This window comes from Scyliorhinus canicula, chromosome 1 (genome assembly GCF_902713615.1).
Source record: "Scyliorhinus canicula chromosome 1, sScyCan1.1, whole genome shotgun sequence".
Taxonomy (NCBI): domain Eukaryota; kingdom Metazoa; phylum Chordata; class Chondrichthyes; order Carcharhiniformes; family Scyliorhinidae; genus Scyliorhinus; species Scyliorhinus canicula.
The window spans coordinates 184,358,377-184,425,091 of NC_052146.1; the positions used below are offsets into that span (position 1 = coordinate 184,358,377).

The 66,715-nt window shown below is 47.7% G+C and overlaps 1 protein-coding gene across 3 annotated transcripts; it reads left to right on the forward strand.

The window, feature by feature from the left end:
- The first annotated feature begins 5,548 nt into the window (after positions 1-5,548).
- On the forward strand, positions 5,549-49,260 carry tmem178 (transmembrane protein 178). Of its 3 annotated transcripts, none has more exons than XM_038804145.1 (4): positions 5,550-6,373; positions 32,127-32,240; positions 39,148-39,281; positions 48,031-48,234. In XM_038804145.1, exons 1-4 carry the CDS (start codon positions 5,926-5,928, stop codon positions 48,178-48,180), a joined length of 846 nt encoding a protein of 281 aa, XP_038660073.1. In that variant the 5' UTR covers positions 5,550-5,925; the 3' UTR covers positions 48,181-48,234. The 3 variants fall into 3 exon arrangements, with proteins under 3 accessions (XP_038660081.1, XP_038660073.1, XP_038660063.1); XM_038804135.1 differs by having other exon boundaries at positions 5,556-6,373; positions 39,148-39,285; positions 48,031-49,260; XM_038804153.1 differs by lacking the exon at positions 39,148-39,281 and having other exon boundaries at positions 5,549-6,373; positions 48,031-49,260.
- The last annotated feature ends 17,455 nt before the right edge of the window (positions 49,261-66,715 follow it).

Here is a 66,715-nt window from a genome sequence, read left to right on the forward strand (position 1 = left end):
TGTTTCTTGGAATGTGTGTGTCTTCTGATGAGTACTGTTTTGCTCATGCCCCTTATTATCTGTTGCTTCTTGTTATTCAATAAACCTGCTCTTTCAAAACAATAACTTGTATTTATATCACGCCTTTAATGGAGTAAAACATTCCAAGATATTTCACAAGAGTGCATTCAGATAAAAATTGACACCAAGCCAAAGAAGGGGACATTAGGACGTGTGACCAATATGTGATCAAAGTGGTAAGTTTCAAGCAACATCTTAAAAGGTGAGAGAGACAGAGGAGGTGGCGAGGTTGAAGGAGGGAATTTCAGGGTCTTAATGGCCGAAGGCACAGCATAATATTATGGTGGATACATTCTTAATATGTCATACGATGGTATCTTGATATAATACCAGCAGCTATTTCATTACCAGTGTGTGTTTTTTAAGTTATTTTTATTACTGCTTTAGAATATAGGTCTCAGTTGTGGCTCAGTAGTAGTATTCTCACCTCTGAGATAGAATGTGGTGGGTTCAAGCCCCACTCTACTTCTGCGCAATACTGAAGGAATGTTGCAGTGTCTTAGCTGGCATCTTTGGGATGAGATATTAAACTGAGGCCCCCGCATGGCCTCTCATATGAACAGAATAGATCCTACTCCGCTACTTTGAGTGATAAAGGAGAAAGTATGCAATATGGAGCCAACAATTGACATGAAAACACATTGGGTGGTATTTTCTGTCCATTCACAGTCGCGGGATTCTCTGGTCCTATTGCAGTTAATGGGAGATTTGGTTGAGCGCCAAATTCTCTGTTGTCACTAGCAGTGGTAGCGGGGCAGACTGGCAATGGACAATCCCAGCCATCGGGTGGAATTTTTCCATCTGTGACTAAGTCCCGTGGTAGGGATCGGAGCATTTCCAGCTACGGAGGCCAGCAGGAAACCATCTTCCGGTCTTGACCTCATTAGTAATGCACCCGGGGGTTTCCAGCTGTATTCCGTGGCAGGGCAGGAATGACGCTGCACACCTTGCCATCATGTCTGGGTGTGCCATATTTAAAGGATGTCCAACATCACAGACCCACCATCGAAGAAAGAAGATGAATCTTCTGAAAAAGATGGGTCTCCAAGAATTAAAAGATTCTTTAAAAGGTAGACACTGGGAGGATATATCCCCGAGCTGAAAAGTCCAGAACTAGGGGTTGCAATTTCAGAATGAGTCAGTCCTTTTGGAATGAGATGAAGACAATGATGAGATGATTCTTCACTCAAAGGGTCCCCTACCCCAGGAACTATGGATGCTCACTTGTTGAGTACATTCATGTCAGCAACTGATAAAGTTTTGAATACTAAGGGAACCAAGAGATCTGAGGATCATACTGGCAAGTGGAGTTGAGGTATAAGATCATCCTTGATCTTATTGACTGGCAAACCAGGCTGAAAGGGCAGAATGCTCCTAATTCTTAAGTACTTATGAAAAACCAATGGAAGCAACAGGTGTTACTCCCAATGACCTGACCAAGATATATTGCTCAAATGGCATAACTAAAACAGATTATCTAATCATGTAGCTCCTTGCATGATTACAAATTGACTTCCATATTTCCTACATTACAACAGCAATTGCACTTCAGAAATACTTCATTGGCTGGAATGCACTTTGGAATCTCCTGAGGTTGTGAAAGGTGCTACGTAAATACAAGTTTCTTTCCTTTCTAATATTATGAAGTCTTATAAATATGTTTCTGAGAGTTGCTAGTTTATAGTTAGGATTTATTTTCCATTTGTATACAGTACAATGTAGTATATAGTCTGGCCCTGTCTGACGGATTGGAGAAAATGATGCACCGACCTGATGCATGTAATTTATATGGCCATGTAGTAGTCACGCCAATATTTATATTCCCTGGGTCATCCTCCCAAACCAGTGACTTTTTATATGTCCATTAATTATTCTTGAACTAAAAGCTTGCACATGCTGAAAATCTGAACTAAAACAGGGAGAATGCTGGAAACACTCAGCAGGTCAGGCAGCCCGTGTGGAGAAGGGAATGTTGGTCATAATGCTTCAGATCCATGATTTTTCATATAGAACCGATAAACTTTTTAACATATCCTATGTTGTTTGATGCATTTGTCTAATGCATTCTTTTCTGTGTTGACAAACCTGCTTTGTCTAGATGGTCCTTTTATTGTTCAGGGTTGTGATACACATTGGGCCGCAATTTTCCAGTTTATTGTATATTCTAAGGTAAGTTCCATCTTTCTGATTTCCTGTCATAATTTCTCTTCAAGTGTTCCTACTGCAGACACCATTTTGTTGAGTATGCCTTGTAGAATCTGCGCCCTCAATAACCTTGAGCTAATTCAAAACTCAGTTGCCAGTATCCTGGCACCAAATACCATTTACTCATCAACCCTGTACTCACAGATGTACATTGGCTTTCAGCTGAGATTAAAATTATCTTTCTTGTTTTCAGATCCTTCCATCACCACACACCTTCCAATCTCTGTTAACCTCCTCCAGCCTGACAACCCATCGAGATTTCTGCACTCCAATTCTGGCTTCCTGTGCAACCCTGGTTTTCATCATCCCACTTTTGGCAGCCATGTCTATAGTTGCCAAGGCCTAAGGTCGAACATTCCCTTCTCTGTCTCTCCATCTTGCTTTCTTCCTGTAACATGCTCCTTAAAGCTCGCACTTTGATTGAGTTTTTGGTCACCTATCCTACTATCTTCTTACACAGTTTGCTATCAGTTCTTTTTTAGACAGATCCTGGGAATGCCTTGAGACAAGTCACTATGGTAAAGGCGCTATATGAATGGGAGTTGTTAAGAACTAAAGGGCTACGAGCAGGAGTGAGCCATTTGGTTCCAGGATCCCGCTCCACCATTCAATAAGATCATGGCTGATCTGGTCATGAAGCTTGTTGCATATAAAACTTGCTTAGACCATTGAGGCATGGAAATATAAAATGATATAGCACATAGGAGGCCACTCCATCCATCATGCATTGGTTGTCTCTTTGATGAAACTATCGAGTTAGTCCCACCCAGTACTTTTTTTCCATAACCATGCAAATATTTCTTCTTCAAGTATTTTTGCCATTCTTTTTTGGAAGTTAATATTGAATCTGCTTCCCCCACCTTTTCAAACAGTGCATTCTAGATCATAAGAACATATTGCGTAAAAATGTTCTTCTTCATGCCACCTCTGGTTCTTTTACAATCAAATCAGGTTCTTCTGGGTGCCAACTCTGAGGCCACTCAGAATGGTTTCTCATTATTTACCCTATCAAAACCCTTAAAAATCTGAGCACTTGTATCAAATCTCGTCTTATTCAACAGAAAGAACAGAGGAACTGGAAATACTCATCAGGTCTGCAAGCATCTATCAGGCGAGAAACAGGGTTAATGTTCGAGCCCAGAGACTTAATCAGAACTGAAAAGAGAATGTAGAAACTGCAACAAAAAGTAGCAACTTTGAGAACAAAAGACAGATGGGCACTATGGCAGTGGTTCGCGCTGCTGCCTCACTGGCACCACGGCACAGTGGTTAGCACTGCTGACTCACGGGCACCAAGGCAGAGTGGTTAGCACTTGGGTTCGATTCCGGCCTTGGGTGACTACCTGTATGGAGTTTGCACATTCTTCTTGTGTCTGTGTGGGTTTCCTCTGGGTGCTCTGGCTTCCTTCGACAGTCCAAAGATGTGCAGGTTAGGTGGATTGGCCATGATAAATTGTCCCTCAGTGTCCAGGGATATGCAAGTTAGGTTACGGTGATTGGGTGAGGTGGGTGGGGGAGTGGACCTAGGTAGAGTGCTCTTTTGGAGGGTCAGTGCAAGTTTGATGGACCGAATGGCCTCCTTCTGCACTGTAGGGATTCTATGAAGAACAACCCCAGTTTCTCTCTTTCATCCCCAGAACCATTCTCTTGATCCTTTTTACAGCTTTGACACTTTTCCTAAAATGTGGTACCCACAACTGGCCACAACACTCCAGCTAGGGCCTAGCCAGTGTTTTTCAAGTTTAACTTCCTAAAGTATCTACAGTATTTATAAAGCCAAGGATGCCTTTAACTCCTAAACTTGTCCTTCGCCTCCAAAGATCTGGATATACTGCAGAATGCCTTCATTTTTTGGCATTTCAATTTAATTTGAAATACTGACATACTTTGGCATTTAAAACCTACATTTTCAGTGAAAAAATTGAAGACCTTTTAATTTTTAAAAATCAAATCAATTATTATTAGTTAAGTCTCAGTTTAAATGTATGGGGGAGGGGGAAGGATGGATATATTAGAGCAGTCTGTTGTTTCCTTACAGTGCTGTACCTTGATTTTTTTTCCCACTGGTTGCACGTTGTCATGGTAATAATTTGGAGCTGAATGTGCAGCAGGCGAGATTTGCAAATTGCCCTGGGGTTGATATTTATTTGTAGACAGATGCACTTAGTTTGCCCCAGGTAACGTCTCGCATATTGTGGAATGGAATGTGTTTCATAAAAAGGCCAGACACGATATTGGCTCCTCAGAATAAGATTATTTTGTTTTACACATTAATGAACTTTGTCGCAGTTGATCCTGATAGAAAGAAAATAAAGTCTTGCATTTCTATAGCACCTTTCATGACTTCAGGAATTCCCACATGCACTTTGCAGCCAATGAATTGCTTTGAAATGTAGGCCTTGTTATAATGCAGAAAACTCGGTAGCCACTTTGCACAAGTGTAGAACCCGCAGAGTGAATACACATGGAACAGTAGGCTGGACGCAACAATACTGGTTTATTCTCTGTACACAATAACTCTCCACTCCCCGAAGAGCCTCTTCAACACAGGTCGGGGTTTTTATACTATGAAGGCTCCTCTCGTTAAAGGGGAAGCCCTGTCCCGGTACCAGGGAAGTCTGTATTCCATAGAACGGGGAACTGGATGGTCCATCCCTGTGATCTCCATGGGGTTGTAACAACAACACATTGCAAACAGCAATTTGGCAATGGTCGGGCAGAAATGAAAATGAAAAAATGAAATGAAATATTGTCACAAGTAGGCTTCAATGAAGTTACTGTGAAAAGCCCCTAGTCGCCACATTTTGGCACCTGTCCAGGGAGGCTGGTACGGGAATCGAACCGTGCTGCTGGCCTGCTTGGTAAGCCAGTGATTTAGCCTGGTGAGCTAAACCAGCCCCTAATGTTGGTGGAAAAAAAGAAAGAAATGTTGGTGGAGGGGTAAATATTGACCAGGGCACGTGGTAGACCCACCCCTGCTCTTCTTGAAAATAGTTTCATGGGATACCCCACCCCATGTGAGAGACAGTAGGGTTTCGGGTCAAAATGTAACTTGAGAAAGACAGCACCTCCAACAGTGCAGCACTCCTTCAATATTGCCCAGGTGGATCAGATATCCTCAGAAGGAACTAAACTTAAGCCTTCTGAATCAAGAGCTTGTGATACCAATGAGTGAGATAAAGGATACGTTTAAGTTCGAACTTGCATTAAATTTGGTGTGGCATTCGCAACCGCGGGGGGGGGGGGGGGGGGGAGAGAGGGATGTTTTAGAGGTTGTTTGGTGTACTCACACCGAGAGCGAGAGAGAAAGAAAAAAAACAAATAACAGCCGGAGTGGGAGATGCTGCATCTACCAGTGAGGAGAGGGAATGTGAGACTCTCCAGGCAGAGGAAGCAGACCAGTGCACAACTCTCTCTCAGCCAGTCAGTCCCTCTGCAGGATTGCCCCTGCCTGTCCGAGCCACTGCACAAAGAGTCCGGATAAATGACAGGGGAAATCAGAAGCGTCTGCCCGACCCCCGGCGCTGGGGCGAGGGTGTGGGGCTTGTAGAAAGGGGGGAGGGGGGCAAGACATCCATCGGATTCGAGAGCGGCGTTGCCTCGGACAAGAGCAGGGAGGGGAAGTCGATGCTTGGGGCAAACTGAAAGAGAGAGAGAGAGATGGAGAAGCGGAGCTGGATCACCTCCATCAGCCTGTTCCTCAGCGGCTCCTCGCTCCTGCTGCTCACCACGGCTATTTTCACCGATCACTGGTACGAGACGGACACCCGGAGGCACCGGCAGGGCTGCGACGGTCAGAGCCTGGGCAGCGGCGGCGAGGAGCAGCAGCGGGTGATGCCCATCTACAACCTGCCCCTGCGGGAGCGCGGCAAGGCGGAGGAACCGGTCTCCCCGGGGACTGGTGCAGCCGACACCAGGGGCTCCTTCCACCCACTGCCCCCGGGCCCGGGCAGCGACCAGGAGCTGCTGGAGAACTGGCGCGCGGTGCTGGGGATCGGGGTCTTCGAGTCGGACTGCGCGCGCCCTCTGTTCGCCACCTACACCGGTCTGTGGAGAAAATGCTACTACATGGGCATCGACCGGGACATCGACCACCTCATATCCAAAGGTAGGGCTCAGGGACACAAGGGGGACTTGTTCGCACGTACAAGTGTAAAAGGACAATCTGAAGAACAGGAGGGTTCAGCTAAAGCAGCTCAGATCTTTAGTTGAGCTGGTCAATAAGTCCCATGTACATCGACTACACACCAGTGTGGTCCTTCCGTGGGAAATGTCTAACATCCCGCATGGGACTTGCCGGGTGGGAATGGTAATTTTCCCCATGGTTCTGGTGGAGTACGAGCACCCCCGCTGAGAGTTGGAGGAACTCCATTGAGTATTGTACAAAAGGTCATCCTGAGTAAGGCACAGACCAGAGAGAGACCCGGTAGGGCTCTACCGGGACGTGTATACGTACCGTATTTGTAAATAAATCAAAGTTTTTACTTTACTTGCTGTGGACTCCCCATGTCCTTATTAAAATGTCCATCTCCTGATTCTCAAAACCAAGTCCAATGCTTCCCGGCAATCCTCCCCTTGTTATTCCAGACACTAACGTGAGCATTGGTTCGGGAGGGAAAATCCTCGAAATTCTCCTTCCAGAATTTTTAAATCAAAATTCAAGGACATGTGTTTCTTAAAGAAAAGGAGACAGGCTCAGTAAGTTTTAAAGCAAAATGAGTGATTCTTGCTACTTGGGTGTATTTCTCCCACCTTCCCAATCAACAAAAAATTAAATATGCCAGAATGATCCGGATTCAAATTTCAGTTAATTTTTGGAGGTGGGTTTGTATCCAGGACAGTTTGGTACAATTTAAAGCGAAGATTGACATTTCTACAGGGCTTTTCACTAGCTCAAGGCGCCTCTCAAAGGACTTAACTGCAAACTAAGTACTTCTTAAAACTGTGTATTTACTGTTGTGACGAATTCTGCCACCCATTTGTGCACACGCATTCTTTAATCACCCTTTTTGGTGCACATTATGAATTATGTATTGGCCAGACCCACCTGGCTTCTTACAGCTATGATATTTCTTGCTCAAATCTTAGCAGTGGGACTTTGGAACCCACAACATTGTGACTCAGAGGTGTGATTGCTACCACTGAGCCCAGACTGACACTTGTGAAGCAGCTGATTCTGTGTCTGATTTATTTTTTCCACTGAAAGTGAAATCTGTTAGATTGAAGCTATGATTAAATATATTTCCTGTGACTTTGGGGGAATTTCTCGGTGTCTTTGGGGCTTCTCTGTCATGCATTATTTACTTTGAGGAGAATCATAAGCGATTTGCTCTTTCAGGCACTTGTCTGTGCTTATTTTCAGCTTGCACTGAGAGTGAGTATAGCATGGGTTGAATTAATGATTACAAATCAGCAATTTTGGTACTTTATGGAAACTATATATTTTTTACTGGAATGGCTAGGGAAAGTTATAATCTAATATCGAAGTTAACAACCCATTCAGCTGGCGTGGTGTGAGTGGCTATGATACATTGCATTAATATGACTTAGGTATTGAATAAATAAGGCATGACCTGGTAACATTTGATGCTAATGTTTGCTGCCAAAAGTGGAAGGTATTTAATTACACACCATAGACATCCCTCAATTGGGCAGAGCAGTGGTCAGCACTGCTGCCTTATGGTACTGAGGACCCAGGTTTGATCCCAGCCCCAGATCACTGTCCGTGTAGAGTTTGCACATTCTCCCTGTGTCTGCCTGGGTCTCACCCCCACAACCCAAAGATGTGCAGAGTAGGTGGATTGGTCACACTAAATTGTCCCTTAATTGCAAAAAAAAATAATTGGGTGCACTAAATTTATTTTTTAAAAGCACTGCTGCCTCACAGTGCCGAGGACCCGGGTTTGATCTTGGCCTCGGGTCACTGTCTGTGTGGAGTCTGCACATTCTCACTGTGTCTGCGTGCCCATCCCTACAACCCAAAAATGTGCAGGTTAGGTGGATTGGCCATGCTAAATTGCCCCTTAATTGGAAAAAAAAATTGAGCACTTTCAATTTTTAAAAAAAGACATCCGTCAGCTAGAAATTCCTACTGTGCTTCAAAGCCTCACTCCAGAGACCTGAGCTAAAGTTAACACATCAGTGCTGTACTGAGGGAGTGCTGCTCTGTCAAAGGTGTCATCTTTCAGTTGAGATGTCCAAATACCCAGCTTCCCTTTTAGATGGATGTAAATAGTTCCCATAATATTCAAAGAGCAGCAGGAGAGCTTCCCCAGTCTCCTGGCCAGTATTCCCTAGATTGGTCCCTGGGATGAGAAAGTTATTGTATGATGGGAGGCTGAGATAAGTTGGGTCTATACTCTCTGGAGTTTAGAAGAATGAGAGATGATCTCAGTGAAACATACAAGATTCAGCAGGAGCCTGACAGAATAGCCACAGAGGGGTTGTTTCCACTGGCTGGAGAATCTAGAACATGGGGCACAGTCTCAGGAAAAGAGGGTGATAATTTCGGACTGAAATATGGAGAAAATTCTTTACCCAGAGGGTTGTGAATCTTTGGAATTCTCTAGCGGATTGTGGATGCTCCATCATTGAACATATTTAAGGCTGGGATAGACACATTTTTGGTCTCTCAGGGAATCAAGGGATGTGGGAAGCTGCTGGGAAAATGTAGTTGAGGCAGAAGATGGGGTACGTCTCATTGAATAGCAGAGCAGGCTCAAGAGGTAATCTGGTTTACTCCTCCTATTTCTCATGTTCTTATTTATCCCTCAACTAATCATATACAAATAGGCAACCACATTTTCCTACATTACAGCAGTGATTGCATTTCAAAAGGGCCTAAATTGCTGTAATGCACTTTGGAAAGGTTGTGCAGTCCTGAAAAAAACAAACCTTGTATTCATATACCACATATCAATAATTAAATGTATCAGGCACCTTCATAGGAGTATTATAAAACAATATTTGACACAAAGCCATGCAGGAAAGTATTTATAGCAGCTGACTAAAAGCTTGATAAAATAAGTATGTTCGAAGAAGAATCTTAAAGGGGGAAAGAGGTAGGGAAATAGAGATTTAGGGAGTTCATATCAGAACTTGGGACCTAGACAACTGAAAGCACAGCCTCCAATGGTGGAGGGATTAAATTCAGGGATGCCAAAGAGCCAGGACGGCAGATGCCTCATAAGGTTGTGGAGCTGGAGGAGATTACATAGATAGGGAGGGGTATGGAAACACAGATGCAAATTTTAAAATCGGCATATCACTTTCCCGGGAGCCAGCATAGGTCAGTAAGCAAAGAGGTGATTGGTGAATAGGACTTGGTGCGAGTTAGGACACAGGCGGCAGTGTTTTGGAAGAACTGAAGTTTACAGAGTGCAGAATGTGGGAAACAAACCAGGATTCTGTAACAAAGACGAGGATGAGGATTTCATAGAACATAAAGTCAGAAGGAGGCCATTCGGCCCATCAAGTCTGCACCGACCCATTTAAGCCCTCACTTCCACCCTATCCCCGTAACCCAATAACCCCTCCTAACCTTTTTGGTCGCTAAGGGCAATTTAGCATGGCCAATCCACCTAACCTGCACATCTTTGGACTGTGGGAGGAAGCCAGAGCACACCCACGCAGACACAGGGAGAACGTGCAGACACCACACAGATAGTGACCCAGCAGGGAATTGAACCTGGGACCCTTGCACTGTGAAGCCACAGTGCTAACCACTTGTGCCACCGTGCTGCCCAACAGGAGATATGCTGAAATGGGCTGTGATGAGCTATTTTATGGATTTGAAATAGGTGACTTTCATGTTTGTGTGGATATGTGGTTGGAGTTAAAAACAATATCAACATTATAGATAGTCTGGTTCAGCAGTTTCCAGGGAACAGAGTTTGGTATTGAAGACAATGGTATCTGGTTTTCCCAATGTTTAGTTGGAGAAAATGTTTTCTCATTTAGTACTGGACAGTGGACAAGCAATCTCACAAGTATGAGACAGTGGAGGGGTCAAGAGAGGTGATGGTGAGGTTGAGCTGGATGTCACAGCATGCATTTGGAAATTGATGCTGTGCTTTTGGATAATGTAGCCAAGGGGCAGAGAGGAGGGAGTCAAGGATAGGTCTATGGGGGATACCATAGGTAATAGTGTGTGAGCATGTAGAATAGTTATTGTAGGGGATACTCTGGATACAATTAAAACAGATAAGAATGGAACCAGGGAAGTGCTGTCCCACCCATCTGGACATCAGTGGAGAGGCGGAGTAGGATGTTGTGGTCAAACATGTTAAAAACTGCAGACAGATCAAGAAGGGCAAGGAGGAAGAGTTTACTTTTGACACAATTATCAGATAGGATGCCATTTGTGACTTGGAATCATAGAATTTACAGTGCAGAAAGAGGCCATTCGGCAGATCGAGTCTGCACTGGTTCTTGGAAAGAGCATCCCACTTAAGCCCCACCTCCACTCTATCCCCGTAACTCAGCAACCCCACACAACCCAAGGGCAATTTATCATGGCCAATCCACCTAACCTGCACATCTTTAGACTGTGGGAAGAAACCGGAGCACCCGGAGGAAAGCCACGCAGACACGGGGAGAATGTGCAGACTCCGCACAGGCAGTGACCCAAGCCGGGAATCGAACCTGGGACCCTGGATCTGTGAAGCCATTGTGTTTTCGGTATTGTCGCAAGGCTGGAAACCTGTTTTACAGGAGGCAAACATGGAGTTCCAGTAATGATGGACATGGATTTGGGAGGCAACAACACTTTGGAGTGGGAAGGGGGGTTTGTGATTTGGTGACAATTTACTAGGACTATATAATTTAATGGGCTTGAATGTTTCAGTCCCCCAGCCACCTGCTTCTCGGCAGTGTGCCGTTCACTGGTGGTGGGATTCTACGGGCCTGATTCTTTGGCCTTTTACATAGATACATGGAAAATAGGAGCAGGAGGAGGCCTTTTGGCCCTTCGAGTCTGCTCCACCATTTATCACGATCGTAGCTGATCATCCAACTCAATAGCCTAATCCTGCTTTCTCCCCATAGCCTTTGATCCCATTCTCCTCAAGTGCTACATCCAGCTGCCACTTGAATATATTCAATGTTTTAGCATCAACTACTTCCTGTGGTAATGAATTTCACAGGCTCACCACTCTTTGGGTCAAGAAATGTCTACTCATGTCTGCCCGAAATGGTTTACCCTGAATCCTCAGACTGTTACCCCTGGTTCTGGACCCGCTCTTGCTCGAGCGAAACAAGGCTGGTGAACAGCGGGAGAGGTTGAAAATGAGAACCGCACCAAGCGCCAAACAGTTTGCGATGTAACCCGCCCACTCCCATAGGCAAAATCGGGATCCAGCCATAGTGTGGTTAGAAACCAAGGCCGGGATTCTCTAAAAATGCGGCTAAGTGTTGACGCCGGCATAAACACCGGAGTGTTTCACGCCAGCTTCAACGGGCCTCTTGGCGCAGCGATTCCGTAGCCAACAGGGGGCCAGCACAGCACCAGAGTGGTCCGAGCAGCTCCAGCTGCCGTACGCGGCCCTGCATTGCTCGTCTCAGGTCCGCTCATGTGCACAGCAGCCGCTTCCGCGTCGGCGCCGCGCAACATGTCAACTGCCAACACCCTCGGCGATGCTCCTCAGTGACTGGGACATGCTGTGCAGCGTCTCGGCAATGCCCACCTGCGATTGGGACAAGCTCCGCAGTGTCTTGGCAATTCCCACCTGAGACTGAGACATGTCCTGCAGAACCTCATCAAGGTCAGCCTGGTACTGGGTCACATCCCCCAGAGAGTCGGACATTCTGCCAAGAACCCCAGCCATGGCCGTCACCGACTGCGCGTCACCTTGGACACCTTCACTAATGGTGCCAACGCCGTGCACCAGGCTCTCCACTGCGAGTGATACCCTATCACTGTTGGCCTCTGTGCCATGCATTGCCGGCGACAGCTCCAGCATCCGTAGTCTCTGGTACTGGGTCACAGTACTCAATCGGCTATGGACCTGCTGGAGTGTCGCTGACGTCTCCCTCTGAATGTCCCGGCCGCACCCTAACTTCTCCATCAGCTCTGGGATGACCTCTTCCATAGGCTCAGCATCAGGCTCTGATCCAGCAGACATCCGACAACTAACATGTCCCACGCAGGTGTGTATATCTGCGCTGGTGGAGGGTGGGGATGACAGCTGTGACACGAATATTACCGTGGCATCCTCGGATCTCTCCTCCAAGGTGGTTACATGGGACTCTGACGAGGGGGCCCCCCGGGATGAGCCGGCGCCATCGGCTGGAGGACCTGCGGGAGAATGGACATGTGGTCAGTGGGAGGGATGGGTCAGTCAGGATGACAATAACAACTCACGTTTGACAGGCCTTCCGGGTGGAGTCTGTTGGTTCCTCACCTCTGTAGTATCCGTCAGCCTCCACGTTGGTAACCTCTCTGTCCTCGGCCACCCCAGTCACCTCCAAGGCATGCTTCTCGAAGGTGGCGAGCATTCTGATGTCCAGCACACCACCGCCAGTCTGGGCCTTCTCCCGAATGCTTGCGGGGGGCGGAAAGGACTTGGGGTGGGGGGATGGGTGTTGGTGTCTACTCACTCGTGCTGCCCGGTGTTGGTCATTGACCTTTTTCCGGCAATGGAGGCCAGTCCTCCTCTTCACACTCCTGGTGCTTACAGCCGCCACCTCCTTGTCCCAGGCAGCACTGGCTGCCCTATGGCTGATCCTCCTGGCCTCCACAGCATATAGCAGCCTCCCAGGTCTGCGTCCCCTCAGGCCGTCGGGAACCTCGCAGCAATTCCCACTTGCTACAACACTGAGAAACCTTTCCGAGAATCGCGCCCTGTACTCCCACCACTTGTCAGTAGGATTTCCCATTGAAACCACTCACCCCGCCGGAAAACCTGCGGGCCGGAGTGCGCTGCCCGTGGGAATGAGAATCGCAACAGCTAGAGAATTCCGGCCAATGTCTTTTCTTTCTTTCCTGTTTTTCAACATGTTCTCTGGTCATAAACCCATCGATGATCAAAGAATAACAATTCTAGGTATGATAAACAATAGGTATATTGATTCCAGATATGTTCCCGTCTGAGTGATAAACAGGTTTTACACAGTTGTACATGGGATTTTAGATTTTAAACAGTACGATGCACATTGAAATGCTACCTTTTCAAGTCAGAGTGCTTCTTTTGTGAAGTATTATTGTTATTTTTTTTTTAAATGCCAACCATTTTGTGCAGATCACTATCCTAAACAACTGAAGTGAAAAACTAGTTCATCTGTTTTTGGCGGTGTGAGGTAAAATAGAAATTCTTGCTGAAGCGCCAGGATAATTGAGGCAGTACTGTACAATCTCTATCATCCATCTGAACCGTTGGAACAGGCACAACCTTTGTTTATTGTCCCATTTAAACAGTGGCATCTTCAGCAAGAGCAATATTTAAAATCAAATTTCATGATCTGGACATCGCTGGCAAAGTGGTTATTTATTGCCCAGCCTGTTCCTTACAACTTCAATGCCTGGTACATCGCAATATATAATATCCCACCCCACCCATAAACCATACAATCTACTGGGAGAAGCAAAAAAGCCAGATCAAAATAGAAACAAATTGGGGAAGGAAGATCTGGAGAATTCCTCTTTGACCCTATCAAGTGATCAAAACTAGCTCAGGAGACCACTCTGGTCACAATTAATATACTATACCTGCCTTATGATAGATTCAGATGACGAAAGATGGGAGGAGCTCAAGTGGAGCATAAACACCTGCATGGATTAATTGGGCCAAATGGCCTGTTCCTTGTGCCCTAGGTAATCCCACACAATATATTCCTGGTTGTCTTGAGAACGTTGTGATATAACCTTGCAAAAACAACTTCAGAGATCAACTAAGAGTCAATCCCGTTGGTGTGGGACTTGAATCACATTATATATTTGACCAGAAGACAGACAGCTTCAAGCTGATAGAAGCTTTCTTTATTTCCAGATGTAAAAAAATTGAGTTTCAACTCTCAAAATATTACAGTGAGATTTGAACATGAATTGTATTGTGCTGAAGTGTCACTGTGGATTTAAGTCCTTGTACCCTAGTGGGGAATGGATTGAACCCATGGACCTCTGACTTGGAGGCAAGAGTGTTACCACATGTGGCAAGCTAACATAATAGGGACTATGGCTTTTCATAGAATCATAGAATTTATAGTGCAGACGGAGGCCATTGGGCCCATTAAGTCTGCACCAGTCCTTGGAAAGAGCACCCTACTTAAGCCCATGCCTCCACCCTATCCCTGTAACCCAGTAACCCCACCTACCCTTTTGGACACTAAGGATCAATTTAGCATGGCCAAACCACCTAACCTGCACTTCTTTGGACTGTGGGAGGAAACTGGAGCGCCTGGAGGAAACTCAAGCAGACACGGTGAGAAAGTGCGAACTCCGCAGAGTCACCCAAGGCCAGAAATGAACCCGGGGCCCTGGAGCTGTGAGGCAGCAGTGATAACCACTGTGCCACCATGCTGCCCTAATTTTGATAATTTCATAGAAAGCTTTTGGGAAATATATGCTTATAATTTTCCGAAAGCAAATTTAAGAAGCCGCAATGTTACTCTTTTGATGCTTAGCATCCTTCAACAAATCCATGCATTTTATACCACAGATCATTGATGAAAATTATTTATATCAAGAGATGGTTTTGGAGACCCTTAGTGTACATTACAGTTACTGCAAGTTCTGTTTGTACTTTTGTACGTGAAAGCCTTTCATTATGCTTTTAGCAATCAGAAAGATTATTTATTTTAGATTAGGAATGACCTTTGGAGGGCAGCATGGTGGCCTAGTGGTTAGCACAACCGCCTCACGGCGCTGAGGTCCCAGGTTCGATCCCGGCCCTGGGTCACTGTCTGTGAGGAGTTTGCACATTCTCCCCGTGTCTGCGTGGGTTTCGCCCCCACAACCCAAAAATGTGCAGAGTAGGTGGATTGGCCACGCTAAATTGCCCCTTAATTGGAAAAAATAATTGGGTAATCTAAATTTATTTTAAAAAAGGAATGACCTTTGGGCTTCTCCATCAGTCAGGAAGTGGTGAGCCATCTTTTGTCCCCCCCAAAATATACTTTATCCATAGCATTTATTGAATTGGTCATTCAAAGTTGACATTACATAAAGTGCAAAACAAATCAGTTTCATCTGACACTGGCTGTATGTTATTCACTACATTTACAATGACAGTCAGTATTTACCATTTGCATTACATGTCAAACAAACAGTGCGAGGGTTGTTCACAGCTCCCGGACGCTGTGCACTAAGGCCTGAAAGGACTTCAAAAGAGGCCTTTCCCTATTGTGCTTTTATGGCAGGTGCCCCAAGCTTGAATGCATCCGTCAGCATGTAGTCCTAAACCTTGGGCGGGATTCTCCCTTCTGGGGACTAAGTCCCCATGCCGGTGGGAAAACCGGCGCCAACCACTCCGGCGTCAACAGCCTCTGAAAGTGAGGAATTCTCCAAATTTTCGCCGGAGTGGTTGGCGCCGCTCCAGCCGGATCTCACGCATGCACGGACCGGCTGGCGTATTTCCCCGCAAGCGCCGGGGTTCTCTGCTCCGCGCCCGCCCCGGGGCAAAATGGCGGAGCCCCACAGAGGCCCGGCGTGGAGGAAAGAAGGCCCCCACGGAAACAGCCCGCCCGCAGGATCGGTAGGCCCCGATCGCGGGCCAAGCCTCTTGGGGACCCCTTTCGGGGTCGGATCCTGCTGCGCCCACCCCTAGGACCGCCCCCGCACACTTACCTGCCAGGTCCCTCCGTGCGTGAGGTGAGTAATTCACGCCAGCGGGACTGGGCCAAAACTAGACGGCCACTCGGCCCATCGGGGCCCGGAGAATCGCCGAGGGGTGCGCTGTCAACGGCACCCGACCGGTGTGGTGGGAATCCTGCCGGCCCGCGGAAAACAGCGCCGGAGAATAGGGCAGCCGCGTCGGGGCGGCAGGGCGAGATTCGCGCCTCCCCCTGGGGATTCTCCGACCCGGTGGGGGGTCGGAAAATCCTGGCCCTTGGAGCATGTCAGTGTGCATCACCCAGTCATGGGTTTTTTTTTTTTTTTTTCTTTTTTTTTTTCTTTTTTTTTATAAATTTAGAGTACCCAATTATTTTTTCCAATTAAGGGGCAATTTAGAGTGGCCAATCTACCTATCCTGCACATCTTTGGGTTGTGGGGGTGAAACCCACGCAGACACGGGGAGAATGTGCAAACTCCACACGGACAGTGACCCAGGGCCGGGATTCGAACCCAGGTCCTCAGCGCCGTAGGCAGCAATGCTAACCACTGTGCCACCGTGCTGCCCCCACCCAGTCATGGATAACTCTTTGCATCGAAAGCCGATAAAGCTTAGGTTGACCAATGAACATTGTGACGGGGCTAAGACCTCACAGTATATTTTTATGAAATATATATGTCATCATCATGGCTAATTCCTAAAATGGCCTGAATCTATGTCTGGCTGTGACCTGATACAAAAGACCCAGCAGAAATGTATCAGAGACTTGCACTTCATTGTCTCTGAAGATTCCTCTCCAAGCCCCATTTTGGAGAGTAGATTCATTATGTAGATATACAATATTCTGAAAAGGACCCTAACCTGGTTCAAGCTGATGAGGCAAGTATCCACCCCACGATCCTGCACATAAGCAATTGTATTCCCGAGGCTATCAGATATCTTCCTGCCGAGCACAGCACAGGTCTGATCAAGGTAGATCACCAACTCCAGAGCAGACTTGACATGATTAGCGTTGACTTTGGACAGAATTTTGTCGTCCACATTAATTAGTGAAATGGGCCATCAATTTCTAATTTCCTCCCTCTCCCCTTCTGCTTGTAGATGAGGGTGATGATGCCTTTCCTCGTGGATTCTCACATGTTGCCAGCCGGAAGCAGTCTCTCAGACACTTCTAGCAGGCCTTGGTTAATCCAGTCCCACAGGGTTGAATATAACTTGCTAAACTGTTGCTTCTTGGTGTTTTACTCGTATTGAAGGGCCTGGCATCCTTTGCCAGCTCATCCAGAGTTATCAGTTTGTCTGGACTCTCCTGCTCGTTGTCATCAAAGACCTACGTGATAGAGGACAGAAAGGACTGGAGTACTATGATGTCTGTGGACTTTACATTGTACAATCCACCATAAAAGGATGTTCTGTGGCACAGTGGTTAGCACTGCTGCCTCACGGCGCTGAGGTCCCAGGTTCGAATCCTGGCCCTGGGTCACTGTCCGTGTGGAGTTTGCACATTCTCCCCGTGTCTGCATGGGTTTCACCCCCACAACCCAAAGATGTGCAGGTTAGGTGGATTGGCCACGCTAAATTGCCACTTAATTGGAAAACAAAAATAATTGGGTACTCTAAATGTATAATAAAAAAATAAAATAATGTTCTGATCATTCAAATGACAGGCTGTCATGTTCAGAGTGCTCTGTGTACCTTTTGGAAGAGTAATTGCAAGCACATCTCATCTAGCTCCACGGAACGGAGTCTGGGTGGAAGATAATCTTGGAGGCTTGCGCAGTGAAAATTGAGGCCAACTGACCATTCACCTCTTGGCGATCCTCCTTAACATCAACCGCCATCAACTGCAAAAGGAGCAGATTCTGCATGGTTTTCTGGAATTGAGACATTTTCCTCTTTCTCTTTCTCTCGCCTTTTGAACACTTTTGAGACTGAAGAACTTCTTGATTTTCAACATAATCCCTTCCCACCTGAATGTCAAGGACTCAAAATGAGATTTCATGGCTCTCCAATCTTTGTAATCTTTTTTGAGTTCTTCCGTGTTTTCTGAGATTGGCAATTTCAGTCCAGCTTCCATATCCCCCTGCCAGTTCTCTGGTCTTCCTGTAGGTAATAGTCAGACAGTAGGAGGCAGTGGTCAGAGAAGCATACCAGATTGACGTCAGCGGATCTGATCGTGAATCTGCAGGATACAAATAGGTCTCCAGTCCTGGAACCAACTATGACAGCAATTTAGCCTGACCAAAATGTCGGACAAAGCTCCCATCTGCAGCAACCATAGGTTCACATCAGCGCTGACTGACGCCACCTTTAGTAAGTGGGGACAGGACGGAGGGACACTGACAGTTAGGGACCTATATACGGATGGCAGGATTGCAACAATGGACGAACTGACAGAGAAATTCCAGCTAGCCAGGGGGAACGAGCTAAGGTACCTGCAACTCAAAAACTTCCTACAAAAGGAGACAAGGACGTATCCACAACCGCCACGACAGACATTACTGGAAAAGTTACTGGACACAAGCATACTAGATAAAGAGAACTGTATCGACATGTATGACCGACTGGTAGAAAGGGCCGACACCGTACTGGACGCAACAAGAAAGAAATGGGAGGAAGACCTGGGGATTGAAATAGGGTGGGGACTCTGGAGCGAAGCATTGCATAGGGTCAACTCCACTTCCACGTGCGCAAGGCTCAGCCTGATGCAACTAAAAGTGGTACATAGAGCCCACTTAATAAGAACTCATATGAGTAGGTTCTTCCTGTAGGTGGAGGATAGATGTGAACAGTGCCAAGGGGGCTCGGCCAACCACACCCACATGTTCTGGTCTTGCCCCGACTTGGGGGTACTGGACAGCCTTCTTTGAGGCAATGTCCAAAGTGGTGGGGATGAGGGTGGAGCCATGCCCGAAAGTGGCGGTCTTCGGGAATCAGAGCAGCCAGATCTATTCCTGGGGAGGAAGGCAGACGTCCTTGCCTTTGCCTCCCTGATCGCCCACAGTAGAATCCTGTTCGGCTGGCAGTCAGCAGTGATGTTTTATCTGTGTTGGTCTAACATCGACTGCAACTGGATGCAGTAAAACGAGAAACAGGCTTCCGACACAGGAGATGGTCCAACACTGTTTTATTGAACCTGTTGATTGCTGTACATAATCTGCTGTGGGTTGACACTCTATTAACCTAACGGATAACCTCCTGCTGGCTTGACCAGACTAGCTCTCAAACACATGGTGATGATGTTCATTGGCCTGTGCGCTGCGACTATCTCCCTGGCCTTGTCCTGTGAGAGAGGAAGTGCCTTAATGCCCTGTGGCCTTATAGTGGTGGTATCCTGTCTGGTGATTGGTTGTTCTATGTCGTGTTCATTGGTTATCCTGTGTGTCAATCACTGCCTGTCTGCATCTCATGATATGCATGAGTGGATATTATGACAAGCAGCACCACCCAAACCTGCAGACTGGCTGTCCGACCTCTCACAATCTCTCCAAATGGAGAAAATCAAATTCGCCATCCAGGCTTCAGTCGACGACTTCCACAGAACGTGGGAGCCATTCACCAGACTGTTCCGGGACCTGTTTGTGGCCAACGAACAAGCAGAAGAATAGCCAAGTAGCCAAGAATCAGGGGAAAGTAGCCGAGGCGGGGGAGGGAGGGATATACTGGGGGGCGGGGGGATAGCAGCTAAACCGAAGAGGAAAGAAAGGCGCACCACAGGAGAAGGGGAGGGAGAAAGGAGGGGGGGAAGAGGAATGAGACAGGGAACAATAGAGGGGAACCAGTGAGGTGGGGGGAGGCAAGGGAATGACAGCCAGAAGGAGGGCACGGGAAACAATAACAAACTTGGCATCTACAGGAGCAGAGAACAAGGAAAATCCGGGCGAAAGACGGGACGAACGGCTGACGCGGAGATGATCGCGAGACATCAACAGCAGCGAAAACCGTCTGGGAGAAGCAAGTGACAACATCAACACCAGATCCATTCGCGTATTGTCCTCTGTAATTTTTCTGCAATTGTTTCCCCGGCGCCCAAATGTATATGTACCCCCCACCCCCCACAAACAGATGTGCTACTTATGTGCTAAAAACAATATTGCCAATTGTACAGAGCTGCTGTTGTTGAACTAGCGCATAATACCCTACCAGTTATTTTATTCTAACTTTCTTTTTGTTGTTGTTTGTTTTGTTTTTTGTGCGTGTTCCCTTCTCTTCCATATATATATATTCTATTTTGTGTACATAACAGTAAAAATAATTTGTTCAAAAACCCAATAAAAAACATTTATTAAAAAAAAGGATACAAATAGGAAGTCTACCCTAGAACAGGCAGATCTGTCTGGCCTCATCCAGGTGTGTCTACACTGAATCCATCTGCAAAGTTGGGGCTGGTTTAGCTCACTTGGCTAAATCGCTGGCTTTTAAAGCAGACCAAGCAGGCCAGCAGCACGGTTCAATTCCCATACCAGCCTCCCCGGACAGGCGCCGGAATTTGGCGACTAGGGGCTTTTCACAGTAACTTCATTGAAGCCTACTCGTGACAATAAGCGATTTTCATTTTCATTTCAAGTTGATTAAAATGTTGTGCAGCTTTGCAGCTTTTACTGTATCCAACAGGAGGCGGCGTCCAGTTTGCTGTCAGCCCTGCTGGGTCGTCCAGCTGCATTGATGATGCAGTTAAAGTCATTGCCGAGATGTTGCCAGCATCAGTAGGAGCTGATAGAGGACAGCCAACTGCGCACTGTTTTGAGCTGGAGCATATACGTTAATAAGTGGGAGGGGAACATTATTGTGAATTACATCTTTACAAGGAAGCGCCTGCCCATCACCTCCTTATCTTGAGAGATGGTGATTGCCTCCCCCACAGTAGAATGCCCAGGCTGGAGGAACAGGAATTGTTTCTTCCTGACCAAATCAGTACTCCACAGGAACGCCATTGTGACCATTCTATCTGGGTGCTGAGGTGCCATGTCCCACATTCCTGCAGAAAGAGCAGGACAGCTTTGATCTTGGCAAGGGTACCTCAAGGCCAAACCGCACCGCAGAACAGACTTAATGCAATGTACATTAATGGAAGCAATCTTTAGCCTCATTTTGGAGCATTTTGTCACTTGCCCGATCCATTGATTAATTGTTCTACCCCTTGAGTGTGCTCCCGCATGCCCATGGTGTTCACCAAGTCTCACTTTTGTGGGCTGAGAAGGTCATCCTGGTCTGCCCCATTAGTGTTGTTCCACCCGCGTGACATCAGGGGAGTTGTGCAAGCACGGGGGGTTTGGTCTGCCCTCCATTCAGAATGTTGGTATCGCTGGTTAGGCCAGCACTTGTTGTCCATCAGAACACTATAACTTCTCTCTCCTGCAATCTCAGCCTCTCTTGTGTCATTGGAAAACATTCAATCTAAATTTATCTGAGTAAAGCTTTTGAAATATGGCCTGGTGTTTTATCTATAATTTTACAAATTCTTTCATGGGATGTGGGTGTCACTGGCTTTTGATGTCCATCCCTAATTGCCCTTGAACTGAGTGGTTTGCTAGGCCATTTCGCAGGACAGTTAAGAAAATAATAAAGACAGAAAATGCTGGAAAAACTCAGCAGGTCTGGCAGCATCTGGAGATAGAAACAAAGTTAACGTTTTGAGTCAGTTTGACTTTTATTTTTCAGAATCAGCCACATTATCGTGAGTCTGGAGTCACATGTAGATCATGATAAAGACAGCAGATTTCATTCCCTGAAGGGTATTAGTTAACCAGATAGGTTTTTACAATAATTGATGGTTTCATGGTCGCCATTACCGAGACTAGCTTTTCAATTCCAGGTTTATTAATTTAATTTAAATTCCACCAGCTGCCACGGTGGGATTTGAAGCCATGTCTTTAGAGTATTAGCCTGGGCCACTGGGATTAACGAATTGATGTTACCATCTCCCCAGTTGTTTGAATGAAGCTAGAAGACAGAACGTGATAGGAGCAGAATAAAAATATTGCATTGGTAAAACTGACTGAACAGTTGCAACTTGTGAAATTCAGCACAGTAGCTCAGGCTATATATATCCAAATTCAGATCACAGATTCACAGCTCGAGATTAGTTGCAAGTAATGCAGATATTACGACACAATAAACAATTCAATGGATAACATGTTATTGTGAAATAAACATTTTTAAAATGTGTTGCCATTTTGTGTGGACACTGACTATGGCCATTATTTTAGTTACAGGCAAAGAATGATGGACAAAATAGTAAATGTATTGGAGCCTGGTGGCCAGATTGTGCAATGATGGTGTATTATACTGTGTACAAAATGGCAACTTTTGTGTATCATTCAATGACATCTTTAACATTAAAAAATACACAGGAACACGAGTAGACTATTTAGCCCCTTGAACCTGTTACGCCATTCAATGAGATTATGGCTGAGCTGTGACCTAACTCCATACGCCCATCTTTGTTCCATATCCCTTAATACCTTTGGTTAACAAAAAATCCATCAATCTTTGATTTAAAATGAGCAGTTCATTGTGGAACAGAGTATCAAACTTCCAGCACCCTTTGTGCGTAGACTTGAAAGGTCTGGCTCTAAACTTTACAGTCCTTCACCCCCAACCTGCGGGAATAGTTTATCTTTATCAACCCTCTCTGACCCAGGAGGTATCCCAGAAGATGCTCTGGGGGACCCCCCCAGAAGTTCACACATAAAGACTGTATGGCAATTGCCTGGGAAGTTCAAACTTCTGACGGGAAAGTACCCTGTACTTAGGAACCATCCAAAACTTTAAATTGAAAACTTTGGATAGTTCTGATTCTCTTAACAGAATAGATCCACAGGAAAAGTTAGAAGTGTTAAAACCACTTCTAACTCCTGGGTAACAATAGTACTTATCCTACCGCCAGCCGCCCATTGCACATCCCAACTATCCCTCCCTCAACTACTTCCCCACCACATGGACCCCCTGACTACCCCCACACCCGACTATCCTACCCCCAGTCCCACACCTTCAACTACTCCCTCTGCACATCCTCGACTACCCTCCTGACCCTACCAATCTGCCTTACCCAGCCACTGATCCATTCTATCACCTCACCCAATTACCGTACACACTTGCCTTCTCCCTGACTCCCCCCAAAGACTGCTACCCTGCACTGAGTAGATCAGGAGTCGGTACATTGTATATTTCTCATCCGGCCTGAGTCAAGGTCAGGTGAGAAATGTCCAGCTCCCAACTAAGGTAAGTAAAAATGCGCAGAGTTGCAATCTGACTGTGATTGCCACTCCTCGAATTCTGACCCAATAAGTTTCCAATATAATACATGACACATGTCCTGGGTTTAACATATAATGGATGGTGAGTCGAAGGATACAAACCTCTGTGCCATACAATATATTGGGTCCACCGAATGTCAAACTAAAGTTTAATTGCAAAATTAGCAGAGACCTACAAAGTATTTGCAGTGCAATTAGTATCTTTATTGCAACAATGTTTTTTTAAATCCTCACTCCATCCTCCCTATGGCATCACGCTCAGGGCATACCCATTCCATCCCTATCCTATCCGCATCCTCCCCTTCTTCCCATGTAATCCCATCGCCATTCCATCTCTCCCATGCATTCCCCCAATCCTTCCCCCATGCCTTACCCTGCCATGCCATGTCATTCTATCCTACGTGCCATCCCAAATGCCAACCCATCTCAACCTGTTGCCCCTCCGTTTCCCATGCCGGTCCCCCGCCCTTGTGTGGAATGTTTTATGTTTGGTGAGGTTGCTCTGCAAAACTCTGCTGTTCAGTGGGATGACAGTTAATTAGATATTTTAAAGCTTTAAAGCACATTCAGACACTGAGTGTGCACATGCACAGCCCGCCAAATAATTCAACAAGAAGTGCACCCCTTAAACTGGCCAACCAAAACAGAGGACAGAGAAAAACTCTATATTGTTATTATCGATACCAAGGGAGCTTCAGTGACTTTCCTGATTAGGTACTTTATCAGTAGTTTATTTACTATTGTCGATTTTACCACTTATGCCTTTTAAGGTTCATGGTAGTGTTATGGGCCAGGGTTTAGAGAGCCACACAGTGTATCATGGAGTTCACCTGACCCACAATTTTTAATAGATTGTGCTATGGGGAGCACACGGCCCACTCTACAGGTGTGGTACAGCAGAAATGGAAAAATAAAGTATTTTTTAAAGCAAATCAATGTTTATTCTCTGAACTCAAGGTAACCTTTTTAAAACATACAGTGAATATCTTAGCAACCATTAATTCAAATACAACCCCCAAAGAATACAACACTAAGTAATCCTTAAGCTGTCCTTTTAACATCCATAAGACTTAAAAAAGAACTTTTAACAAAAACACATCAGGTTAAAGACACTTCTGAGAGCAGTTATTAGTTTTAAATCACCAAAGGATCGATTTACAGTTTTTAGATTACAGAGAGAGAGACTAATACCCCTTCTGGCTGTGACTGCAGCTATCCAGCTCTGAAAACGAAACTAAAACACATCCTGCAGCAAACAGCCTAAAACTAAAGTAAAAAGTTGACAGACAGCCCAGCTCCACCCACACTCTGACATCACCGCTAAACACCCATTTCTTAAAGGTACTCTCACATGACACCTCCCCCCAAGAAAAAATAAATTAACTATCAACTTCAAGATGGTTTCATTTTTCACCTTTTCCCTATCCTTTAAGAAATGCACACACTAAATATACTTTTTCATTTCAAAAAAACAACACACGCAAACAGGTATAATAATATCGTCCATTTTTTCCCGTTCTTCTTGTTCCAACTGAAATCCTTCTCGATTGACAGTCTCTTTGAACAAGAAGGTCTCAGCACGATCCATCTATTTCTCTACGCCTCGGCATTTCTCTTCAAAGTCAGATACTTTAGTTCAATCTGATCACAGAGTTCCTTGCAATTCACCAACACAAGAGCATTGGTTATCACAGCTTTCAGGCAGTCAAATGCCTGTTGAAAGTCCGCTGTCCACTGAATTTTTTTACGTTTCTTAGGCAAGTCTATCAGTGGAGCAACCACGCTACAAAAATGTTTCACCAATGTTCGATCAAATCCACTCATGCAAAGAAATCGCATTACTGTATTTCCCTTCGTCTTGAGGAAATTGGATACTCCTCATTAACTGTTGGTTTCACATCCCGTGTGACCATTCAACCCTGTCTGATTGTATGGCCAAGGAAAGTGACTTGGGCTTTTCCAAATTCACTTTTGGCTAGGTTTATCACCAAACCCACCTCCTGAAGTCGATTGAATAACTCCATCAGATGTTTTAAATGTTCTTTCCATGTCTGGCTGAAAACTACCAGATCGTCGATGTATACCGCACAATTGGGTAATCCTGAAACAACTTTGTCACTTAACCGTTGAAATGTGGCTGGGGCGTTTTTCATGCCAAATGGCATAACTTTGAATTGGTATATACCATCTGGATTCACAAAAGCTGAAATTTCCTTCACGCTTTCAAATAAAGGTACCTGCCAGTAACCTTCAAGTAAATCCAGTTTGGAAATAAAAGCTGATTGTCCCACTTTCTCAATGCAATCCTCCAAACGTGAGATAGGATAAGAGTCCGTTCTTGTAACTGCATTAACCTTTCTATAGTCCACACACAACCATTGGGTACCGTCCGGTTTTGGTACCATCACTATGGGTGAGGTCCATTGGCTGCAACCCACTTCAATTATGCCATTTTTAAGCATACTCTCAATCTCTTTGTTAACCTGTGCCAATTATAAAACTTTATCTCCAATGGCAAAACTACGAACTTTGGATTTCTTGTCCGCTACCCGTTTCATCACATTTTGTGCAACTTTTAAATGTTGTCTTGCCAATTCACCTGCTCTATTTAATTGTTCCCTAAAATTTGATATGTAATCCAATAATGTAATTTCCGATTTCTCACTCACCAATGGATGGTGCGCAGTTGATTTAAATTGTTTTATTCCCAAGCTCTCCATAACTTCTTTGAATAATCTTGAGGTCAAATTTGATCCTTGATCCGATTGTATTTCTGTGGGTAGTCCATATCTAGTAAAGAATTTAAGTAACTCCTCCACAATCTTTTTAGCTGTAATATTACGTACTGGAATAGCCTCTGGAAACCTAGTAGACACATCCATTATAGTCAAAATATATTGATTCCAGTTTTTGTTTAGGAAGCGGTCCTACACAATCAATTAAGACCCTTGTAAAAGGTTCCTCAAATGCTGGAATGGGTATTAAGGGCGCTGGTTTTATCACTGCTTGAGGTTTCCCTATCACTTGACATGTGTGACATGATTGACAAAATTTAACTACATCATTATGTAGTCCAGACCAATAAAAATGATTTTGGATTTTAGCTTGAGTTTTCCTTATTCCCAAATGACCTCCCTCTGGTACCTCATGTGCAACTTGCAAAACCTCCTTTCTATACCCTACTGGCAATACTACTTGATGAACTTTTTCCCTCTTTTCAGCCGCCTGCATATGTAAAGGTCTTCATTTCTCATCAAGACATTACTTTTATGGTAATAACACTGGTATACTCTCAGATTCCTCTTCCGTACATGCTTTCTGATATATCCATTTTATTTCTACAACTTTCTATTGTAACTCCGCCAATTTTCCTGAACTAAAAATATCCTCCTCATCCTCCACCTGTTCTTGTTCTTTTTCAACCATCTGATCAAGAATCATTTCTGATAATTGCACTTCAACTTTATCTTCACTCTTTGATTTCTCCTCTTGGCTTAACCTTGTGACTTTGCAACCTTGTTACTACACAATCCAGAAAAATCCCAGGATATTCGTCCTTCAACACTTCAGTTGTCTGATTTTCCACTGGCTTATTAACCACAGTAGGCATCACTCCCACCTGCGATCCAGCTATATCATTACCCAAGATAAACTGTATTCCTGGACAAGATAATTTCTCTGTTACTCCTACTACCATTTCATCACTCTTCACTGGACTTTCCAACCTTACCTTATATAATTGAACACTACTCCTCTCACCCTGAATTCCACATATTACCACCTTTTCTGTCAACATTCTTCCCAAACTACATAGCTCCTCATCTCTTACCATTAAAGATTGACTAGCTCCCGTATCTCTTAAAATTGTGACTTCTTTACCTGCTCCTCCTGACACACGAGTAAACTTTACCCACACAAGTAAATTCTTTTAAGACATCTGGCACCTTCTAATCAATCACCTCTTGATCAGGCTGTACAATCTTTTGCACCTCCTTTGCTTCACTTGGGCTTTCCTTTGCCACTTTAACAAACCCCACTGTCTTATCCTGTTTTACCACATCAGCCTTCCCAGTGCTTTTCTTCGACCACCAACACTGTGACTTTACATGACCTAGTTTATTACGGTGTGAACATTTGAAACTTTTCATGTCTCTTCCACCCTCGTGATTTCTTTTTAAATCTGAGGTACATTCTTCTTATTATCTCCCATCAGATCACCTTTACCGTTACCACTTGAATATTTCTCATGTCCCCAGTTTCTATGCCTCACAGGCTGAAACTGATGTCAGAAACCAAACTTTGATTTATGAACTAATTCCTAATCACCTGCCATTTCTGCTGCTAACCTCACAGTTTTAACTCTATGCTCTTCCACATGAGTTCTCACTACATCAGGAATTGAATTTTTAAACTCCAAAAGTATAATGGGCGCGATTCTCCGCTGCCCACGACGGGTCGGAGAATAGCGGGAGGGCCTTCCCGACAATTTTCACGACCTCCCGCTATTCTTCCTCCCCCCCCCCCCCCTCCGGCCGCCCCCGACACGAATCGCTGCTCGCCGTTTTTTACGGCGAACAGCGATTCTCCGCGGGCCAATGGGCCGAATACTGCGGAGTTTATGGCCGTTTTCACGGCTGCGATCACACCTGCTTTCAGTGTTCGTGAAAACGGCCGCAAAGTGCCCGTCCCGGACAACCATGGCACCGATTGGCAAGGGTGGCATGGGCCTGTGATCGGTGGGCACTGATCGCGGGCAGCGGGTCCGATACCCGCGCACTATTTGTTCTTCCGCCGCCCCGCAGGATCAGTCTGCGGGGCAGCTGAGGGGCATGACGGCCCGCGCATGCGCGGGTTTGACGCATATGCGTGATGATGTCATCCGCGCATGCGCGGCTGACATTGACGGTCGCTAAGCCCGCGATGCCGTGCTTCACGGGGCCCCGCTGCTAGCCCCGCCCGGGGGGGAGAATCGGGTCCCGGGAGGGGGCGCGGAGGCTGCCGTGAAACACGGCCAGTTTTACAGCAGCCTTTACGACTCGCCGCATTTGCAGAGAATCACGCCCAATTTCTCTGAGAGCTTCATACATTTGGTCTATTTTCAAAGCCCTTAACCACCTATCAAACTTACTCTGTTTGATCCTTTCAAACTCCATGTATGTTTGACCAAATTCTTTCCTTAAATTTCTATACCTTTGTCTGTCAGCTTCAGGCACCAGTTCATATGCACCTAAGATGGAATTTTTCAACTCCTCATACGTCCTCCAGTAGTGATGCAAACACTTCACTTGTTTGAATCAGTAATACCCACATGTCCTGTGGCCATTTCATTTGTTTAGTTACCTTCTCAAATGAAATGAAAAAGGCTTCTACCTCCTTCGCATCAAACCTTGGCAATGCTTGGACATATTTAAATAGATTCCCACCAAGCCTTCGACTTTGACGCTCTTTCTCATTATCCTCATCACTATTATCCAACTGTACATTTCCCTTTACGTCTGCCAATTTTAACTGACTGTCATGTTTCATGGCCATTTTCTGAAGTTCAAACTCTCTCTCTTTATCTTTGTTCCCTGATCTGCATCTCCCTTTCTCTTCTTTTTGTTCTGCTAGGGCTATTCAGTCTTTTCTCCTTTCTTCTCTCTCCTTTTCTTTTTTCTCTCTGTCTTGTTCTCTTTCTTTTTCCGCTCTCGCTCTTTCCTTTTCCTCTCTTTCGTATTCAAGCTGCTTTAATTCTTTCTCATGTTCCATTTGTTTAATTTGTAACTGAATTTTTGTCATTTCCAATGAGTCAAACTGTATCTCAGGCAACTTTAAATGCTTAGCCACCGCCATAATTACCTCATCTTTTCGCATTTTGTCAGGTAATGGTAACTGCAATGTTTTTACCAAATCTAATAGTCGGTTTTTAGTCTCTGTCCGTAAGGTACTGCGCGTGACCGTCTCCACCCCCAAAAACTTCAGAGCCTCTGAAAGTGCCATTGTCCACAACACACTCCCCACTTAAACTAGAATACCACACCTGAAAAGCAACCACAATATGCTCACCCCTCACTGTCTTTAAGTTCACTAAGCCAATCCAATAGATAGACTTTTATCCCCCTCGAGCCCCCAATTTGTTATGGATCAGGGTTTAAAGAACCCCAAAGTGTATCATGGAGTTCACCTGACCCCCAATTTTTACTATATTGTGGTATGGAGAGCACACGACCCACTCTACAGGTGTGGTACAGCAGAAATGGAGAAGTATTTTTAAAAACAAAACAATGTTTATTCTGTGAACTCAAGGTAACCTTTTTAAAGCATACAGATGCACATCAGGTTAAAGTCACTACTGAGAGCAGTTATTAGCTTTAAATCACCAAAGGATTGATTTACAGTCTTTAGATTACAGAGGGAGACTCTCATACACCTTCTGACTGTAACTGCAGATATCCAGCTCTGAAAATGAAACTAAAACACACCCTGCAGCAAACAGCCTAAAACGAAAGTAAAAAACTGACAGACAGCCCAGCTCCACCCACACTCTGACATCGCTGATAAACACTCATTTCTTAAAGGTACATTTCTTAAACACCCATCTCTTAAAGGTACTCTCACATGACAGTAGAGAAAATGGTGGCGATGATTTTGCAAGATACCAGTAGATAAAAGGTAAATTGCAGGAAGTGCCTGCTTGGTGTCTCTGGGAAGTGGAGAGTGAGTTAATAGTATCAGGATGGTGATGTTGGGTTTTGAGAGCGATGGCCATGGCATACGGGTGTGTTGGTGGGTTTTAGTGATCCATGAGGTCGGAAAGGAAGGAGTAGTTGCAGAATGCAGGAACTTTATATGGTGGAAGGGAGCGCTGGAAAGATGAAACCAGATTCTGGTAGAAGTGGAAGGGTGTTGGGTTGCATTGATTGGGTCCTGGGAGGATTAGGTGAGGGTCCTGGGAAATGGGAGGATTAGGTGAGGGTCCTGGGGAATGGGAGGATTAGGTGAGGGTCCTGGGGAATGGGAGGATTAGGTGAGGGTCCTGGGGAATGGGAGGATTAGCTGAGGGCCCTGGGGAATGGGAGGATTAGGTGAGGGTCCTGGAGAATGGGAGGATTAGGTGAGGGTCCTGGGGAATGGGAGGATTAGGTGAGGGTCCTGGGGAATGGGAGGATTAGGTGAGGGTCCTGGGGCGTGGGAGGATTAGGTGAGTGTCCTGGGGAATGGGAGGATTAGCTGAGGGTCCTGGGGAATGGGAGGATTAGGTGAGGGTCCTGGGGCGTGGGAGGATTAGGTGAGGGCCCTGGGAAATGGGAGGATTAGCTGAGGGCCCTGGGGAATGGGAGGATTAGGTGAGCGTCCTGGGAAATGGGAGGATTAGCTGAGGGCCCTGGGGAATGGGAGGATTAGGTGAGGGCCCTGGGGAATGGGAGGATTAGGTGAGAGTCCTGGAGAATGGGAGGATTAGGTGAGCGTCCTGGGGAATGGGAGGATTAGGTGAGTGTCCTGGGGAATGGGAGGATTAGGTGAGTGTCCTGGGGAATGGAGGATTAGTTGATCGTCCTGGGCATGGGAGGATTAGGTGAGGGTCTTGGGGAATGGGAAGATTAGGTGAGGGTCCTGGGGAATGGGAGGATTAGGTGAGTGTCCTGGGGAATGGGAGGATTAGGTGAGGGTCCTGGGGAATGGGAGGATTAGGTGAGTGTCCTGGGGAATGGGAGGATTAGCTGATCGTCCTGGGCATGGGAGGATTAGCTGAGGGCCCTGGGAAATGGGAGGATTAGGTGAGGGCCCTAGGGAATGGGAGTATTAAGTGCGCATCCTGGGCATGGGAGGATTAGAAGGGAGTTGGACACACACGCCCTGTTGGAGCTGCTCATTATTGGTTGGCCTCGCTTTCTTCTGTTGGTCTGGAGCAGATAATTTGATTGGTCAGGATGACCACAAGGGTAGTGCCATTGTCCATCCAAAGTATCTTGTGTACCCGATGATGAAGTTCGGCATTTTAACTCAGTTTACACATTATATTAGAAAATAAACAATAAGCAGTGACCAAGGTAGTACAGGGCTCAAAACAATCAAAAAACACTCACAAACTATGTTTTCGTCTAACCATTTTACCAACAACTACACAAAAAGGGTTAAAGTACACATGCGTATATCATACAAGTATGAGTATTGAGATCACAGGTCTACTGAAGGTGTCTATTGTTTGTATTTAATTTACTAATCAGAAATACAATGATCCATATCTGTTTTTTCAATTAATTGCATGTTTATGGCTTGTGGCTAACATGTTTACAAAAATTCATACATGGAATTCTGATATTTTCAGTCAGAATCTTTAATGATACGGTGTTATTTCGTGAGTTAAACATTGTACACTATGGTACTAATGATCATTATGGGCGGCACGATGGCGCGGTAGTTAGCGCTGCTGCCTCACGACGCCGAGGACCCGAGTTCAATCCCATCCCCGGGGTAACTGTCCGTATGGAGTTTGCACATTCTCCCCATGTCTGCGTGGGTCTCACCCCCAGGACCCAAAGATGTGCGGGGTAGGTGAATTGGCCACGCTAAATTGCCCCTTAATTGGGAAAAAAATAATTGGTTACTCTAAATTTATAACAAAAAAAGGGAAAAAACCCTAATGATCATTATTCTGATGCAAACATATGTTATTTATATTACAGGTGTAATTTAACTTCTGTACCTGAATCATAAAACAGTCAATGTATAAACGCTTTAATTGCAATGGTCAGCATTTAGGAATAATATTTACTGTGTTTATAGGCTCACACAGATTTCCATTGAAATTTAATTCTCAGTTGTCTAATGTTAATGAATCTCATTTCCCTCACAGGAATTGCACAGAGATGCACATCTGTCAAGTATCACTACTCCCAACCTATCCGTCTAAGAAATATCCCTTTCAATCTTACAAAAACCATTCAGCAGGATGAATGGCATCTGCTGCGTAAGTGGAAATCAGTATAAAACTGCTATACTAATGATCCTTTTGAGCTTTGCTTCCCATTTCTTGGATTAAGATTTATTGTCACATGTACTGAGGTACAGTGAAAAGTATTGTTCTGCATACAGTCCAGACAGATCATTCCATACATGAAAAACATAGAACATACGATAAATACACAAAGGGCGCAATTCTCCGGTCTCATTGCACTCTCGCTCAAGCGTAACGAGGCTGGTGAATAGCGGGAGAGGCCAAAACCGAGATCCACGCCAGGCGTCAAACAGCTTACGATGCAACCGCACCACTCCTGTTGGCGAAATCGGGATCTCGCCGGAGCGTGGCGCGAAACCAATTATCACCACTTAAGCCCCATTTCTACAGCCTACCGTGATTCAGCGATCGCCCTCCCCAGCAAGTGGTCACGCTAGCGCCAATTAGTACTCCTTTTGGAAAATGTGAACCTGGTGGAAGAGCTTCTGTGGGGAGCCGAGGAGGTGACTAGCCATCTGTACTCACAGGCAAAGAGCCCGGGAGTGCTGGGCTTGCCATCCCGGTGCTCGGTGGGGGGTGGGCCGCCATGGGGGTGGATGGGGGGGGGGGACGCCTGGAGAGATAGGCCAAAGGTCTGGGGGTCAGCCCGCATTGCGGAAGAAAGTGACAGAGGCATTATAATGATTTTGGAAAACGATGTTTAATCTGTTGTACAAACCCCACTCCCGATGGTGCCAGTGCCCTCAGTCATCCTCAACATGCTTGCCTTCCTAACTCTCCCACTACATCTTGGTGATTTCCCAGGATGCACATCAGAGGTGGAGGCAGCCAGCTGCTTACCACGTTGCGTTGTCTTTGATGCCCCTGGCAAGCGTCCTCCGGGGCTCTGGGGCCAGAGGACCCCAGGCACTTGTCGGCAGCACATCCACAGTCGTGCCGTCCTATCCCATGTGCTGACTTCGAGACGCAACCTCGTCAGAGGGATGGAACCTGGAGGAGCTGGTGACCACCTTCACCACTCCATGGGATGGGTCCGACCTGGAACCCAGCGTCCCCTCCACCCAGTCAGTGCCCTGAGGACCCTGGGGTCCACCCTGGAATGGAGGGGCAGCTGGTTAGAGCCCCGGCTGCCCTGCATCATCTGGCTGTGCCAGCCCTTGCTGTTGCCCATGGTCTGCACCATCGTGTTGACACCCTCGGCGATGCTTCTCAATGATTGGGCCATGTTCTGCAGTGCCTCAGCCATGCCCACCAGCAACTGGAACAAGGTCCGCAGCACCTCAACCATTCCCATCTGAGAGTGGGACATGTCCCGCAGAACCTCATCAAGGTCGGCCTGGTGCTGGATGACATCCCCCAGCGAGTCGGACATCCTTCCGAGCCATGGCCGTCACTGACTGCGCGACGCCTTGGATACCTTCACTCATGGTACCGATGTTGCGCATCACGCTCTCCACTGCATTTGCCACCCTGGCCTCTGCGCCACTCATTGCTGAGCCATCTCTTGCATCCCTAACCTCTGGGACTCCTCCAAGTGGCTATGGATCTGCTGGAGTGACACTGACATCTCCCTCTCTCCCTCTGAAAGTCCAGGTTGGTTTCTATCGTCTCCAACAGTTCCGGGTACCTCTGTACCACAGGCTCAGCATCAGGCCGGGACTCAGCTTGATCCTGGAATCCAGCACCCATCCAACTGCTGTCTCACCTGGAGGTTCCTGCCTCCACCTGATGTGCATCATCAGTGATGTGGTGCTCAACCGATTGTGCCCAGAAGTCTGTCCATTAACATGCCCCACTGAGGTGCGTGTATCTGTGCTGGTGGGGGGTGGGGATGACAGCTGTGCCACGACTATGGGTGCTCCGAGGTGTACTCCTGGGAGGCAGGAGAGGGGGCCGCCCGGGATGGGTCGGCACCATCGGCTGGAGGACCTGTGGGAGAATGGACATGTGGTCAGTGGGAGGGATGGGTCAGTCAGTAAATAAATCACTACTCACGTTTGACAGGTCCTCCGGGTGGAGCCTCTGTGCGTCCGCCAGCCTCCGCGTGGTTGTCCGATGTGTCCTCAGCCACCCTAATCATGTCCACATATTCTGGGCGTGTCCAAGATTGAGGGGGTTCTGCAAGGGGCTCTCGGATGTGATGCCCGTGGTGCTGAGGGTGGAGGTTGTCCCGAGTCCAGAGCAATATATGGGGTGTCAGACGACCCGGGAGTCCAAGGGGTGAGAGAGGCTAATGTTTTGGCCTTTGCATCCCTGATGGCCTGGAGATGGATTTTGCTAGGGCAGGACTTGGAGCTGCCAAAAGTTTAGTGACCTGGCGGAATTCCTGAGGCTGGAGAAGGTTAAGTTCGTCTTGTGGGGGTCGTCAGATGGTTCACCCGAAGGTGGAAGCCGTTTATTGATTTCTTTAAGGAAGTTTGGGAGGTCGGGACGGGGGTTCAAATGGGGAAGACGGAATGTGAGGAGGGGTTGGCATCAGGGGAGAGGGGAGGGGAGGTGGTGGGTGTTGGTTGTTTATTGAGTTGTTTGGTTGTTCTTCTGTTTCTGTTTGTATATATAAAAATGCCTTGAATAAAAATCTATATTTTTTAATGAATAGGAGTCTGACGTAGGAGTCCTTGTTGTTGAGATGCTCCAGGGATGTGTGTAGGCCAGGGAGATAGCGCTTGCTGTGGACCGGTTGTGGCGGTATGCGAATTGCAGTAGATCTCCTTCCATGTAAATGTTTCGACCGTCCTTTTCCAGATGTACTGTGCCTGCAACCCTAGTTGCTGTTAATGTGGCTCAGTGGTTGCCAGCAGGAAGTGTCAGACACAGGGTCCTGCTCCACTGCCAGATCTCCAATGTAGGTTCAGTGGAAACCCTGTTTCTGCGCTTAAAGAGATTTGGCACTGAAGTTTCAGCCACTGATTGGGAGAAGCTTTGAGGAAATTATTGGCTGTAGAATGGAGATCATGTCAAATAAATACTTCTTCCTGTACAGTTTTTTTCAATTTTGGGATGTCGCCATTTCTTTTTTTTAAATAAATTTAGGAGTACCCAATTGTTTTTTCCAATTAAGGACCAAATTAGCATGGCCAATCCACCTCCCAGGCACATCGTTGGGTTGTGGGGGTGAGACCTATGTAGACACAGGGAGAATGTGCAAACTCCACACGGACAGTCACCTGGGGACGGGATCGAACCTGGGTCCTCAGCGCCGTGAGGCAGCAGTGCTAACCACTGCACTACAGTGCCGCACTGGGATGCGGCCGTTTCTGGCATGGCTGGAGAAGGTGATAATAAACTTTGTTCTTGGACCTCTACCGGCCTAGTGGTGACAGTGCGTCCACAGCACCTTTAGGTATGGAGTTCTTTGATTGTAACCCAGTGACAATGAAGGAATGAGGATATATATACCACAGTTAGTTTGGCCTATGTCTTGGAGGAGATCTTGGAGGTGATGATTCCCATGCATTTGCTGCTTTTGTCCTTCTCAGTGGTGGAGGTCGTGTGTTTGGTAGATGCTGCCAAAGAAGCTTTGATGGGTTGCGCCCAATGGGTACTACATATTGAAGCCACTATTTAAAACTCAATGGGTTAGCAATGACTCTGAAAACAATCTGATCTAGGTCAGGTTATTAGGTAGCATTCTGCAAACATAGTAGGATATGGATCCCGTGCGTTGTAGCCCTGCCTATCTCTATATCCATTTCATTTTTCATGTCACATACGCTGAATGCCACAAGTGCCTGTCCAAATAAGGACAAACAGTATAAAATGAAAATGGAAATGGGGTTATCATTTCTCAGATCCCATTTTCTGTCATTACCAATTTATTTGCATTGGATGCTGATCATGTTTGTAGAAAGTAAGCACGTATTGTTGCTGGGCGTTAACATGAAGGCAGACGATGACACACAGGCAAAGCCAGGGATCTGCTAATGTGCTAATTATTTTGACACTCAGTTTTGGGTCCGACAAAGATTTTTGTGTGAGACCAGCCTATCTTCTGGTTCAATTTTTGAACAGATTACTAGAAATTGCACTGGCAGCATTTTTACCTGCCCCTCTAAGAACAATGTTTACAATCTACTAAGCTCTTTCCACATGGTCCATCTAAATTGGGAACTCACAGTCTAATGAATTACAAGACAGAACCCCAAGTCCCATTTCTGTGATCCAGCATGCATTAGTGCTGTTGTGGTTTATAATTTTTTTTTTCTTACTTTGTCAGAGTTACAAAGTCAGAGCTCAGAGTGTGGACAGAAACAAATCCCTAAACCAATTCAAATACAAATTAAATCCAATTCATGGTCCCCACATACCATATCCAGGCATTACACCTGACCTCCACACTCACCTTAGCCAAAAGGCTGAGAAGTGATTGTGGTTTATAATTCTTTTTTTTTTTTTATAAATGTTTTTATTCAGTTTTCGTATTTTATATTGAACAAATTACAAATTGTTAGGAGAGAGAAAAAAAACAAACAAAAACAAACACGCAAAAATTAACATACATATTTACAGGTAAGCATCTTCGTAGTAGTAACTGCGCCCCCCCCCCCCCCCTCCCCCCCTCAACATGTTTATTTAGCTTGGTTTTGGGCCTTAGCTAGCCATCGAACCCCCGTAACGAACCTGTAGCCCCCCCCCCCTCCCGCTACCTTCCCCCGACTATTCTTCCTCTTGTACATTGGCCACAAATAGGTCCCGGAACAGTTGCATGAATGGCTCCCACGTTCTGTGGAAGCCGTCGTCCGACCCTCGGATGGCAAATTTGATTTTCTCCATTTGGAGAGATTCCGAGAGGTCGGACAGCCAGTCCGCAGCTCTGGGCGGTGCTGCTGACCGCCAGCCAAACAGGATTCTACGGCGGGCGATCAGGGAGGCAAAGGCAAGGGCATCCGCCCTCCTCCCCAGGAATAGATCTGGCTGTTCTGAAACCCCGAAGACCGCCACTATCGGGCATGGCTCCACCCTCACTCCCACCACTTTGGACATTACCTCGAAGAAGGCTGTCCAGTACTCCACGAGTCTGGGGCAGGACCAGAACATGTGGGCGTGGTTGGCCGGGCCTCTTTGGCACCGTTCACATCTGTCTTCCACCTCCGGGAAGAACCTACTCATACGGGTTCTTGTTAAGTGGGCTCTATGTACCACTTTTAGTTGCGTCAGGCTGAGCCTTGCGCACGTGGAGGTGGAGTTGACCCTATGCAGTGCTTCGCTCCAGAGTCCCCACCCGATCTCCATCCCCAGGTCGTCCTCCCATTTCCTCCTTGTTGCGTCCAGTACGGTGTCGTCCCTATCTACCAGTCGGTCATACATGTCACTACAGTTCCCTTTCTCTAGGATACTTGCGTCCAGTAGGTCTTCCAGTAGTGTCTGTCGTGGCGGTTGTGGGTACGTCCTTGTCTCCTTTCGTAGGAAGTTTTTGAGCTGCAGGTACCGTAGCTCGTTCCCCCCAGCTAGCTGAAATTTCTCTGTCAGTTCGTCCAGTGTTGCGATCCTGTCGTCCGTGTATAGGTCCCTGACTGTCAGTGTCCCCCCGTCCTGCCTCCACCTTTTGAAGGTGGCGTCGGTCAGTGCTGGTTTGAACCTATGGTTGTTGCAGATGGGAGCCCTGTTCGACATTTTGGTCAGGCCAAGTTGCTGCCGCAGTTGGTTCCAGGATTGGAGGGTGGCTGTCACCACTGGGCTGCTGGAGTGTTTTTTGGGTGGGGATGGGAGTGCTGCCGTGGCGAGGGCCCGGAGGGAGGTTCCCATGCAGGAGGCCTCCTCCGCACGCACCCACTCAGCTTCTGGCTCCTGGATCCATCCCCTTACTCGCTCGGCTGTTGCTGCCCAGTGGTAGAATTGTAGATTCGGGAGGGCTAACCCTCCCCTGGTTTTTGTTTTTTGTAAGACCTTCTTTGGGATCCTAGCATTTTTACCCCCCCCATACGAACGCCATGATGAGTTTGTCCAGCGCTTTGAAAAAGGCCTTGGGGATGTAGATCGGAATGGATCTAAACAGGAAGAGGAACCTGGGCAGTACGTTCATTTTGATCGTCTGAACTCTCCCCGCGAGGGAGAGCGGGAGTGTGTTCCATCTTTGCAGGTCCTTTTTAACTTCCTCCGTCAGGCTGGTGAGGTTCCATTTGTGGATCCCTTTCCAGTCATGGGCTATTTGGATCCCCAGGTAGCGGAATTTATGTCGGGCTTGTTTGAACGGCAGCCCCTTTAGTGCTGCCCCCCCCCCCCCCTTGCGGGTGTAATGGGAAGATCTCACTTTTGCTCATGTTGAGTTTGTAGCCCGAGAAGGCTCCAAACTCTTTCAGGAGCGCGATGATTCCGTCCATGCTGCTTTGTGGGTCCGAGATATAGAGGAGCAGATCATCCGCATAGAGTGAGACTCTGTGCTCTCTACCTCCCCTTCGGATCCCCCTCCAATTTTTTGCTGCCCTGAGCGCGATTGCTAGCGGTTCGATTGCTAGTGCGAACAGCAGCGGGGACAGTGGGCATCCTTGTCTGGTGCCCCTGTGCAGCTGGAAGTATTGGGAGTTGGTATTGTTGGTCTGTACACTCGCCATGGGAGCGTTGTACAGGAGCTTTACCCAAGCGGTGAACCCTGTTCCAAGCCCGAACCGCTCCAGTACCTCTATGAGGTATTTCCATTCGACTCTGTCGAAGGCCTTTTCTGCGTCCAGGGAGACGATCACCTCTTGTGTTCTCTCCCCGGAGGGGGTCATTATCACGTTCAGCAGGCGCCTGATGTTCGCGGTCAGCTGTCTACCTTTGACAAAGTGGTTTATAATTCTAACCGCAATATGAATAACACTTTTATTTTACAATTTTATTTTTCCAAGAAATTTTGTCGAAACAAATGTCCTTTTCAGTTTTTGTGAGGAAATTCTCATGAGGTTTTTTCTTTCTAATTTTTTCTACCCGACCAACTCAGATTTGAGGAGGATCACCGCTGGATTCCTGGGAATGGCAGCGGCTGTCCTGCTGTGTGGATGTATTGTGGCATCGATGAGCTTCTTCTGGGAAGAAAGCCTCACTCAACATGTGGCGGGTCTCCTATTCCTAATGGCAGGTCATTTTCCAGCATTTTACTTCAGAATTAATTTCGAATTACGAATTGTACTCCTAACCATAAGTGTTATATAGATATCTTTTGACAGGGAATGGGTTGAACAGTATATTGCCTCTCACATCACTGTGGAGTGGATGATGGCAGAGAAAAAGGAAGAACTTGCACTCGAAAGGCGCCTTTGACATCCTCAGGAAGTCCCAAAGTGCTTTGCAGCCAATTGAGCATTTATGAAATACAGTCGCTGTTGTAATGTAGGAAACACAGCAACCAACTTGTGCACAGCAAAGTCCAAAAAAAATAACAATGTGATGATGACCAGTTAATGGGCGAGATTCTCTGAAAATGGGGCTATGTCCCCATGCCGGCGGGAAAACCGGCGCCAACCACTCCGGTTACAACAGCCCCGAAATTGAGGAATTCTCCAATTTCGCGGGGGCTAGGTTGATGCCGGAGTGTCTGGCTTCGCTCCAGCCGGCGTCGAAGGGCCGTCGCGAGTTTGCGCATGCACGGAACAGCCGGCGTATTTCCGCGCATGCGCGGGGGTTCCCTTCTCCGCGCCGGCCCCCAGGCAATATGGCGGAGCCCGACGGGCCCGGCGCGGAGGAAAGAAGGCCCCACACAGAACCAACCCGCCCGCAGATCGGTAGGCCCCGATCGCCGGCCAGGCCACTGTGGTGCTCTCCCCCCCCCCCCCCCCAGGGTCGGCTCCCCCCGCGCCCCCGCACACTTACCTGCCAGGTCCCGCCGTGCGTGAGGTGAGTAATTCACGCCGGTGGGACTGGCCAAAACTTTACAGCCACTCGGCCCATCGGGGCCCCGAGAATCGCCGGGGGGGGGGGGGGGGGGGGGGGGGTGCTGTCAACGGCCCCCGACCGGCGTGGCGGGAATCCCGCCGGCCCCTGAAAAACGGCGCCGGAGAATAGGGCAGCCGGCGTCGGGGTGGCAGGGTGGGATTCGTGCCTCCCCCCCGGGGATTCTCCGACCCAGCGCAGGGTCGGAGAATCCCGGCCAATATGTCTCAGTGATGGTGGTTGAGGGTTAAATATTGGCCAGGAACCATGGAGAACTTCTTTTGTTGTTCCTCAAAATAGTGAAATAGGTTCTTCAATGTTTAGCTGAGAAGGCAGATTTGTTTTGTTTTATTTATTCATTCATGGGATGTGGGTATCACTGGCTCGGCCAGCATTTATTGCCCATTCCCAAGTACCGTGGAGAAGGTGATGGTGGTGTCCTGCCTTCTTGAACTGCTGTCATCCAAATGGTGTCGGTACACCCACTGTCCTGTCAGGGATGGACCTCCAGGATTTTGATTAGACGACAGTGAAGGATCGACGATATAGTTCCAAGTCAGGATAATGAGTGCCTTGGTGGGGTAATTCCAGATGATGGCGTTCCCACATGTCTGCTGCCCTTGTCCTAGATGGCAGAGGTCATAGGTTTGGAAGATGCAAAGAGATATAGACAAGAAAAGTGAGCGAGCGAGTACCTGTTTTAGGGAAGTGTGAAGTTATTCACTTTGGTTGTAAGAATAGAAACATAGAGTATTTTTTAAAAGGTGTGAAACTCATAAAGTGTTGATGTGCTTGTTCAAGGAATGCAGAATGTTAGCGTGCAGGTGCAGCAAGCAATTAGGAAGGCAAATGGTCTGTTGGCCTTTATTTCAAGGCAGTTGGAGTATGGAGTAAGGAAGTCTTGCTGCAGTTGTACAGGGTTTTGGCGGGACCACAACTAGAATATTGTGTTGCAGTTTTGGTCTCCACATTTAAGAAAGGATATACTTGCATTGGAAGTTCACTAAATTGGTCCCTGGGATGAGGGGGGTTGTCCTTGATGAGAGACTGAGAAAATTGGTCTTATATTCTCTGGAGTTTAGAAGAATGGAAAGGCCAGCGCATTGAAACATACAGGATTCTGAAGGGGCTTGATCGGATAAATACTGAGAGATTTTTTCCACTGGTCGGAGAAGTCTAAAACACAAGGGCATGGTCTCAGGGTAAGAGACCAATCATTTAGGACTAAGCTGAGGAAAAATTACTTGACTCAAAGTTTGTGAATCTTTTAAATTATTGACCTTAGAGGATTGTGGATGCTCCTTCGCTGAATATATTTGAGGCAGGGATAGACAGATTTTTGGTCTCTAACAGAATTAAGAGATTTGGGGCGGGATTCTCCGACCCCCCGCTGGATCGGAGAATCCACGGGGGGCGGTGTGAATCCCGCCCCCGCCGGCTACCGCATTCTCCAGCACCGGAGATTTGGTGGGGGCGGGAATCGCGAAGGTGGGCTTCCCCCGGCGATTCTCTGGCCCGCGATGGGCCAAAGTCCCACCCGTTCTACGCAGGTCCCGCCGGCGTAAATTGGAGAAGGTCCCTTACCGGCGGGTCCTGGCGGTACGGGCGGGCTCCGTGGGGGGGACGTGGGGCGATCTGGCCCCGGGGGGGTGCCCCACGGTGGCCTGGCTCGCGATCGGGGCCCACCAATCTGCGGGCGGGCCTGTGCCGTGGGGGCACTCTATTCCTACGCGCCGGCCGTGTAAGCCTCCGCGATGACCGGTGCGAAGGTGAACCCGCCTCCTGCACATGCGCGGGGATTACGTCAGCAGCCGCTGACGCTCCCGCGCATGTGTGGACGCGCGCCGGCCGGTCAAGTCCCTTCAGCCCCGGCTGGCGCAGCGCCAGCTGGCGGGGCGCAGACCGCTCCGGCGCCAGCCTAGCCCCTGAAGGTGCGGAGGATTCCGCACCTTTGGGGCGGCCCGACGCCGGAGTGGATGCCGCCACTCCACTGCGCCGTTTCTGCCCGCCCCGCCTATTCCCGGAGAATCCCGCCCATGGAGAGTGGAGAGAAAAATGGAGTTGAAGTCAAAGATCAACCGTGATCATGCTGAATGGCAGAGCAGGCTGGATGGGCTGGATGGTGTCATCCTGCCCGTATATTTTGTGTTCTTATGCTGTCGAAGGAACCTTGGTGAGTTCCTGCATTGCACCTTGTAGATGATACACACGCTGCCTCTGTGCGTCGGTAGAGGGAGTGAATATTTTAGGTGGTGAATGGGGTGCCAAAGGTGGTGAATCTGGTGTCAATCAAATGGACTGCTTTGTCCTGGATCATGTTTTTTTTATAAATTTAAAGTGCCCAATTCTTTTTTTTCCAATTAAGGGGTAATTTTTTTTTAGCGTGGCCAATCTACCTACCCTGCATCTTTGAGTTGTGGGGATGAGATCCGTGCAGACACGAGGAGAATGTGCAAACTCCACACGGACAGTGACCCAGTGCCGAGATTGAACCTGGCTCCTCGGCGTTGTGAGGCAGCAGTGCTAACCACAGCATCACTGTACCACCTGTGTTAAGCTTCTTGAGTGTTGTTGAAGCTGCAGTCATCCAGGCCAGTGGAGAGTTTTCCATCACACTCCTGAATTGTGCCTTGTAGATGGTGGACAGGCTTTGGGAAGCCAGAATTCTTAGCCTCTAACCTGCTCTTGTAATGTTTATATGGCACGTCCAGTTCAATTTCTGGTCAATGGTAAGTAAACCCCAGGATGTTAATTGCGGTGTTTCAGTGATGATAATGCCATTGAATATCAAGGAGAAATGGACAAATTCTCTCTTGTTGGAGATGGTCATTTCTTGGCACTTATGCGGCACAAATGTTTCTTGCTACTTATCAGCTCAAACCTGGGGCGGGATTCTCCCCTACCCGGCGGGACGGGGGGTTCCGGCGTAGCGGAGTGGCGCCAACCACTCCGGCTTCGGGCCTCCCCGCACCTTTAGGGGCCAAGCCCTCACATTGAGGGGCTAGGCCCATGCCGGAGGGGTTGGCACCATACCGACTGGCGCCCAAACCGGCTCCAGCAGCCTTTGACGCCTGGCGCCGGGGCTGGCCGAAAGGTCTTCGCCGGTTCGCGCATTTGCCAGTGCGTCAGCTACCGCTGACATCACCACTGGCGCATGCGTGCTGGGGGATTCTCTTCCGCCTCCGCCATGGTGGAGGCCGCGGCGGCGGCGGAAGAAAAGGTGTGCCCCCACAGCACTGGCCCGCCCGCCGATCGGTGGGCCCTGATCGCGGGCCTGGCCACCGTGGGGGCATCCCCGGGGTCCGATCGACCCGCGCCCCCCCCCAGGACCCCGGGGGCCCTCTCGCGCCGCCGATTCCGCCGCCACCAGAGGTGGTTCAAACCACGGCGGTAGGAGAGGCCTCCCAGCGGTGGGACTTCGGCCCATCGCGGGCCGGAGAATCACGCAGGGGGCCTCGCCGATCGGCGGGGCGTGATTCCCACCCCCGCCAATTCCCGGGTGGCAGAGAATTTCTGCCACGGCGGGGGTGGGATTTTCGGCGGCCCCGGGAGATTCTCCGACCCTGCGGGGGGTCGGAGAATTTCGCCCTAATACTGACCAGGTTCCACTTGATAACCCTGTTGACAACACTTTCTATCATTTTGCTGATGTCGAGAGTAGACTGATGATACGGTTATTAGCCAGGTTGGATTTGTCCTGCTTTTTGTGTACAGGACATACCTGGGCCATTTTCCACATTTTCGGGTTAATGCCAGTGTTGTAGCTGTACTGGAACAGCTTGGCTAGGGATGCGGCTAGTTCTGTAGCACAAGTCTTCAATACTATTGCTGGTATGTTGTCAGGGCCCTTTGCATTTCCAGAGTCAGTCTAGATTTTGTATGCAAGTCCATGGAATAGAACACCACGTGTGTATCTATTTTTAAAAAATTTCGAGTGCCCACTGATTATTTTTTTCCAATTAAGGGGCAATTTAGTGTGGCCAATCCATCTACCCTGCACATCTTTGGCTTGTGGGGTGAAACCCACGCAGACACGACAAGAATGTGCAAATTCCACATAGACAGTGACCTGGGGCTCGGCTTGAACCCGGGTCCTTGGCGCTGTGAAGAAGCAGTGCTAACCACTGCGCCACCATGCCACCTTTTCTTTCTTGCTTAACACTCCATAACAGGGCAAGATTCAGCTGCAGCCTGTATTCTCTCACAGGAAGGAGCCATTCTACAGCGTGTTTCTTGGAGAAGCATTTCACTCCCCTTGAAATTTCAATAGGCTCTGTGATTTCACTGTTGCAGTATACCTTCGTTTATCAATTTGTACTTCATTGTTTACAATGAATTTCACACCCAATTGACTATTATTAGCCTTTTGATTGACATCTGAAACCTATCCCAAAGGAAGGATTAGCTTTGATTTTACAGCACTTCACTATCCATTAACTCTGAAGTGCTTCCTCTTTTGAGCAGGTGCACTGTCTGGCTGCATTTTTTCTACAGATGGTTTTTTCCACCCTGAAGTGTTGCCTTGAAAGAGCAGGTACTCTGTCTAAACAGCACTATTTTTAGACTGGATATTTTTCAACCTCTGATGCCCAAACAGCATGCCTGCACTTTTCCACGATAGAAACAGCTGGCAACACTCAGACATTCAAGTGCAAGGGTTCCTTTGTGAGGACCTCCTTGCAGCCACTGTTGAATTCACTGGATAGATGTGATGACCATGTTGGGGGGCTCAGGAGCTTTGATTCGTGTCACTTGACCAGGACTCAAAATGCTACTTTTTAAAAGTTACTTTTTGTTTTTGATTTATAAAGTTCTCTACTGGCTTATTTTTGTCAGGGGCATGCCTGGGTGGTGCCAACCTGTCAGTGCCAGGTTAGCACTACTATGGTGCCAGGGGCAGTGGTTGGTTGACACTGAAAAGGGGCAGGGCCTGAAGGAGGTGCTGAAGGGAGCCTTGGTGGCAGAGGGCAGCTTTAAGCGACCTCAAAGTGGGGTGTTGCTCATTTGGGGAGGGTGCGTCTTTGCTGGTGAGATGGTGTGGGGGTGGGGTGCTGTGAGGTTATTCTGAGATTGGGGCACCCTTTAAAAATGGTGCCCTGATCACTGAGGACCCGGCCGTGCCAACGTCTTCGGGTCCTACACATACAAATTTTTGGCACAAATCATCCCTGGCTCCAAAAAAATGATTAAATGTGAGAAGATCGCAATGGGGATCACGGCAGAATAGCAATGTTATTCGCATTGATTTTCTCATCCGAAACCTGACGGAAATGTGGTAGCAAGCGGGAATTGCCACGAGCTAACCATTGCGCCACTGTGCCTCCACTTCAAGCAGTTCTGCAGCCAAAAGCAGGGAGCACAGAGCACACACAACCCGCAGTCATCTGGGAGCTTTGGTGTCACCCCCCCCCCCCCCCCCCCCCCCCCAATCGAGGCTATCCCCCTCCCCCCTGCTTGCTGGCAAGACGGTTAGATCACGGGAGGCCATTAAATAGGGGGTCATTCCCATTAGTGGCAGAGAGATGAGGGCGGCACAGTGGCGCAGTGGTTAGCACTGCTGCCTCACAGCGCTGAGGACCCGGGGCCAATTCCGGCCCGGGGTCACTGTGTGTGTGGAGTTTGCACATTCTCCCTGTGTCTGCGTGGGTCTGACCCCCGCAACCCAAAGATGTGCAGGACAGCTAGATTGGCCACTCTAAATTGCTCCTCAATTGGAAAAAAATAATTGGGTACTCTAAATTTATTTTTTTAAATGGTAAGGAGATTGGCTTTAATTGGTGATTATTGGTTCCTCGCCACACCACAGCGGGATTCGGTTCTCAGCAATGGGGATCGGCTCCTGAAAGGGATTGCTCTGTGAAATTGAATGGATACTTCGCGTTTCAAAGGATTGCCTTTTCAAGTGTTGTGGGCTTTCGGGGCAGTCTCTGACACTTCAAAAAGCAGCAGTTTTAAAGACATATGAGTGGCTCCGGCTTCCAGCCTGTTAATTGCATGATGATGCATGTAGATCGCAATTTGCATTTCCCGCCAATGCGGGATTTTCCTCTATCTACCCTATCTATCCCCTTTATATGCTGAAAACATCAATCAATTTACTCCTTACCCTTTGAAGGAATACAACCCTAGTTTTTGAACTCTCTCTTTGCAATTTAATCCTTACCATTCTGGTAAATTTACACGGCACACACTTCAAGGCCAATATATCCTTCCTATGGTGTGGTGCCCAGAACTGAATGCAGTGCAAAGTCAGTGGTCTAATTAGGACTTTGTATGGCTGTAACTTTATTTCTACCCAATTGTCTTCTAGCCCTCGAGTTAGAAATGTCAACGTTCTACAGTATTAACCTTTTTGATTCTTTTCTCTACCTGCCTGTGACATTTTAACAATCTAAATACAATGGACTCTTAAATCTCTTTGGACCTCTGTTGTTTCCAGATTTTCATCATTTGGAAAGTGTTCTGATCCAACCTTTTAGGTCCAAAAGTGAATCACCTCACATTTGCCTATAATGTAATCCATTTGCCCACTCACTTAATTTATTTATTTATTGTAATAAATTTAGAGTACCCAATTTTTTTTTTCCAATTAGGGGACAATTTAGCATGGCCAATCCACCTAACCTGCACAGCTTTAGGTTGTGGGGGTGAAACCCACGCAGACACGGGGAGAATGTGCAACCTCCACACAGACAGTATCCCAGGGCCGTGATTTGAACCCGGGTCCTCATCGCCGTAGTCCCAGTGCTAACCACTGCGCCACCGTGCTGCCCTCTATTCACTTAATTTATTAACATATCTTTAACACTATGCTGCCACTGTGCTTTCCATTTTTGTGGCATTAGCAAACTTGTGTAGCTCGTTATCCCATCATCTAAGTTGTTAATAAGTATGGTGAATAGTTAAAACCTCAATACAGATCCCTCAAAATTAGAGTACCTGCCCATTACAGTAAACTAAGAATCACAGAATTGTTAAAGTGCAGAAGAAGGCTATTCAGCCCATCGTGTCTGTACCATCTCTCCAAATGAACATCATGACTTTGTGTTATTCCCCTGTCTTTTCACCGTACCCCTGCACATTGTTTCTATTCAAATGATCATCTGATGCCCTCTTGAATGCCTCGATTGAACCTGCCTCCACCACATTCCAGACCCAAAACCGCTCGCGGTGTGAAAAAGCTTTTTCTTACATCACCTTTGCTTCTTTTGCAAATGATTTAATCTGTGCTATCTCATCCTTGATCCTTTTAAAAGACAGGAGCAGTTTCCCCCTATCTACTCTGCCCAGCCCTTATGTATTTGAACATCTCTATCAAGTCTCCTCTTAGCCTTCTTCTCTCCCAGCAGAACAGCCCGACCTCTCCAATCTATCCTCATAACTGAAGCTTCTCACCCCAGAACCATTCTTATAACTTTGTGAAAATATGATAAATATATAAAATTAACTTTGACTCATACTGTATTGTTTTTGAACTGATGCTTACATGTGTAAGAAAACTTTACGTAGGTGTTAATTTTGTAACATGTTGTATTTTAAGTGATACTAGCTATTTTATAATACATCTGAATATCTATCAAAATAGATTTGTTTCTACTATTTAAACTAATTTGCCATTTTCACTGTTTTGCCACACCTTATTTTACTTTGTAAAAAAAAATGCTGCATTGTTTAAATAGCATTACATTCTGGGTGGAAACGGGGGCGGCATGGTGGCAGTGGTTAGCACTGCTGTATACGGCGCTGAAGACCCGGGTTTGATCTGTGTGGAGTTTTGCACATTCTCCCTGTGTCTGCGTGGGTTTCACCGCCACAACCCAAAGATGTTCAGGGTATGTGGATTGGCCATAGTAAATTGCCCCTTAATTGGGGGAAAAAAAATTGGGTGCTCCATTTATTGAAAAAAATATTCTGAATGGAAATAACAGCAATTTTTCTTTTTCTTTCCCTTTAGGAATTTTTTGCACAATTTCTCTTTGCACATTTGCAGCCAGCATTTCGTATGATCTGTCGCGTCAGCCAAAATTTATCTACGGTCTACCAAGCGATATTGACCATGGGTACAGCTGGTCCATTTTCTGTGCCTGGTGTAGCCTGGGGTTAATGATGATGGCAGGCTGTTTATGCACTGCTTTTCCATTCCTCAGCAGAACCAAGACAATCCATCAAAAGTCCATCAGAGATTCCTCCGTGTAACGACCACTTGACGAAACACTGTTGACTTTATAAGGGACCTATGCTTCTCTGATTTGATCTTGTGTTGGAAATATGGCATCTGTGTTTTTAATTCTTCGTACATTATACCAAGAATTATTTCTTACAATATATCTATGCTTGTGTCTTTAAAACACAATAGAAAGAACTGCAGTGGTCAATTAAAGCTATCAAACACAAAAAGAAGCAGCTACTGACTACACTCCACTTAAAATGACGAATATTTTCTAACTAACCGCCTCCATTTTGATTGGTTATTCCAATTCTGAGATGAGTTGAAACTGATTTCCTGTGATGTTTCTTTTCTGCACACTGCCAATATTTTATTGTTGTTTTCCAAATTCAAAAATGTAACAGGAATATTAAAACTGGGCTCAGCTATTCAAATATCAATTGTACTGTAGGATATAGAATGCTACTTTCTTGATGCCGAATGGGAAAATGTTTTAATGCTTCTCCATCAGTATATTAAGCACATGGGGAGTGCAAATTAGTCTTCGGTGGTAATGTGAAATGGGTGATACCAAATTGGGAGCCCATTTTATATCTGCTCAATATTTTTCCATTTGATCTCAAAGAAAATTGAGCGGGTTGTCAAAAGGGGCCACCGATTTACTATTGTTCATTTTGTGCTACTATCGAGGATCAATCTCACCCCATTTACTTTAAACTGTCAGCTCCAAGTGTCAATTTGCACTTTCACATTCCAAATATTTTGCCTCTCTTAAAGCTATGGTGATTCTTTTCCGAAACCATGTATTTTAAGTAAGGTTCAATTGTAATTATTTGACAATAATGTACTGTCTGTTGTTGTGTTGAATAATGTGAATGAACGTGTGAATAATTGGTACAATTGTTACAATATTTCCATAAGTGTGGTACTGAGTGTAAATGTTTTGTGCTCTTTGTCTGTATACACAGTTTTTATTTGATAAAATTGAAGTCTCAGTGACTGAAAAATTGGATCACATCTGACTGGGACCCCTGTATGTGTCGAATGAGACCAGTGGTTACACCATGCAAAATTGGTCTGCTGAACTTATTTTTAAGGCCCCAGCGGTCAAGGCCCCAGGCGCAATTTATGGCCTTGCGAAGAGCAAAGATCAGACGGCCTAGGTGAGGAGCAGAGGTACCCAGGTGGACATGTGCATAGATCATTGCAGGTGGCAAGACTGGTGGAGAAAGCAGTTAATATAGCAGATAGTATTGTGGGCATTATTAATAGGGGCATAATGTACAAGAGTAAGGAGGTTATGCTGAACTACAAGATACTAGTTGGAATATTGTGTACAGTTCTGGGCACCTCACTATAGGAGGGACATGAACATATTGGAGAGAATGAAGAAGAGGTTCACAAGAATGGTTCCAGGGGTGAGAAACCTCAGCTATGAGGATAGATTAGAGAGGTTGGGACTGTTCTCCTGGGAGAGAAGGCTAAGACGAGATTTGATAGAGATGTTCAAAATCATGAGGGGCTAGACAGAGTAGATAGGGAAAAACTGTTCCCATTCATAAAAGGATGAGAGGGTGCAGATTTAAAGTGATTTGCAAAAGAAGCTAATATGATGTGAGAAAAACTTTTTCACACATGAGTGTTTCGGGTCTGGAATGCACTGCCTGGAAGTGTGGAGGCAGGTTCAATCGAGGCATTCAAGAGGATATTAGATGGTAATTTGAATAGAAACAATGTGCAGGGGAAAAGAGAGGGGAATGGCACTAAGTCATGACGCTCGTTTGGAGAGCCGGTGCAAACAAGATGGGCCAAATGGTCTCCTTCTGACCCGTAACAATTGTGTGATTCTGAGGGAATAGACAGGGCAGGAATATTAACATGGAGCTGAGAGGAATATTCCTGCTCTTCCTGGCTTCACAATAAGGTGTGTTTTTTAAAAAATAAAACCTACTTTCAGGGAGCAGCAGTTGAGAACAGTTAGTTGATCTACCAAACCCCTGAGAATACTGACCACAGCCTGCAGGGCAAACACAACTGTCAGTTGCTGAGGAATTTTTGAGTGGGCCTCAAACAGGCGTTAGGCCCTCATCTGCACAAGCAAAGTGACTAGTGTTTTTTCAGACACCAGGCCATGTATGCCTATGCAGAAGTCTTTATCAATATAACTGGCGATGCACTTTGAGTATCAAATGTGTGCATGTATGCTGCCTGTCATACTGATATTTAGTTGCCTATTTTACACTTGTAATATGGGTGTGACACCAATTCATTTCTCGGCAGGTATGTTTTTTTTATAAATAATCTGCACGATGGATATCCCTTATAGATACCACACTAGATTGCCTGCTTCAATACTAAATTAGACAATATATGTATAGTTCTGTATGAAGTATCCATACTTAGATGTATTCTATATGATGCAAACTTTTTAATGTCTTTATGCTCCTAGAAAAGTGAATTTTTTTTCAAAAGTGAAGTAAACCCATCTGGTAACAAAAACCCCTCTCTTCCAATAAAAAATCCCCAGTAAAGAATTACTTTTTTCCTCCATTTATTCTGAATTGTGCAACATTAGTCATTAACCACAAAGTAAAAGTTTAATTCAATGTGAAACTAACACAATAAATGTACCGTTCACAACATAACCGGATCTGCCAGCCAGTGACAGGGCTGAGACACTTGCCGCTGACCACAATTGGGAATACATCTTTTCTTTAATAAATTTAGAGTGCCCAATTATTTTTTTCCAATTAAGGGGTAATTTAGTGTGGCCTACCTACCCTGCGCATCTTTGGGTTGTGGAGGTGAGACCCACACAGACACGGGTCAATGTTCAAATTCCACACGGACAATGACCCGGGGCGGGATCAAATCCGGGTCATCGGAGCCGTCAAGGAGCAATGCTAACTCCTATGCCACCGTTCTGCCCTGGGAATGCATCTTCACTTTTAGGGACTTTCTGTCGCAGTTGCAGGAAGCAGCCACAAGGATGAGGTGCACGTGCACTGAGGCTTGGTCCTCTTTGAGATCAGCAATGGAAAGGTTTGTTTTAAAGATATTTTGAGACCTTCCTGCGATTGTTTCTTCTCTTAATTACTTTCATCCCAGATCCTATTCCTGTGATTAATAGCCTGGATGTAATAAGTTCACGGAGGCAAACATTCCTTCGCCAAAATCCCTTTTATTAACAAAACCAACAGCAGTACGACCATGAGCATTCAACTTGCTGTCCACACTGGGAGTGCAGAGGATCTGACACTTCCTGTCATATACAAAGAAGAGGTTCCCTGATTGGCCCACTAATCAGGGAACTCTTATTCCAATTGACCAATTTCAAAGGCCTGGTCTAAGTCATTACACTGGACCAAATTTCTCAATGAGTTCAAGGCATCTAGTCCAGATCTCTTAATGGCAGGATCAGTGCAGGAGGCATCAATGCAGGGTTCGCGGCAAGTGTATCTCTCCCCATGGGAAGTTTAACTTCTGCGCGTAAGACTTCCTCTGTGACTCGACACACAACAGTGGCGAATGTCTCAAAGTTCACTGCTAATTCCATCATCCACAAATTGGACAGGGAGGTCTTTATACACATTTACCTGAAATTGATGCATGCAAGTAAATGGTGCTTGTCAAATCTATTTCTTTTAGCTGTGTATTGTGGATGATCCAGATACAAAATCATGGGGTGCCAGAGCACAGCAGGAAAGATGATGTGTGGTCAGTGCTTCAATGTAAATGTCAGCCGCAGTACATGTCAGAGAACATGGAAGCTTGTTCAACAGCTTGCATTCATATGGTGCCTTAATCATAGTCGAATGTCCCAAAGAGCTTCACAGGAGTAGAATCAAACCAAAAGGTTTTTTTTTTTTAAATAATTTTTATTGGAATTTTTTACAGAAAATATAACAAAAAGTATAGCAAAAAGCAGTAATATGCAACTAACAGCCCCATAACACCCACAATTCCCCCCATACCGTAACATCACATGTATCACATTCCCCCACCCCCCCAAACAAGAGAACTTAACCATAAATTAAAATTAGATAAATCAAATTTAAATAAAATAAGCCAACATAATCAACGTCCCACCCCCCCGGGTTGCTGCTGCTACTGTCCCAGTACCCTATCGTTGAGCCAGAAAGTCGATGAAAGGTTGCCACCGTTTAAAGAACCCTTGCACCGATCCTCTCAGGGCGAATTTAACCTTCTCAAGCTTAATGAAGCCCGCCATGTCATTGATCCAGGTCTCCACGCTTGGGGGCCTCGCGTCCTTCCACTGTAGCAAAATCCTTCGCCGGGCTACTAGGGACGCAAAGGCCAGCACACCGGCCTCTTTCGCCTCCTGCACTCCCGGCTCTACCCCAACCCCAAAGATCGCGAGTCCCCATCCTGGCTTGACCCTGGATCCCACCACCCTTGACACCGTCCTCGCCACCCCCTTCCAGAACTCCTCCAATGCCGGGCATGCCCAGAACATATGGGCATGGTTCGCTGGACTCCCCGAGCACCTGGCACACCTATCTTCACCCCCAAAGAACCTACTCATCCTCGTCCCAGTCATGTGGGCCCTATGCAGCACCTTGAATTGGATGAGGCTAAGCCACGCACACGAGGAGGAAGAATTTACCCTCTCCAGGGCATCAGCCCATGTCCCGTCTTCGATCTGTTCCCCCAGTTCCCCCTCCCACTTTGTTTTCAGCTCCTCTACTGACGCCTCTTCCTTCTCCTGCATAAGCTTGTAGATATCGGATATCTTCCCCTCTCCGACCCAGACCCCCGAGAGCACCCTGTCACTCACCCCCTTCGCGGGGAGCGCAGGGAATCCCTCCACCTGCCGTCTAGCAAATGCCTTTACCTGCAGATATCTAAACATGTTTCCCGGCGGGAGCCCAAATTTCTCCTCCAACTCCCCCAGGCTCGCAAACCTTCCGTCGATAAACAGGTCCTTCAGCTGTCTAATGCCCGCTCTATACCATCCCCGAAATCCCCCATCCATGTTCCCCGGGACGAACCTATGGTTCCCCCTTAACGGAGCCTCCATCGAGCCCCCCACTTCTCCCCTATGTCGCCTCCACTGCCCCCAAATCTTGAGGGTAGCCGCCACCACCGGACTCGTGGTATACCTCGTGGGAGGGAGCGGCCACGGCGCCGTTACCAGGGCTCCCAGGCTTGTATTCCCACAGGACGCTCTCTCGATCCGTTTCCATGCTGCCCCCTCCCCCTCCATCACCCACTTACGCACCATCGACACGTTGGCCGCCCAGTAGTACCCCGAGAGGTTGGGCAACGCCAGCCCCCCCCCATCCCTACTCCGCTCCAAGAAGACCCTCTTCACCCTCGGGGTGCCATGCGCCCAAACAAATCCCATGATGCTGCTGGTCACCCTTTTAAGAAAGGCCCTAGGGATAAAGATGGGCAAGCACTGGAAGAGGAACAAGAACCTCGGGAGAACAGTCATTTTGACGGATTGCACTCTGCCCGCCAGCGATAGCGGCACCATGTCCCACCTTTTAAATTCCTCCTCCATCTGTTCCACTAGTCTGGTGAAGTTAAGCTTATGAAGAGCCCCCCAACTCCTGGCCACCTGCACCCCCAGGTACCTGAAACTCTTCACTGCCCTCCTGAAGGGGAGCCTCCCAATTCCCTCCTCCTGATCTCCCGGGTGCACTACAAATACCTCGCTCTTTCCTAAGTTCAGCTTATAGCCCGAGAAGCCCCCAAATTCCGCTAACAGTTCCATCTCCCCCGGCATTCCCCCCTCTGGGTCCGCCACATAAACAGTAGGTCGTCCGCATACAGCGATACCCGGTGCTCCTCCCCCCCCCCCCCGCACCAGACCCCTCCACTTCCCTGACTCCCTCAACGCCATGGCCAGCGGTTCAATCGCCAGTGCAAAGAGCAGTGGGGACAGGGGACACCCCTGCCTGGTCCCACGATAAAGCCTAAAATACTCCGATCTCCTTCCATTTGTGACTACACTCGCCATCGGCGCCGCGTAAAGCAGCCTCACCCATTTGATGAATCCCTCCCCAAATCCAAACCTCTCCAGCACCTCCCATAGATACCGCCACTCAACTCTATCAAACGCCTTCTCTGCATCCAGCGCCACCACTATCTCCGCCTCCCCCTCCACTGCCGGCATCATGATAACATTGAGCAGTCTCCGCACATTCGTGTTGAGCTGCCGCCCCTTGACAAACCCTGTCTGATCTTCATGAATTACCTCTGGCACACAATCCTCTATCCTGGTAGCCAGGATCTTCGCCAGCAACTTAGCGTCTACGTTAAGGAGTGAAATAGGCCTATATGATCCGCACTGCAAGGGGTCCTTATCCCGTTTTAGGATCAAAGAGATCAGTGCCCGCGACATCGTCGGGGGCAAAGCCCCCCCCCCCCTCCCACGCCTCATTGAAAGTTCGCACCAGCAGGGGACCCACCAGGTCCGCATATTTTTTGTAAAATTCTGCCGGGAACCCGTCCGGCCCCGGGGCCTTACCTGACTGCATTTGCCCGATCCCCCTGACTAGCTCCTCCAACTCTATCGGCGCCCCCAGCCCCTCAACCAGCCTCTCTTGAACCCTTGGGAAACATAGCCTGTTCATGAAGCTCTCCATCCCCTCTCTCCCCCTCGGAGGTTCCGACCGGTACAATCCCTCGTAAAAGTCCCTAAAGACCCCGTTTACTTCTGTCCCCTTCTGCACTACATTTCCACCCCCATCCTTCACTCCCCCAATTTCCCTAGCCGCATCTCGCCTACGGAGCTGATGCGCCAACATCCTGCTCGCCTTCTCTCCATACTCATATACCGCGCCCAGCGCCCTCCTCCACTGTGTCTCCGCCTTTCTGGTGGTCAACAAGTCAAAATTGGCCTGCAACCTGCGCCGTTCTCCCAGCAACCCTTCCTCCGGTGCCTCCGCATATCTCCTGTCCACCTCCAGAAGCTCTCCCACCAGTCTCTCCCTCTCCTTCCTTTCCCTGTGGGCCCGGATGGAGATCAGCTCCCCCCGGATCACTGCTTTCAGAGCCTCCCAGACCATCCCCACCTGGACCTCCCCCGTATCATTGGTATCCAGATACCCCTCAATGCTTCTCCGAACCCTCTTACACACCTCCTCCTCCGCCAGCATCCCCACATCCAGGCGCCAGAGCGGTCGCTGGTCCCGTGCCTCCCCCATCTCCAGATCAATCCAGTGCGGGGCATGGTCCGAAATCGCTATGGCCGAATACTCGGCATCCTGCACCCTCGGGATCAACCCCCTGCTCAGGACAAAAAAGTCTATCCGGGAATAAACCCTATGGACGTGAGAGAAAAAGGAATACTCCCGCGCTCTCGGTCTCCCAAACCTCCAGGGATCCACCCCTCCCATCTGGTCCATGTATCCCCTCAGCACTTTGGCCGCCGCCGGTCTCCTACCCGTCCTTGAACTAGACCGGTCCAGTGTGGGATCCAGCACTGTGTTAAAATCTCCCCCCATGATCAGGCCCCCTGCCTCCAGGTCCGGGATGCGGCCCAACAAGCGCCTCATGAAGCCAGCATCATCCCAATTCGGGGCATATACGTTCACCAGCACCACCTTCTCTCCCTGCAGCCTACCCCTCACCATGATATATCTGCCCTCCTTGTCCGACACCACCTCAGCCGCCTCAAACGCCACCCTCTTCCCCACTAGAATCGCCACCCCCCGGTTCTTTGCGTCCAATCCTGAATGATAAACCTGCCCCACCCACCCCTTCCTCAGACGGACCTGGTCCGCCACCTTCAGGTGGGTCTCCTGGAGCATAGCCACGTCCGCCTTCAACCCCCTTAGATGGGAGACCACCCTGGTTCTCTTAACCGGCCCGTTCAGCCCCCTCACGTTCCAGGTAATCAGCCGGATCAGAGGGCAACCCACCCCCCTCCCCTGCCGACTAGCCATAGCTTGGCAGATGTTCGCCCCAGGCCAGCACACCCCGCTCGACCCGTTCCCCATGGCGATAGCGCCTCTCCTCTTCCCCCCCCGGCCCTCATCGGCTCCTTCCTAGTCGTTCCAGCAGCAACCCGGTATCCCCCCCCATCCCCCTCCGCCCCCCCAGGCTAGGACCCCTCCTAGCCACGACGCACCCTCCATGGTACTTCCGTGAGTCAGCTGACTTCTGCTGACTCCGGCAGCTCCCGCCAAAACCTATCCCCTCCCGGCTTGGGGTCATCCCCCTCTTGCCACACCTCCTTGGCATTACTACAGCGCGGGAAAAAAGACCCGTAGAGGCCCTTCCCCCATCGCAAGCTCCACCCCCCTGCCCCGCAGCGCGGGAGACCAGAGGAAAGCCCGCGCTTTCACACTGCCACACCCCACCCTTCTGACGCAGTTCCCCAAAATCCAGTTTCCCCTCAATCCCCAGCCCCGTTCAGAAGAGAACATATAGAACACAAACCCCCAACACTCCCCACCTACCCCACAACCATACCCAACAGACAAACCCACCCGTAAACAGAGCAAAAAGAAAACCAGCATACATAACACACATGTCGAAGTTGAAAAAGTTGAAACAGTTGGAACAAAACAGCCACAGCGGAAACAACGCCGGCCAAAGTATGTTCCCAGGCCCTAGTTCAAGTCCAGCTTCTCCGCCTGTACAAAGGCCCACGCCTCCTCCGGGAACTCGAAGTAATGGTGCCGGTCCTTGTATGTCACCCACAGGCGCGCAGGCTGCAGCATTCCAAACCTGACCTGCTTAGCATGAAGCACCGCCTTCGTCCGGTTGAACCCGGCCCGCCGCTTAGCCACTTCCGCACTCCAGTCCTGGTAGATCCTCACTACCGAATTCTCCCATTTACTGCTCCTCTCTTTCTTGGCCCAGCGCAGCACACACTCCCAGTCACTGAATCGGTGGAACCGCACCAGCACCGCCCTCGGGGGCTCATCTGCCTTGGGCCTCCTGGCCATCACTCTGTGCGCTCCCTCGAGCTCCAGGGGCAAATGGAAGGACCCTGCTCCCATCAACGAGCTCAACAACGTGGTCACATACGCCGGGTGATCCGACCCCTCCAGCCCCTCCGCCAGGCCCAGGATCCACAGATTCTTTCGCCTCGTGCGAACGTCCAGCTCCTCCAAGCGGTCCTGCCACTTTTTATGAAGTGCCTCGTGCAACTCCACTTTCCCAACGAGGACCATGGCCTCCTCCTCTCTTTCAACGGCCTGCCGCTGCAACTCCCGAATAGACTCCTCCTGTGCCGCCTGGGTCCCAAGCAGCTTGGTTGTAGTTGCATTCATGGAGTCCAGCAGCTCAGCCTTCAGCTCAGCAAAACAACGTAGGAGCGAGGCCTGTTGCTCCTGCGCCCACTTCCACCAGTCCTCGGGTGTTGCGCCGGCCGCCATTTTGTTTTTCTTCCCCCGTTTTTTTTGTGGAGTTACTGCAGCCTTTTTCACCATATAGTGTGGGGCAAGTTCTTCCAGGCACCTTCCCCCACCAGGATACGTAGCAACAGCACTGTTTGGGGCCCTCAAAACGGCCCAAAAGCCCTTAAATAGCGGGAGCGCCGGCCGCCATTTTGTTTTTTTTCACCCGTTTTTTTGGGGGCGTTACTGCAGCCTTTTTCACCAGATAATGTGGGGCAAGTTCTTCCAGGCACCTTCCCCCACTAGGATGCGTAGAAACAGCGCCGTTTGGGGCCCTTAAAACGGCCCAAAAGTCCCTAAATAGCAGGAGTGCCGGCCGCCATTTTGTTTTTCTTCCCCCGTTTTTTTGGGGGAGTTACTGCAGCCTTTTTCTTCTTCCCACTCCAGGTGAGCACCATATAGTGTGGGGCAAGTTCTTCCAGGCACCTTCCCCCACCGGGATGCGTGGAAACAGCTCCGTTTGGGGCCCTCGAAACGGCCCAACAGTCCCTAAATAGCGGGAGCTGCGAACGTGCGGCTTAGCTCCGCATAGCCGCAACCGGAAGTCAAAACCAAAAGGTTTTAAAGGAATATCTCAAATATCTGGATTCAGCCAAAGATTGACGATGCCTTGCATCCTATTCTTGTTCATGTTGACGATCCGCCTCTGGAAAGGGCACAAGGCAGAAAGAGAATGAAAGCCTCAAACGTCTGGATGACAAAACAGTCAACTCACAATCAGGAACTGCTATGCAGCGGAGTGACACAGAGGTTATTACTGCTATCTCACTGTGCTGTGGACCCGGGTCCGATCCCGGCATCGGGCGCCCGACAGAATGCCATGCTAAGGTGCCTTGGCAGCGGCATCAATGTATTCTATTCCGTAAACGCCGTTGGCATATCATTAACAGGCACAAACCGGTATTCTCTGGGTCTCCTGCGATGCTCTGCCTCCGCCAGGAAGAATTACCGACAGGGAGTTTCACTTGTGGTTTCAAAAATAGAGAAACAGGCTGTTGAGGGAGAGAGAGCAGGTAGTGCATGTTCCCAGAAATGCAACCAGGGGCTGTCTGCTCTTCCACTGGCGGGGGTGTGGGGAAGGGCAGCAGGGGGTGTCCAGGGGATGGGCTGTGGTGCTAGGGTGCCCCTGGGACCAGGGTGGTGTCCAGACACGGACCACCATTGCCACGGCCTGCAGGGCAGCCATCTTTCTGTGCAGCCCACCGTGGCTCGTGACTGCGCAGAGTAACACCAGCCATATGGATGCACCTACCAACCCCCCACCATCAACTTCGTCCCTCCATCCCATCTCCAACTTGGACCACTCTGGAGGGACCCTTCAGAAAGGCGCTGGGAGAGTACCCCGCATCGTGGTGACCTGCTGTGTCCTCCACAACATCGCCCAGCAGAGGAGTGACAAGCTGGAAGAGGGGGAGAACGCCAAGCCTCGTCTGACCAGAAGGATGCGGAGGAGTGTCAGGATGGGCATGGGGCCCGCCAGGCACACGAGGCCTCACAACGTATTATCCTAGGCCAGCGTGCACAGGATGCTCTATCCGCCTTCCGGTTCACCGACTATGGGGCCTGGCTGACCACACAGACATCCCATTCCACCTTCTGTAACCCCTCCATGATTCTTACCTGTGGGTGTGGGCCCTGGGTTGGCAGTAACAGCGGGTCTGGTCCATGGGATGGGAAATGATAACTACCCGGTTTGCGATGAGCTCTGGTGCTCCGTGTTATTTGACAACGTCTGACTTCTGCCCACGGTAGCACTTTCCACCGTCCAGCTGGCACCTGGGTGATTCCTGCATGCGAGCTGGTCATTCCATCACACGGTCTCACCAAACCCTTTGGGTGGCAGAGGTAGGGACGGGATGCTGGGTGGGGGGGGGGGGGGGGGGGGGGGGGGGGTTAGTTGGGCGAGTGGGAAAGAGAGGGGGAGAAGTGGGATACCACGGCAATGTGCGGGTTCCGATCTTGGGGTCCCAGCCCACAGCCACCTCCAACGTCCCCCCCACCCCCCAGCCCCCCACCCCCAGCAGCCGGCTCATCCCATCTCTCACGCTCTTTTGAAAGAATACAGAGGCAGGTTGGAACTTTTTTGCACCGGTGTTTATTTTAGGAAGAACATGTGAACATCTCTATAAGGTTTGTGCCCTAGCCCCTCTATGCTTCACCCATGCCATCTTAACTGGTGTCTACCTCTCTGGCCTTACAAGCCCTAACTCTACGTCGAGGTGGATCCCCAGATGGTACATCAGGAGTGGAGGTAATCTGCTGTGAATCTCGCCTTGTGACCTGCGTCCCCTTTGGCGGTGGAGGGAGTCCGAGACACTGAGGTGTTCCGGCACCACCCTGCCTCAGTCACTGGCACAGGCTACTCCATGGGACTGGGGTATGACTGGAGTGAACTCCTGGGGCTCCCTCACCACCTGGCGCTGCCAGTCCTGGAGGCCTGATCTCGTTTCGACATGGGTTTCCATGCCCACAGCCATGGAGTGCAGGGACTGGGCCACCTCCCTCTGGGACTGTGCCACACCATTCAGTGACTGTGCCACCTCCCTCTGGGACTGTGCCACACCATTCAGTGACTGTGCCACCTCCCTCTGGGACTGTGCCACACCATTCAGTGACTGTGCCACCTCCCTCTGGGACTGTGCCACACCATTCAGTGACTGTGCCACCTCCCTCTGGGAGGTGCTTTAATTGTCTGTGACAGGACAGCCCTGTCCTGTGCCTCGGCCACTGCCCCGACAGAGTGCCCCAGGTCTTGAACACCCTGACCCATTGCAGATACCTTCGCCCCCAAGACCTCCACCGTGGACGCTACCCATTCAGTGTTGGCCTGGGTGGCTCGCATTGTCAGCACCGCCTCCTGCCCTGCAGGTGGTTAGACTCATCCAATTTCACCTGCAGGCGCTAATGGTTGCTGTCAACCTCTCATGCGCTTAATAAGGGTTTTGTATGTTGCAATGGTAATGGTTTATTGATGAGATCTGGAGGTTTGTGCGTTAAATATAAACACATTTATTGGTAGGCTTTAACTATGTACAGTTCCAAGGATGGTCCTTGCCTGGAGCTATGTCATGTAGGCATGTTGCTTACTGAGTTCAGTTTATGATTCTTTTTGGACCATGTGACTGGTGCCACTCTCCAGTCCCACATTAATCCTTACTCAGCTTAGCACCTTACATTTTAATGCAAGGAGGCACATATCATCACAAGGTGAGGATCTCTTGGATAATTTGGGGGCAATTTTTACTTTGGGTTTAATATCAAATAGGTGGTATTGGATCAGCCACCTGCTGTATAATTGGGAGATGCAATGTTTGCAGCTTAAATATTAATCGAAGGAGTTCATGGTCAAATTGTAGTTCCCTCATCTGACCACAGCTTCTGTGCTGTGTCCAGTTCTGGCTACTGAGATTTACAAATGGGTAAATCAGTGTCAAATGAAATTCAGTTTGGACAATGACATGTTTTTCAGATGAGCGATTACAGTTACTAGGATAGACTGGTATATAATTGTCTGACAGGACAGCCGATTTGATTGTGCTTCGAGAGTCGTGATTACTAACAGAAGTGTGATGTCTCAAGCAAGCAACCACGCGGAAGCGACAACTGCAGAAAGACAGTTTTATTTTACTTATATATTTACACCTCCTACTCCCCAAAGGGTCTCCCTTGCCTGGCCTACACTTGGGCCAGAATATTTATGTCCCAGAGGCTCCTGGTTTGGGGGGGGGGGGGGGGGGGGGGGGGGTCTACACCCCCTCATCTAGGTAGATCGTACTCAGGAAAGGCCACAAGGACTCTGAGGTTATAATAAGGAGATACGATAGGAGTGTTTAAAATCATGAACGGGTTAGATAGGCCAAATAAGGAGCGCGTATTTCCAATGACCTGAGGGTCAATAGCCAGAGGACACAGATTGACAAGAAAGCAAAGGTGACATGAGGAACATCTTCTGCGATGAGTGGTTAGAATTTTGAATGTGTTAATAGGGTGGTGGATACAAATTGAAGATTTGGAGAATTGGGTGAATACATGGGGGAGAAAGAAATTGCAGCAATATGAAGAAAGAGCACAGAAGGCCAGGTTAACAGGAATGCTCTTCAAAAGAGCAGGCACAGAATCAATGGGCTGAAGGACATCCTTCTGTGCTGCACTATTCGCCAATTCTATTTAAGGGGGAAGGAAGCATTTGAGATGATGAAAATAAGGCTGTTATCTATTCCTAAAGGTCTTACATTATGAGGAAATATTAGGGATGCATCTTAAAGTCAGCTGAGAATTCTGAATTCTCCCTACCCGAACAGGCGCCGGAATGTGACGACTAGGGGATTTTCACAGTAAATTCATTGCAGTGTTAATGTAAGCCTACTTGTGACAATAAAAGATTATTTTATTATTTAAAGTGGATTCTTGAGATGGAAAAGCAAGAATGTAAATAACACAAATAATTACTTTAAATTAAATTATGGGATTAGGACAAGGGAGTCATAAATAAAAACTGCTAAAAGGCAAATTTAGGACTGACATTAGATTTTTTTTTCCATACATGAAATACAAGATTTAAAGGACCTCCTGATACCTGATGAAATGTATCCCAGGATGTTGTGGGAAGCTAGGGAGGAAATTGCCAGGCCCCTAACAAATATTTAAATAATCGACAGCCACAGGAGTTGTGCCTGAAGATTGGAGGGTAGCAAATGTTGTTTAAGAGGGACTCTAGGAGTAAGCCCGGGAATCACCAACCGATGAGCCTTACTTCTGTAGTGGGTAAATCGTTAGAAGGTATTCTGAGGGATAGGATCTACAGGCTAATTAGGGAGAGTCAGCATGGCTTTGTAAGGGGAAAGTCATGTCTCCCACAAATTTGATTGAGTTTTTTGAAGGGGTAACCAAGAACATAGATGAGGGTAGTGAGGTCGCGTTGTCTACATGGGCTTTAGCAAGGCCTTTGACAAGGTACTGTTTGGTAGGTTGTTGCAAAAGGTTAAAGAGTTCTCCCAGTGAGCCAGAGAAGACACAGCCAGAGTGAGACACAATAAAGAGTGAGTTTGGGAATTTGAAGCTAGATGGGAATTCGAAACTGGGTGGGGAGGAGGTGCTTTTTATCCCTGGTAAGTGACTGGTAAGTAGTTTTTCTTTTTTCTTTTTCTTTTCATTGGTATATTTATTTATTTTTTCTTCGTTTTTTGGGGTTTTTTTTGGAATTGTAGTTGTAGAAGTTTACCGAAGGTTTAAGACATGGCAGGAGAACCCAGACCCGTGTCCTGCTCCTTGTGTGTGATGTGGGAGCTCAGGGACACTTCCACTGTCCCTGGCTCCTTCACGTGCAAGACGTGTGTCCAGTTGCAGCTCCTGTTAGACTGCTTGACGGCTCTGGAGCTGCGGATGGTCTCACTTTGGAGTATCCACGATGCTGAGGACGTTGCGGACAGCACGTTTAGCGAGTTGGCATCACTGCAGGTGAAAGTTACTGAGGAAGATAGAAAATGGGTGACCAAAAGACAGAGCAAGAGTAGGAAGGCAGTGCAGGTGTCCCCTGTGGTCAGCTCCCTGCAAAACAGATATACCGCTTTGGATACTGTTGAGGGAGATGGCTCACCAGGGGAAAACAGCAGCAGCCAGGTTCATGACACCGTGGCTGGCTCTGCTGCGCAGCAGGGCAGGAAGAAGAATGGCAGGGCTATAGTGATAGGGGACTCAATCGTAAGGGGAATAGACAGGCAGTTCTGCGGATGCAATCGAGACTCCAGGATGGTATGTTGCCTCCCTGGTGCAAGGGTCAAGGATATCTCGGAGCAGCTGCAGGACATTCTGGGGGGGCGGGGGGGGGGGGGGGGGGGGGTGAACAGCCAGCTGTCGTGGTGCACATAGGCACCAACAATATAGGTAAAAAACAGGACGAGGTCCTACAAGCTGAATTCAGGGAGTTAGGAGTTAAACTAAAAAGTAGGACCTCAAAGGTAGTAATCTCAGGATTGCTACCTGTGCCATGAGCTAGTCAGAGTAGGAATGTCAGGATAGATAGGATGAATGCATGGCTCAAGAGATGGTGCAAGAGGGAGGGATTCAAATTCCTGGGGCATTGGAACCGGTTCTGGGGGAGGTGGGACCAGTACAAACCGGAAGGTCTGCACCTGGGCAGGACTGGAACCGATGTCCTGGGTCGTGTTTGCTAGAGCTGTTGGGGAGGGTTTAAACTAATGTTGCAGGGGGGTGGGAACCAATGCAGGAAGTTGGAAGGTAGTAAAACAGGGACAGAAACAAAAGGCAGTAAGGGGGAAAGTGTAAGGCAGAGGAGCCATAGTCAAAAATCAAAAAGGGTGACAGTACAAGGTACAGTGACTGAGGGGAGCTCAGTGAATAGGCCTAGTAATACTAAAATGAATAAAACGGGAAGTAAAAACATAAATGGTAAGCGACGCGGCAGGTTGTTACATGAAGATATGGGTTCAACAACAAGGAAAATTAGGAGAAACGTTAAGTGGAACTATAACTTAGGAGAGGTTACTGATCGAGGTGTTAAGATTCAAAACAGAGGTATAAAGGCTAACATAAGTGTACTTTACCTGAATGCTCGTAATATTCGGAATAAGGTAAATGAGTTGATGGCACAAATCATCGTGAATGACTATGATTTAGTGGCCATTACTGAAACATGGTTAAAGGATGGTCACAACTGAGAATTAAATATCCAAGAGTATCAAACTCTTTGGAAGGACAGAGTGGATGGTAAGGGAGGTGGTGTAGCTCTGTTATTTCAGGATGACATCCGGGCAATAGTAAGGGATGACATCGGTGCTATGGAGGATAAGGTTGAATCCATTTGGGTGGAAATCAGGGATAGTAAGGCGAAAAAGTCACTGATAGGAATAGTCTATAGTCCACTAAATAGTAACATTATGGTGGGGCAGGCAATAAACAAAGAAATAACTGATGCATGTAGAAATGGTACAGCAATTATCATAGGCGATTTTAATCTACATGTCGATTGGTTTAACCAGGTCGGTCAAGGCAGCCTTGAGGAGGAGTTTATAGAATGTATCCGCGATAGTTTCCTAGAACAGTATGTAATGGAACCTATGAGGGAACAAGCGGTTCTAGATCTGGTCCTGTGGTAATGAGACAGGATTGATTAATGATCTCATAGTTTGGGGATCCTCTCGGAAGGAGCGATCACAATATGGTGGAATTTAAAATACAGATGGAGGGTGAGAAGGTAAAATCAAACACTAGTGTTCTGTCCTTAAACAAAGGAGATTACAATGGGATGAGAGAAAAGCTGGCTAAGGTAGACTGGGAGCAAAGACTTTGTGGTGAAACAGTTGAGGAACAGTGGAGAACCTTCCAAGCGCTTTTTCACAGTGCTCAGCAAAGGTTTATACCAACAAAAAGGAAGAACGGTAGAAAGAGGGAAAATCGACCATGGATATCTTAGGAAATAAGGGAGAGTACAAATTGAAGGAAAAAGCATACAAAGTGGTAAAGATTAGTGGGAGACTAGAGGACTGGGAAATCTTTAGGGGGCAACAGAAAGCTACTGAAAAAGCTATAAAGAAGAGTAAGATAGATTATGAGAATAAACTTGCTCAGAATATAAAAACAGATAGTAAAAGTTTCTACAAATATATAAAACAAAAGAGTGGCTAAGGTAAATATTGGTCCTTTAGAGGATGAGAAGAGAGATTTAATAATGGGAGATGAGGAAATGGCTGAGGAACTGAACAGGTTTTTTGGGTTAGTCTTCACAGTGGAAGACACAAATAACATGCCAGTGACTGATAGAAATGAGGCTGTGACAGGTGAGGACCTTGAGATGATTGTTATCACTAAGGAGGTAGTGATGGGCAAGCTAATGGGGCTAAAGGTAGACAAGTCTCCTGGCCCTGATGGAAGAGATGGCTTGGGAAATTGCAAATGCACTTGTGATAATTTACCAAAATTCACTAGACTCTGGGGTGGTCCTGGCGGATTGGAAATTAGCAAACGTGACACCACTGTTTAAAAAAGGAGGTCGGCAGAAAGCGGGTACCTATAAGCCAGTGAGCTTAACTTTGGTAGTAGGGAAGATGCTGGAATCTATCATCAAGGAGGAAATAGCGAGGCATCTGGATGGAAATTGTCCCATTGGGCAGATGCAGCATGGGTTCATAAAGGGCAGGTCGTGCTAACTAATTTAGTGGAATTTTTTGAGGACATTACCAGAGCGATAGATAGCGGGGAGCCAATGGATGTGGTATATCTGGATTTCCAGAAAGCCTTTGACAAGGTGCCACACAAAAGGTTGCTGCATAAGATAAAGATGCATGGCATTACGGGTAAAGTAGTAGCGTGGATAGAGGATTGGTTAATTATTAGAAAGCAAAGAGTGGGGATTAATGGGTGTATCTCTGGTGGGCAATCAGTAGCTAGTGGTGTCCCTCAGGGATCAGTATTGGGCCCACAATTGTTCACAATTTACATAGATGATTTGGAGTTGGGGACCAAGGGCAATGTGTCCAAGTTTGCAGACGACACTAAGATGAGTGGTAAAGCAAAAAGTGCAGTGGATACTGGAAGTCTGCAGAGGGATTTGGATAGGTTAAGTGAATGGGCTAGGGTCTGGCAGATGGAATACAATGTTGCCAAATGTGAGGTTATCCATTTTGGTAGGAATAACAGCAAAAGAGATTATTATTTAAATGATAAAATATTAAAACATGCTGCTGTACAGCGAGACCTGGGTGTGCTGGTGCATGAGTCGCAAAAAGTTGGTTTACAGGTCCAACAGGTGATTAAGAAGGTGAATGGGGTTTTGTCCTTCATTGCTAGAGGGATGGAGTTTAAGCCTAGGGAGTTTATGCTGCAATTGTTTAAGGTGTTAGTGAGGCCACACCTGGAGAATTGTGTTCAGGTTTGGTCTCCTTATCTGAGAAAGGACGTACTGGTACTGGAGGATGTGCAGAGGAGGTTCACTAGGTTAATCCCAGAGCTGAAGGGGTTGGATTACGAGGAGAGGTTGAGTAGACTGGCACTGTACTCATTGGAATTTAGAAAGATGAGGGGGGATCTTATAGAAACATATAAAATTATGAAGGGAATAGATAGGATAAATGTGAGCA

Coding starts and splice junctions, on each gene's coding strand:
- tmem178 (XM_038804135.1), top strand. CDS start 5,926: ATGGAGAAGCGGAGCTGGATCACCTCCATCAGCCTGTTCCTCAGCGGC. Junction 6,374..32,126: donor CGACCACCTCATATCCAAAG/GTAGGGCTCAGG, acceptor TTTCCCTCACAG/GAATTGCACAGAGATGCACA. Junction 39,286..48,030: donor TCTCCTATTCCTAATGGCAG/GTCATTTTCCAG, acceptor CTTTCCCTTTAG/GAATTTTTTGCACAATTTCT.